This window comes from Myripristis murdjan, chromosome 16, assembly GCF_902150065.1.
Source record: "Myripristis murdjan chromosome 16, fMyrMur1.1, whole genome shotgun sequence".
NCBI lineage: Eukaryota > Metazoa > Chordata > Actinopteri > Holocentriformes > Holocentridae > Myripristis > Myripristis murdjan.
The window spans coordinates 28,764,617-28,834,961 of NC_043995.1; the positions used below are offsets into that span (position 1 = coordinate 28,764,617).

The 70,345-nt window shown below is 41.8% G+C and overlaps 5 protein-coding genes across 12 annotated transcripts; 3 read left to right on the forward strand and 2 right to left on the reverse strand.

Moving 5' to 3' along the window:
* Positions 1-270: 270 nt before the first annotated feature.
* ankmy2a (ankyrin repeat and MYND domain containing 2a) lies at positions 271-10,360 on the reverse strand. Its single transcript, XM_030072887.1, has 10 exons — positions 10,147-10,360; positions 8,972-9,036; positions 7,987-8,125; positions 7,774-7,872; positions 6,909-7,069; positions 5,215-5,429; positions 4,261-4,396; positions 3,475-3,603; positions 2,816-2,945; positions 271-1,386 (listed from the first exon to the last, which is right to left on the reverse strand). The coding sequence occupies exons 1-10, from the start codon at positions 10,211-10,213 to the stop codon at positions 1,247-1,249; spliced, it is 1,281 nt and encodes a 426-aa protein (XP_029928747.1). The 5' UTR covers positions 10,214-10,360; the 3' UTR covers positions 271-1,246.
* A 969-nt stretch (positions 10,361-11,329) lies between these two features.
* Positions 11,330-14,554, forward strand: pkdc (protein kinase-like domain containing). Its single transcript, XM_030072311.1, has 3 exons — positions 11,330-11,406; positions 12,523-12,915; positions 13,497-14,554. The coding sequence occupies exons 2-3, from the start codon at positions 12,545-12,547 to the stop codon at positions 14,086-14,088; spliced, it is 963 nt and encodes a 320-aa protein (XP_029928171.1). The 5' UTR covers positions 11,330-11,406; positions 12,523-12,544; the 3' UTR covers positions 14,089-14,554.
* A 654-nt stretch (positions 14,555-15,208) lies between these two features.
* On the forward strand, positions 15,209-27,846 carry herpud2 (HERPUD family member 2). 2 transcript variants are annotated; one of them, XM_030072309.1, is made up of 9 exons: positions 15,209-15,300; positions 18,046-18,436; positions 20,865-20,942; positions 21,269-21,388; positions 23,218-23,363; positions 23,643-23,768; positions 24,388-24,729; positions 25,902-26,013; positions 26,920-27,846. In XM_030072309.1, the coding sequence occupies exons 2-9, from the start codon at positions 18,290-18,292 to the stop codon at positions 27,103-27,105; spliced, it is 1,257 nt and encodes a 418-aa protein (XP_029928169.1). In that variant the 5' UTR covers positions 15,209-15,300; positions 18,046-18,289; the 3' UTR covers positions 27,106-27,846. The 2 variants fall into 2 exon arrangements, with proteins under 2 accessions (XP_029928169.1, XP_029928170.1); XM_030072310.1 differs by having other exon boundaries at positions 21,269-21,382.
* Positions 27,847-33,142: 5,296 nt separating this feature from the next.
* LOC115373240 (hyphal wall protein 1-like) lies at positions 33,143-43,920 on the forward strand. Of its 6 annotated transcripts, XM_030071528.1 has the most exons (9): positions 33,214-33,351; positions 33,456-33,502; positions 33,576-33,733; positions 33,998-34,049; positions 34,239-34,385; positions 34,557-34,680; positions 34,760-34,853; positions 38,025-38,027; positions 43,908-43,920. In XM_030071528.1, exons 1-7 carry the CDS (start codon positions 33,323-33,325, stop codon positions 34,824-34,826), a joined length of 624 nt encoding a protein of 207 aa, XP_029927388.1. In that variant the 5' UTR covers positions 33,214-33,322; the 3' UTR covers positions 34,827-34,853; positions 38,025-38,027; positions 43,908-43,920. The 6 variants fall into 6 exon arrangements, with proteins under 6 accessions (XP_029927383.1, XP_029927388.1, XP_029927386.1 ...); XM_030071523.1 differs by lacking the exons at positions 38,025-38,027; positions 43,908-43,920 and adding an exon at positions 35,012-35,170 and having other exon boundaries at positions 33,143-33,236; XM_030071526.1 differs by lacking the exons at positions 38,025-38,027; positions 43,908-43,920 and adding an exon at positions 35,012-35,167.
* Positions 41,167-54,614, reverse strand: tbx20 (T-box transcription factor 20). Of its 2 annotated transcripts, none has more exons than XM_030071522.1 (8): positions 54,488-54,614; positions 52,730-52,964; positions 51,035-51,199; positions 49,771-49,879; positions 46,362-46,520; positions 45,035-45,111; positions 43,321-43,433; positions 41,167-42,775 (listed from the first exon to the last, which is right to left on the reverse strand). In XM_030071522.1, exons 1-8 carry the CDS (start codon positions 54,612-54,614, stop codon positions 42,447-42,449), a joined length of 1,314 nt encoding a protein of 437 aa, XP_029927382.1. In that variant the 3' UTR covers positions 41,167-42,446. The 2 variants fall into 2 exon arrangements, with proteins under 2 accessions (XP_029927382.1, XP_029927381.1); XM_030071521.1 differs by having other exon boundaries at positions 45,005-45,111.
* Between the last annotated feature and the right edge of the window lie 15,731 nt (positions 54,615-70,345).

Below are 70,345 nucleotides of genomic sequence, written 5' to 3' on the forward strand. Positions count from 1 at the left end.
TAACCTGTGCATGTGATTTTGAGGACATAAAATTACCGAAACTTGTGCTTGCTCTTGAATGTAACGTGACCATTAGGGATCAACAGGCTGGAGAAGAGAGAGAGAGAGAAAAAAAAAAAAGACATTCTTGGCTGTGAAAGATGGACAAACTGAAGCAGAGAGGTGGAAGTGGAGAACTGGAGGTGACAATCATCTCTTGTGGAGGGAGAAAAAGTTGAGAGAGCTGTGTGGGGGGAAAAAAAAAAAAAAGGCACAGGTACACTAGCGGAGTGGCTTGTTGATGAAGTTGGTCTTTATTTCAGGTTTTAACATCATGAAGCTGTTCCGACATCCTGAAACCCATCGCTGCTCAGCAGGAACAAAAACGTCATTTGAACGGCCGGTCATTTCACCTCCACGTCTCCGTCCATTCAGGCTGCACAATAAATTGAAAAATTTCAAAATACCAATATTGACTACTACATTTCCCACAACACAGGAGCATAAGAGTTTCTCTTTAACAGGGATGATATTTTAAGACACTTTACTCTAGGTAAGGTGCTTAGCTGTGTTCATGTAATATACGGTACAATATTTGTCAATATTGTGCAGCTCTAAGATCCACTTATATTCCATGATGAGCCGGTAAATACAAAAATGTTCCATTAATTCTGTGGCAGACCGGGTTGTAAATATATTTCACTGCACATTGGAAAACGATGGGCTACACAGTCATTTATTTTATGCACAGAATGCTACGGTTTCTTAAGGCAGAATTGTTTCATCAAGGATGTGAACCACTACCTTGTCACATTTCCACACTTTCCCTGAAACGCCTCGCAGTCGCCTCTACCACAAACACAGCGGCCTAACTGACTCTTCACATTCACATATCGACAAAATAATTGAAAAGATTAAAATATATATTTAAAAAAAACAACAACAACAACAAAAAAAAAAACGACAACATAGGACAAAACACACGTCGAACACTGTGATCCAAACCCCTTCCTATTGTGCATTAGTGTCGCATCGCTTTGGTGGCAATCTCAGGTCACTGATAAATAAGTCAAGTCTCCGCGTCCTGCTGACAGTCCAGAAGCTTCTGAGCTCTTCTGCCTTCTGCATCTCAGTTTGGCTTTCAGTCTTATGGACAGTTTGTTTGTGTGTGTGTGTGTGTGTGTGTGTGTGTGTGTGTGTGTATTCTTGTGTAGGAGACTCTCGGGTACAGGCAACGTGTCTCTTAACGTCTTCTCGTACGCCCTCCTCAGTTGTCCGCGGTGGTGATGGGGGCGGGGCTCGGGGTTTCTGCCGGGGCCGGAGGGTCTGAGGGCGGGGCCTCGCTGTTGGGCTCCACTGAGAGGGTCTGCAAGGAGTCTGTGGCCCCCTGTACCGCTTTATTCTCCTCTGAAGAGAGAAAAAACAAACATGCAGACAAAATGGTTAGGCTTGGCCATGCTTTCCACGCCGCAAGCGATGAACATCCTGACAGCGTGATCCCTCTCTGTGAACCCCCCGTCCCAACATTATTTCATTTGAAAATCTCTCTACACTGCAAAAAGTCAAAATCTTACCAAGAGTATTTGTCTTATTTCAAGTAAAAATGTCTTATTTCTAGTCAAAATATCTCATTACACTTAAAATAAGACATGATCGGCTCAGAAATAACTGGAAATGGAACAAGCAAATTTTTACTTGTGACACAAGTGAACAAGTAAAAATTTGCTTGTTCCATTGGCAGAATTTGTTTCTTGTTTCAAGCTAATTTTAACTTGTTTCAAGTAAATTTTCACTTGAAACAGCTGAAAATTGTCTAAAGACAAGTTATTTCTGAGCTGATCATGTCTTATTTTAATTTTGACGAGAAATAAGACATTTTTACTTGAAATAAGACAAATAATCTTGGTAAGATTTGACTTTTTGCAGTGTATTTTTACTCAATTGCAACGCAGACGTCCTCTCCTTCACTGACAGACTGCTCCATCCACAGTGTGGGAAGGAGCGACATCGTAGGCCCTTCTTCCCAGCGGCTGTCAGACTTTACACTCAGAGCTGCTCCCAGTTGAGCATTTGCACATGCACATACACAGACATCAACTCCATCTGTGCAATACTGATTATGTAGCATTCAATAATTTTTTTTTTTTTTTTTTTATTCTGTGTGCACCATCTTATTTATATTTCCTTTTGTCTATATTTTTCCTATCTTTAATTATTGCTACTACTGCAGCACTGTGAATTTCTCTGTGGTGGGACTAATAAAGGCTTATTTTATCTCTGTGTACAAGCTCAGCCATTTGAACATTCCAGTTCTCCATAACATTTACTTCAGAATACAGAAATAGAAATAAAATATCTGTTGCTTCCAGCCTTGAGGTTGAATTTAGTTGTTTTGGCTTTTGTCTGTTTAATTTTGATTATTGCGACCAATTATTGCTAGCAAACAATGTTATGAAAGACAAAATCAAAGCAGTAAATAATACACGGCCGAAGGCACGCAAAACTTTGTAGCTGCAGCCTGCATGAGCCCCTTAGAGCTGATCGGAGTGTGTGCAAGCAGTGAGGGAATGACAGCACTCCTGGGAGGACAGATTTAAAGTCAACACAGTCATTCCAGGAACTGCTGTTAAGTTGCCAGCGATGATATTCGTCTCTTTCTGCCAATAAGCATGACAAGATGATCACTTATTATCTTTTTGCATTATTGAGATGGAAATCTGCAGGTGTGGGTGGGAGTGAGCACTCTACTGGAGTGTTGTTGTTGTTCCTTTTGTTTCACTCCATCATTGCGCTGGCCGTATTTACTCCTGTGGTGACAAGAAATTATTTAAAGTACCGTTGCTGTGCTTCTCTCTGAGCTTGGCTGATTCTGCCTCCTGCTTCTCTCTCTGCTCCTGAAGTTTCTTGCAAACTTTCTTATGAGTAAACCAGTGCATCTTCTGGCAGGTTTGGTCGCAGTAGATCACCTGGAAGGAAAATTTATGTTTAATTTATTTGCTTGCACACACATGGGATAAAAACTGGAAAAACAAATACCCACAGCTGAATGAGAGGAGACAAAGAAAACCCAAAGGACTGATGAAAACATCTCACCCAAACTGACACACCGAAAATAAATAAAGGCTGACGAAGAAAAATAGCACGCTGCCGGCCATATGCTGGTGCAAACAAAATCTGTGGATATTTCTTTTATTTTGTGCCTGAATCTAGCGAGCCATCTGTGGAAACGTTTTTTTTTCCTGCCACGTGTCTCAATCTTCTTTCTTTGTATTGTAAACCGAAAACAGAGACACAGAAGATGAAAGCAAATGGCTTCGAAATTTCTATGTTTGCATTTTTTTCTTAGCGGTCCACATTAGTCATCATCAATTGCTACAAGCCTTAAGTGAAATTCAGCTTCCATTCGGTCTAAAACGAGAACCCAGAGGTTACGGCCACATCGCACGACATCAGTACGTTTGCAAAATGCCGTGTTGATGTGTTGTTGAATCGTACCATTTTGCAGATGGAGCATCTCTTCTCCGCTCCCTTCTCTCCGCAGGTCGTGCAGAACTCGGAGTCCATGAAGCCGACCTGACCTGTGATGGCCTGGGTCAGGACCGAGATGGCTGTGGGGTCGTTTCCCTGCAAACACACAGGCGGGACACATGAGAGCAAACGTGTTTATGATGATCAGACGTCACAACACAACAATGCACAAATAACTGACACGTTTATACTCAGGAGGCATTCAGCTGAGGCTCTTCTTATGACAAAAACCACAGGACTCAAACAGATAACCAGAGGATTCACACACTTTTTTTTTTTTTTTTTTTTTTAAATTGTAGTTTTTTTTCTTTTCTTACTTCTCCATAAATATCAGCTTCACCTCCATGACTAAAAGAAAATATTTTTTTATAGTTGCCACTGAAAAGGTATTATTACACTGTATATGTTGTGACAGCCTCACTAGAACAAATAATTTTCTTTTACAAATTCAAAACTTTCCAAAAATATGGAAAAATATGTATGGCATATTTCCAAAACTTTTGCAATTTTTTTTTTCCAAAACTGTTCCAGGGCTTGGAAACTGTATTTTCAAATTTACTGACTTTAAGATTTTTAATGTCTGTATGAACCATGTCAGTACTTCGTGTCAAGAGAGAGCTTTAATTTTTCAAAATTTACAGAGACGCAATGAGGAGCAGCAAAAATCCGAATGATGGCATGAATCACGTGGTTCAATCCCATCGCTTCCACTTCACTACTTTAATTTGTGAGGAGGGATCTTGGAGGACTCACGATCTCCACCGGGGCGATGCTGCGGACCAGCTGCTGCAGCAGGGTGGCGTTGCAGTAGGGGAACTTGCGGATGCACTCTCTGACAAACTTCTCCTGAAACACCGGGAAGCCGTCGCTCTCCCGGCCCTTCAGCAAACTGCCAGAGAGAGACCAAGGAGGCAAGGAGTTCAGGACACTGTCAGGCTTTTCTTTCATTTTATCTGCTGTCTCACAAAGTTTAAAGCTGTTTTGAAGAGCGAGAAGACGGATAAGAGCTACTAACAACCTAGAATAACAGTGACAGCAGAGACGGACGGAGTTTAAATCTTTAGGACTCCATCTCTTTAACCATCTCTGGTGATAAAGTCTGTTTACAGTAATAACACCAAAGCCTGAAATGTGGCAATGACTTACTGTTGTTCAAACATTACACATAGCTTTAATATCAAGTTAAACAAATAAACTCCAACAGTATACATGTTATTAAAGGATTTTATCCTTTTAAAAATAAATAAATCAATACTAAATCTTATATTTAGAAGGTAGAGAGCATTTTATTATTCTAGGGCTACAACAATTTTTTTTTTTCCCCCATTGTCAGATATTCTATCAATTATATTTTAGATTAATCATTTAGTTCTTGAGTGTCAAAAATGACAAGTGCTCATGCGAAGTCAGCGGAGCCCCAAGTGATGTCTTCAAATTGCTTCCGTAGTCTGACCAGCAGCCAAAAAAAAAACATTAATTTAATCTTATAATTATATGAACACAGAAAAGGAAGCACATCTTAGTGAGGCTGGAATCAGAAATGTTTGTCATTTTTAATTTATAAACGACTATAATGATTCATCAATTATCCAAATCAAAATGTACTCATTTTCTATTAATTAGTTAAAATTAGTAAATTTTCTGTTAATCAATTAATTGTTCCAGCACCACAACCTCCGTCAGTCTCAAACAGACTCAGACACACACCACTTGATGAGGCCGTCCAGCTTGTCCTCGCGCTCCTTGAGGAAGGAGGCGCACTTTCCCAGCACGCAGCTGATGAAGTGCATCTTCATGGCCAGCACCTCGTTCATGTCCTGCTGCTTGACGCACTTCTCGCAGATGAGCTCCATCACCCGCCGGCACTTGTCCAGAGCCTCCACCTCGGCCAGCAGGGGGTTCTCCTTCACCAGCAGCACCAACTGGGACAGGCGAGGCGGGGAAGGGGGACGTTAAAATGAGGTACAATCAAGTGGATGGTCTCTGTGACACGGTGACATGCAAGGTGTGCAACTGCAGAAGGCCAATGTGGGGAAAACAACAGAGCCACTTGTTGCCTCCTCACACGGGATAAAAACAAACAATGAAGAAGCACTTTTGTCTGTGTCATCACGTCTTTAAACACTTCAGCCGATGACGTTCTTTATATTTACATTTCTTCACGCAGAATTGATCACACGGCATGTAAGCTCAACAAAGAACGACATATGGCCGTAATTACTAACTACATCACTTGCTTTTTACAGTTTTTTTATTGCTTAGGCACTATGGGCTATTTTTGCAAAACTCTACGCATGGACCACAAAACCTCACAACAAACCAGCAAAAAAAAAAAAAAAAAAGTGTTTTTCTTTGTTGTCCAATCCAAATGCTTACCTGTGCAACTCATTATCTCAAAGTGTTTTCACATGTGTCTGTGTAGGAAAGGCAGTTGGTAAAAATACTGGAGCAAAAAGTGTGTTATAAAATTAAAATTATGAAAATTCTGAGTGTAAAGCAGAGAACGTGCAATCAGTTTGGCGCACTTGGTAAATGCACTGTTAATGGTTTCGCAGATAGTGCTTCAAGAGTCACCGTGAGTGTTTCAGCATTCAGAAAAACTGTATTCTAACACCCTCAGATGTACGCACAGGTGCTTACTGGCCATGTGATCTATGTGATGCGATGGAACGGGCAAAAGTGCAACTTGAACACGCATTTTTACTCCACCTCACGAGGTAATAAATGACTGCTGAAGTATTTTGCCCCATCGGTCTTCCATACAAGCCAGTGGTTCTCAACCATGTGTCACTGCAAAGAGCACACAGGTTTTCAGTTCGACCAATCACCACAGTAGGTGATTAGCTCACTGATTACTTCCCCCCCTCTATATCAAGACATGATTATGAGTCAAATCAGCTGCCGTGGCATTTGGATGGAATAAATACCTGGGAACCACTGGGAGTGAATGGCACATTGCTGAGAACCACACACAAAGATGGTGAATGTTGCTTCACCAGCAGAAAGAAATGGATGGAGGAAATACAGGGGGAGACAGCTGGTGATAGATAGAGAGAGAGAGAGAGAGAGAGAGAGAGAGAGAGAGAGTGGGGGGGGTGGAGATCTCGGAGAAAGATTCACTTAACTTTGCACTGTTTTTTTGTTTTTTTTGCACATTGGGTACTTAGATCTTTAGATCTCTAGTGTCATCTTTTATTCTTTATTTTTTATTTATTTAATCTTGTACTCTGTGGATACTGCTGAAAACTGTGAATTTCCTTCGGGATGAATAAAGTATCTATCTATCTATCTATCTATCTATCTTAACAGCCTCTCAGCAACGAGCCAGCCAAACCTCTCTCCAAACAGCAAACAAAGCCACTTCCAGCACAGCCCCATCAGGACGGCGGCGCTCCTCCTACCTTGACGGGGTTCAGGCTGGTGCTCATGATGACCTTGTGGAGCGGACCGGCCAGTTTGGGTGGCAACTTCGGCTCCTTCTCCAAGCCTTGAGGTTTGGTGTAGTAGTCCAGCCTCGCCCGGGAGAAGAAGTTGTTGATCACCGTGACGCAGTCGTGCTGCCCTGAGGAGGGAAACAGTCGACTGTGAAACAGGGCCACAGCAGATAACCTGTAAAAAAATAAACTTTCAACACAACGGCTGGCACAGATTATCCCACGTTGTGAACAGGATCAAGAATGGAGACTGTGGCTCAGCCTACATCTAGAGTTTTTTTTGTTGTTTTTTTTTCCCCTCACGTTTGATTTGGTTATTTCAGTCTGGTTGGGAATGTGCAGTATAAACCAACCCGAAGCTGAAATCTGACAACTGTCAAAGGGAGTTTATCTTAACGGGAAGGAAAAGGATAAACCAGAGGAGAAGTCACTTTTAACGCTCACTCATGTAGACATCAGCAAGAGTCCCAGCTCCTCTTGTTCCCCTCTTGATAAGTTGCTGAATATTTTATATTTATTTCAACAAATTTAGAATAAAATGTAAAAACTTGTATAAAACGGTAACATGATTTGAGCAATCAAAATCAGTATCAAATCACAAATGAAGTGAAAGAAGGCTCATATGAAATTCTTCATTAAATTTATCCTCATAATGGTGTGACTTCAAAATATAGCTGTACTTTAAGGGTAAACCATGGACAAGAATGCAACACAAACAGAGACATGGGGAGATGTTTTAAAGACAAAGTGTTAGTGACAATGTGTTATTTTTACTTTCAGTCCAGCCTACACAGGACCCCTGCGTGGGTGTGCATGTCACCTCCAGACTCACCAACAAAGGCAGCCATCTGTGCGGCAGTCCTCCCGACAGAGTTGACCACGTCTGTCTCTGCCCCGGCGTCCAGCATCATCCACGTGATATCAGTCTTCCCTGCAGACACGGAGGGAAGAGACGCCACGACACGTTTAGGGCCTGTTCCAAGTCACAGCGGGAGCGTTTCTGCTCATTTCTGATAAGCCCAACGTTTGATCCGTCTCACAGTACCTGATAGGCCAGCAAACATCAGCGCCGTGTAGCCATGCTCGTGTTCATTGCAGTTCACGTCCGCTCCGTGCTGCAGGAGCAGTTTACACATGTCTGCCTTTCCCTTGTATGCAGCGTGCATCAGAGGGGTCATCCCATACTGTGCAAGACACAGAGAGACCATCACAGACTTCACATGGACCACTGCCTTTCTATGCCTGCAGGCTCAAGACACTTAATGTGCAATGCATTTAAAATAAATACTGTGTTACATGCAAAAGCAATCCCCAGCATGTGTTTCTCTCTTTCTCTCCTACTTATATAGAAAGCATCACATCAACTTGCACTGGGTGAATTCTGGCAGCTTAATGTTGGCATCAAAATTTTGCACAAAAGCAGCAAACAGTGCAAACCAGCAGCTACAAGAGTCAATATTTTATTAAAAATCAGGGCTGCTTGATGGATCACATGAGAATCACATTTACCAACGCATTCAAACAACTCAAAAAGGATGTGAAGTTATGTTTGTGCTCTACATTGTCAGCGTGTTTTCCAATTAAGTAAAGCAACTGTCGGAATCTGCATCGCATTTTCATGTGATGTTCCCTCTCATGCAACTAACCCTAGAAACTATACTTCCTACTTGAGCTGCAGCACAACAGAAAACTCAGTGCGCTTTTACCACAGCTGATTTTGACGGGCAGGCACAACACATGCAACACATGTAAACGTGCTCATGGAGACCACAAACAAAGGACCTGCTCCAAAGCCCTTCAGTAACTTAACAAACAAATCCCCTTGTCCCACACATATGCCACAGAACAAAGGAAGACACACACTGGCAAACTGACAGGTTGCTCTAGTTATAAAATTAACTGGATCAATGAAACCCACCAAACAAAAACAAGAAGCACAACCTAGACTAGACAAGGGGAACTGAATATCACCCACCCACTGAGCTGAACTGCTTTGTAACTTTATTGTGGCAAAAAAAAAAAATCTTTACCTCATCCAAACAGTTGACTCGAACATCCTTGCAGCCCAGCAGTCTTGAGGCCTCTTGAACATCACCTAAGTGCACAAAATATTATGATTGTTGAATATGCAAATAAAATGCAAATGACTCGAGTCTTTATAGCAGTATAAACTGTCCTCTGACATAATCCCACCTCTTTTACTGAACATAAATACACTTGGGTGCTGATTGGATAATGTATTGCGATTCTACAAGTACTGTGATTCCAAGTAACGATTTATTGCAATTTTTATTTTCTGAATTGTCCTCTAGTTTGTGATTGTAAGGTTTCGCCAGGCTCTGATTATCCTAAATGTCACAATGGCTCATTTTATACAATGACATCAAGTTCCAAAAAAAAAAAAACTGTCTCACTACAAAGAAATGCCTACATATATGGGTTCACATCATCACACTTTACTACAGCTGGGCCGACTGGTTCCACAAGAGTCTCAGCTTCCCAGTCAAAGCCAATTGATGCAACTCCAAGACTGTTTAGGCCCCAGTCTGCACAAACACACCATTTTACAACAGGCCAGAATAACACATTTGGACTGCAGGGTTTGTGGCCCAAACTGCATGGGATCAGCATCAGGTGGGCACGTCTGCAAAGGGGAGCCCTATGAGTGCCAGCTGAACCCATTTTCATGTGGATATCTTGAGGTCAAAGGTCAAGGGACCCCTTTGAAAGTGTCCATGCCAGAAAAAAACAAAAAAAATCATTTCCCCCAGCACTACACAGACTTGAGTAGCAGCAGCTCAGCTCAAGTTGATGCACGTAACAGCACAAGTCGTTCGAACAAATGAATGAATTGCACTATCACAGGCAAATTATGTAACTGCATAATTTTTTAGCGTTCTCAAAGGATTAATACCTTTTGAAATCAGTGCTGACACTCTGACAGAAGTTAAGTCTTGATGTTCACTAGCTAGCTGGGTGATGCTGTCAAGTGTCACCAACATGGTCAGCGATCACAAAAGCTCATGTTCATGTTGGTTCGACGTGTTTGGCCTTTTTTTTTAAGTCACGAACTAACTTGATAAGAGACTTATTTTCCAAGGTAAACACGATGTAAAGTACAAATCCAGCCCGATTTTCAACACATGAGCAGCGGGCTAGCTGTGCGCAGCTCCTCCACGGATTAGCCTGAGCTGAGGGGGCTTACCTGCAGTGATGACCTGAAACAGCTCCTTTTCGGTGGAGGACAAGTCTCCCTTCTTTGGGGCAGACATGCTGGTGGTCGGTATGTGAAAGCAGACTATGAGGACACAGATAAAAAGCCCCAGTTCCTGTTGAAACGCCGGATATTAGCCGTGTCTCTGGCCGCTCTCTACAGCATGGAGCCAGCCCTCCGTCCAAGCTGTCATGAGGAACGTACCATTGTGTGCAAAAACGGAGGGGGGATCGATCTACACCGAAAACACTTTATTCTATTTATTTTCAAAATTAGACATATAACATAAAAAATAAATACATATGAGTCATAATATAACAAAAACAGTTGTTTAAAATAGCGGCGTTTCCAAAATCAAAGCGGATTAGTTATATTTATACATAGGCTATTCCTCTTTAAAGAGTACACGGAAGTCTAGAAAGTTCACAGAGCCGAGCAAAAAAGAGAAGGAGCGCTACTGTAAATTATAAATATTATACACATTAAAGGATTATTACACAATGTATACTTAATAAAGCTGTATTTAGCAATAAAGATAAAGTGTATGTGCCTCATTAAAGAGTGAAGTTTTCACTAACACACCAATATATGGCGCTATTTTATTATCTTTGGTTATTGCTTTTGGGTTTGTGACAGGAATGGAGGGGAAAGATTGAAAAAAAAAATATATATTTATATGCATGCAATAGGAGGAAAATTATTCTTAGTGTGTTTTATTTTTTTCAGTGCTGGTCATAATATCACAGTAAAGCGGCCATGTGACAAGTAGGTCCCAAAAAGCAACAATGATAAGACATATAGAAATGATGAAATACTAAATTTATTGAAAAGGACACAGAGGAGAGATTACAAAACATAAAAAAGTACAGTACATATGTGTCTATCTCTATAAAATCAGCAGACTACACATTATCCACTTTGTCTGCTCCATTTATTTGTGATGTAAATGATTTCTGTAAGGTTTCTGTAATCCAGCGCTGTGGTCTCACTCTGGCTTTTGCAACTTATACATGCAAACTATATATTTAAAAAAAATAATAATAATACACAGGCCAAGCAGCTCTGTCCAAAAATCAGTGCAAACAAAATGATTGCAAACACTCCAGTCCAGCAGGGGGCGGTGACATTCTATACAAATGGATATTATCTCATGCATGTGGCTTTAAATCGCCACAGAGAAGGCAGCAGAGACGTAAACTTCCTGTTGTCTGGCCACTGAGTCGTGTTTTCACATCTGTGGGATTTTAAAGGGTAACGTATATTTTCTGTGTGAAATATTTTCTTCATATCAGAGACCAGGCTGTAGTGAAATACCTACAGTCTGTGCATGCAGTCTCACTGGCTTGAATGTTGCCTGTTATATGCATGTTACAGTCCTCTCAGTATGTGTGTGTGTGTGTGTGTGTGTGTGTGTGTGTGTGTGTGTGTGTGTGTGTGTGTGTGTGTGATGCAAAGACAGAAATATAGTTGATAAATTATTTCCAGAATACATCAAAAAGCATGTGTTCAGGTGCTCTCAGTGGGCAGGTTGATGTGGATGAAGGGAGGTGCCTTGTTAACCTGCCATCTCCTTCCTCCATTCCCTAGCAGCAGAGAAAGTGCATAATACTCTGTAATGTGCTAAAAACGCACAAATTAATTGAATTTTTAAGAAACTTTGTCAACTGATGCCTATATGGGGCACAGGGTCCTGCCCTTCTGTCAGTTTCATCTTAGACCTGTGATATTCTTTAAACTATATACAATCACTACTCCATTCTATACTATATCGTAGTCTATATTCTCTATAGAGCAGAGCCACCTTCCGGATCAAAGTGACAAGTAGCACCGTGTAATCAAGGAAGAGCAAGAGGAGGCCTGTAGTAGTCCTGTAATATTCCTTTAATATTTCTATGATATATTAGAATATAATGTTATCTTTTTTATATTGCTCAGTGTTTATTGTGTGTCCTTTAGGGAATTTATATGGTAAAAAATTCCAAGGAGTCGTGTGGGTCACGTAACTTAAAATGGCCCTGCTTATACAGTGTATTTTGACAAAACATGAGAAAAGCCTGCCTGAATACATTCTGCATAACCACTGCATAAAATTTAAAGTTGTATTTACTCATTACATTAATGCACAGTTATGAAAAGATAGTTGTGGTAGGGAGAAAAGGAAGATAATTGGATATAGTGAAAGGGTAGAATGAGAAATATCACAGCTATGGTTAAGGTGTCCTGCTCCCACTGGGCTCCTGTTAAAAAAATAACAAATCACTTACCGGCTGTAGGTAATGTGGTTGAGACAAATGCTAAAGAACTATGCAAATGACTTTATTTTCCCTCTCTCACCCTGAAACATAATTCACTGTGCTTTCCTTTCAGTTTGTTTTGATACAGCTTGACCATGAGACAGGAGTACCAGGACCTCATCCTGCAGACGTGCGGGGCTTCATCACTACAGGTCGCTGCCAAGATCCAGACACTGTGGAGCGGCTACGGAGAGATCGTGAGGCTGCAGCTGGAGGGCTGCGACCGGCCCTCCGTGGTTGTCAAACACGTCAAGTTTCCGGAAGGGTCCGACCACCCCGGCGGCTGGAACACGGATCGCTCCCACAGACGAAAAGTGAGATCCTATCAGGTGGAGACTCACTGGTACCAGAACTACTCCACCAATCAGAGCTGCCGCATCCCCGCCTGTCTGGCTGCCTGTTCCTATGGAGACGAGATGCTGATAGTCTTGGAGGATCTGGATGTTGTGGGGTTTGACCAGAGAAGGTAGCTACTTAGTTTACTGCAAACATTTAGAGGCTGTAGTTTTTTTCATTAACCATGTTTTGGCTGTACAGAATGTCTGACCAGCAAATCAAGGTTCAACTCAGCAAAAAAATCTCCAGTTCATCAGACTGAACCAGGTCTAATCATGATATCATCATCCACTCTTACTTTGTACATTTTATAAAGCCCTGAAAAAGACTTTTTTAGGAAACTGTCGATATGATGTTGGAAAATTCAGGGGGGAAAAGTAAAGTTCTACTGGTCTACTGGAGTCCAGTGGTGGCTTATCCTATATTATCTGTAGTCTGTAGTCTGTCTATAGACTATAGACATTAATAATAAACTGACTGAGCATCATCGAAAAGCTATTTTGTCCAGTAATTTGAGTCAAGAAATATTGTGTAGCATTATATCAAAGGCACTGCCCTGGCCAGCCTTGTCTTTATAACACTGTTTAACCCCATCATCCTAACATGCATGGTCTCTTATTCAGTGCATGAAGTTAGGTGTGACACACTGATTAAAGGAATAAAATGTATTTGCACTGTATAAATAAGACGAATGTTTGTTTTTCTTTGAAGGACTAGTGTGAAGGACCGGGAGATAAGGGCGTGCCTCAGCTGGCTTGCCCACTTCCACGCCCTCTTCCTGGGCGTGGAGCCGGACGGCCTGTGGCCTGTTGGCACCTACTGGCACCTGGACACCCGGCCAGATGAGCTGGAGGCCATGGATGACGCACGGCTCAAAGCGGCGGCTGGCGAGATCGACAGGATACTGAATGCATGCCGTTTCAAGACCATCGTGCACGGAGACGCCAAGCTAGCCAACTTCTGTTTTTCCCAGAGCGGGCAGGATGTGGCTGCTGTAGACTTCCAGTATGTAGGTGGGGGCTGTGGGATGAAAGATGTTGTTTATTTTTTAGGAAGCTGCATGGATGAGAAGGAGTGTGAAAAGAGGGTACCGGGCTTATTGGACTACTACTTCACAGAGCTGCAGTCATCTGTGAACAAAGACATAGACTTTGCTGCCTTGGAGACAGAGTGGAGGGAGATGTTTGTGTTCGCCTGGACAGACTTCCATCGCTTCCTGCTGGGATGGATGCCCGGACACTGGAAGATCAATCGCTACAGCAAACGGCTGACCAAAGAAGTACTGCAAAAGCTGAAACAATAACCAAAAACAGTGGTAACAGTGGTAAGGTCACCAGTTTGATTCTGTACATCTGGACAAGAAAAATTACTTGGATGCATTCCCCACTCTCCCTCTCTACACAACACTTTCTGTCAAGGTGTCAGTTCCTGAGAAAGAGTGGACATGCCATCAGACATTTTCCGGATAATTAAACATCCGCTCAGGCTATTTTGGTTCTTAAACAACCCAAGGCTTTTGGGAGTGGAAAACAACAATAACAACAACAGAGCACTTTTATTCTTTGTTAAAAAGTTAAATCCATGTGCAGTTTTCATTATTTATACACTCATATATTTTGGTTAAGTTGCCTCGAAGTTGCATCAGGACACCTTGTAGCCTAGTTTTAGCATTTACGACCTGAAACAAACAAACAAACCAAAAAAAAAAAAAAAAAAAAAAAAAACATTTCCCTATTTATTTAGGCTGACACAAATGTTTCAGATGAAAACTCAGTGCACTTCATTGAATCATAATTTAATTCACTGTGTGAGGAAGGCTCTTTTAAGGGGAGAGTGGCATTATTTTAACATTATTACAATTGATTTCTGTTTATTATGGTGTTTTTTTTTTTTTTTTGCCTAAATCAGCGTGCCGTGTGTGTGGTATATTCAAAACCTCTTTTTTTCCGAATTCAAGAAAAGTAAAAAAAAAAAAAAAAAAAAAAAAAAAAAAAAAAAACACCATGTTTACAAACAAGCATCCTCCTTATTGTTTTGAATTAACAATAAATGCATTTTAATGGTTGTTTGTGTCTCTTTTTATATTTACCTGAACAGGTTTCCTATAATTACAGTATAACTTGTTAATAAAAGCTAGAATGGGTCATTAATAATACCAATGCGCACACACAACAGTAGTTATGTATCACCTAGCAACCGCGCACTCTTCAAGAACTATACTACTTGGCGGAGGAATAACGAGGGTCTTTTTTTCTCTGTTTTTATCATTCTCCATCACCGGTACATTGACATCGACTTTCAATAAAAGCGTCACGCCTTTAACATCACGTTTTGGCTGTTCTTAAACCACCATACAGCGTAAGAAAATGTCTATCATTGATTATTTATCAGAGTGGATCGATCAGCTGTAGTACACCAGAGAGTGATGACGTCGCTTCCGCTTGTTTCACCCGACATTACAACAACAAGCTGGTCGGTCGACTTGAGAGGAGGAGGCAGAACTACACATCACCAGGTAAATTAAAGATATCTATGACAATATATTAATCGCGATGTCAGCACGAAACTGGGCAAAGTTAACGGAGTTATTAGGCGGCGTTGTCACGGCAACGGAAGATATGCCGGACATTCTATCCGGATTCCTTGTCGGGGCGAGCGAAGCTAAGTGTTAGCAGAGAAGCTAACGTTAACCTGGCGACAAGACCAGGCTCAAAATGCAGTCAGCGTTAACCCGACCGGGCTGTTTTACTTTCCCTTGTCATCTACTGTGCCGTGTTTACCTATAGGTTTATCGGTCTCCCGTTCGTTTTCTGAATTTGAGGGTTATTTGTGACAGTAAGCGGCGTTATTAGTGAGCCGCCGGGGCCGCTGGGTTAACCTAGCTCGACTTGAAAAGGGTAACGTCAGTAGTTTTGACAGTTATCGGTAAAGATGATGCAACGCGGCAGGTGTCAGGAAGTGTGAACTTACCCACCCTGTCAGCCCAACTTTCGGTCAAGGTTCTAGTTTCTGTTCTTGTATCAGCCACATAGTCTCTGCTCACTGATCACCACAGTGCATTACATTTACTGACTGCTACCCTAAAGTTTTGCACCGGTATGTCTGCTGCCACCAGTGCTTAGACCTGTCTAATACAGAGGAGGTATTAATGCAATTCTGAAACCAGTACTTATTAGATAAATAGATAGATAGATAGATAGATAGATAGATAGATAGATAGATACTTTATTCATCCCGCAGGAAATTCACATTTTTTCAGCAGTACCCACAGATTACAGATTAAGTAAATAAAAAATAAAAATAAAGAATAAGATCTAAGTACAACAGAATAAGATCTGAGTACAACAGAATAACCTAAGTACAACCCAGTGTGCAAAAAGCAATGTGCAACAAGAAAAAAAAAACAAAACAAAACAGAAAAAAACGTGTGCATGGGTGTATAAAATGTGCATAGAGGTAGGTCAATGTGCAAATTTAGAAGAAATATACAGTATACACATGATAAATAGCAGTAAGCAATATAAACACTATAAACAAGGATTATAAAAAGATAGAAATATGAACAATTTAAACAGAAGTATTAACAGTTCAAACAGCAGTGGAAAATAAACCTAACCTGAAGAGCAGCAGTGGAAAATAAACCTAACCTGAAGAAATAATACAACAATAATAATGATGATAATAATGCTTTGTTTGCACAGCACCTGTTCTTGTTCTACTGAACAAAACAAGAGAATAAATAAAAACTGGCTAATTATGTGCGATAAACCCAGACAATCAATTGAAAAAACAAACATCATACAAAAAAAAAAAAACAAATGCCAGAAAGTTATATAAAAGTTGGAGAGAAAACAAAGGAGGATATAGAAACAGCAAAGCTGGTAGAGACAAAGGGAGACATAAAATGCAAAACAATGTAGGACATAAAAACAATAAAATATGTAAAACAAAAAAAGCAATAAAAGTATAAATCAAGGTAAGGGTGACAATTAGGTGAAAGCAATGTTCAATAAAAGTTTTTACTCGTCATTTTAAAATGTTCAGAGTCTGTCTCTCCTTGTCTTGGGGAATTCCATAATTTTGGTGCAAAGTGAAAGAAGGCTGAGCCGCTGATTTTCTCATTTCTGCAAAATGGCAGCAGAGGATCTAAGAGGCCATGAAGGATTGTAAAATGACACACAGCTTTTTTTTTTTCTTCCACAAAAAACAGTGTGTTACCGGTGTTTGTGAATACAGTTGGCATGTCTGCTAAGTTACAAGTCACACTGATATACAACAGCCCTCGTATTGTATGACCTTGTTCCTCTCATGCTGCCTGATCTGTGAATCATATTTTGGGTGATATATTAGTGACAGTAGCTGGTGAATCTCGGAATGGGCCAGTGTGGCTGGGATAATGTCTTAAATTACTTTTGTCTGTAATGCAGTGATGTAATGTGTTTCTGCTCTTAAATTAAGTAATCACTTTACAGTAACTAATCACAGAATTATGTTGTTAATTACATAAGTTCTTCAGTTATCTGTGTAGTGTGTGGCTATAGACAAAAAAATCATCAGAAGTGCCTCTCATGCACGCTTGTGCCTGACCTCTCATGACTTTGGCTAGAGTTTGTGTGGGAGATCAGATAAAAATGGCAGAGCAGTCTACAACTTTTCAGGGGTGAGAGAAGATATGAACGTTACTTCCCAGTTGTTGCATGAAAGGAGAAGAATGTGACAGGAAAGTGCAAACTGTTGCCCTGGCCAGAAACAACTATCCAATGCTGTGAACACAGTTTCAAATCTCTCCAAGCACCTGCAAGGCTCTCCAAGCTGAGTGTATGTTGACCCCAAACAAGTAGCCAGTTTGACTTTGGCATGTAACAAAAACAACAGGCTTGCAGCATCGTACCAAGAAGGGGAAATGTTGCCTGTTTCTGCAGTAGTATCATTAGCTTTTATATTGTTAACTGGCACTGGTTACGTGACAATGCATCTCAGGTGATGTACACCAAAGTAACGTAACGAGTAGTGTAACAAATGGCTAAATAAGTAAAGTGATGCATTAGTTGTTTTTTTTTGTTTGTTTGTTTTTTGTTATTGTTTTTTTTTTTTTTTTTTTTAATGTGTAACGACTGCAGAACTGGAATGGACCAGCCTGTCTGGTGTAGAGCGTTTCACTTCCCATGCATCAGAGCAAGTGCCGACGGTTGCTATGACATGTGAGACATAGGTTTAAGAGACAAAGCCCTTTTCCAACCTCTGCTTCTCTTTTCACCAGAAACCCAACAATTGTGACCACAGGAGGCGTCCTCACTTAGCACTCTGCACACGCTCCCCCACCAATGACACAGCTGTTGTAGAGGGGAAGCCCCCAACCACTGCAGGGACTGGTTTAAGTGGTATGCGGAGGTCAGAATGAAGAGGATTTGATTGAATCTTCCCCTCAGGTGAGCCCTGAGTTCCGATAGTAAGCTCTCTTGAGCTTAGGTTCTTCAGAGCCCGCTCCTGTAGTAATATGAACCATGGACTCTGGGGCAGTTGACAGTCCTGTCACCTTGGTCATCAAGGCCCCCAACCAGAAGTACGACGACCAGACTATAAACTGCTTCCTCAACTGGACCGTGGAGAGATTGAAGAGCCACATCGCCAACGTATACCCCAGCAAGCCGGTAAATAGTTGTTATTTTTTGTTTTGTTTTGTTTTGTTTTTCTGTCTTTTGGTCACGTTAGTACTTGATTTTGGGATGGAGTTGTAGAAACTGTTTTCTGGGGTTGGCTAGAAGGTTAGATAAGGGAGACTGTCCTTCAACAACTACCATCTGTATGCTTGTACATGATTGCTGCTCCATTGTTGGTTGTACTGGATGTCTGCCATCAAGATGCAAATATGTGGAACAGCATGAACGTGAAGCAGGGTGGAGCCACAAGAGAACATACATGCTCAGTAAACCTTTCCCCGACACATTACAAGCTTGAAAAACTGTTGGCTTTCCAGTTAGTCACTGAGGTGCTGCAATGCCGGTGAAATTAATTGACATAGTGCCATTGGTATTGGCTGTGTAACCCAGAGTATATACTGGATAAACCTGGTCAGTGATAGATGGTGCATAAGGCTGTACTGACTAAACACTGATCCTAACTAGAAGTGCAGATCTCCGCCAGGCGTGTCTGGGGGCATATGGGTGGCAAACAAGAACTGCAGGGCAGGTTGTTGGTCATGTTGACCAAAATGTTGCTCAGTGTATCCGCCGTAAGTGATCATTTAAAGGTGAGAAAAAAGCAAGAAAGTATGCAAGATTATCTGCAGACAGATAGATGCACACACAAACAGGTACACACAACCAAACACATGGTCCCCTCCAGGCTGCTGCTTGGCAGAGATAACAAACAAGCTTTAAGAGGTGTATATTTTCTCCTGGTTGTGTGGTGTTGGGCCATGTCCAACTGCTCTTTGTGTTACTGCTTCTGCCTATATGGTATTACATTCATTTATATGTCTTTGAGAGTCAGGAGTGCAGTTGTCCTTTGCCAAAATGTACCTAAAATATGAGATGTGCTTGAACGCTACTGGTAAAAAGAGAATGTCAACACCAAAGTGTATGTGATGTAAAATTCAGAGCAATGTTATACATACAATGCTGAGTTGACACAAAAGTGGGAACAAAGACATTTTGCTTTATACTGATATCATTAAATTAAATTCCTCTAAAATTTGCATCATAAGCTGTAGTATGAACCATCTTCTTTGTCTAACAAAACAGGTTCTTTTTTTTATCATGCAGCTGTAGACTTTAAAAGAAAAATTCAGGTTAATCGGGTTTAGGGATTTCTCTTCTCTACACCTGGGTGCTATCAAACTCCTCATGGTATTGTAAAAATAATTTTCTACAAATCACGCCACCTTATCGAGCAGCCTCAGAATCATAAAAGGAAGTAAATGTGGTGTTGTGAAAACAGTATATATCTTCACATCTTGAGTTTCAGGAAGTAAGAACCCTGGACAAAAAAAAATGAAAATAAATATCCTCTTGAGGTTTCCTCTTTGATTTGTCTGTATTGAGGGAATTCAGGGCAGAGGTGAAAACACAGAGCAATACTGTGTAACCATAGCAGCAAGTGCGGTGTGCTAAAATCAGGGTCGTGTTCACGGGCTGACTGTAATTTCACCTGGAGAGGCGTCCAAGTTAAAGGCCATGTTCAGAGTACCTTCCCAGCTCTCAGACTAAACATGCAGTTCTCCCTTTACAAAGGCATAAACTTGAGATATTTCTCTTCCAGTGTTGGATCTTTGCAAAACTCAATACGACGTTGCTCATCTGCAACCATACATTTGTCTACACTGTGAACGTAAAGTAACCACAGAAATTTCTAAACAAGGTGTTTTAAAGGAGAGGTGAAAGCAGTGGTGTGTTCTGGAAAGTTTGGAGACATGGGGCTACATGGAACACACCACCATGTTGGAGGAATGACAGCAAAACTAAGACTGTAAACCGTGAAACGAATATTGCTGCCAGTCCATAGGAATAGGGCCTTTTTTTTTAGTTCTGTCGTTTGTTGTCATTCCTCTATTTTTGTGGCATGGCACCCATAAAAATTACCCAACAGGCCTCTGTTGAAGAGAGAAGAAGGCCTTGTGAAAAGTGGAGGACATGATTTTACATTGCTGATGTTGCTGTCAACTATAACTTAATCTAGCCCTTTGGCTTTTTGGTTTCATACAGTGAATATAACAGTTGTACTCAATTTTTTATTGTAAATGTTCTGTGTGAGTGTTTTTTATTGCCCAGTGATGGATTTTCATTGTATTTACATATTTGCACTTATCTTGCTGTAGAGCCAATTGTCAAGCTGCCTGGGGCACTGCAGCCAAATACATGTAAAGGAAGGGCTTCAAGCTACAGGATCAAAGTCTCAGAGGGGGAAATTTGCAATTCCAAATTTGCAAAGGATTTTTTGCCAGATGTTTTCTAGAAGCGAAAGATATCTCTGGGGCCACATTTAGCACCTTCATCCGCCTCACCGTGAAGAAACAGCTCATGTATTCTTGTGAGACAGTTTAGGCTCGTCAGTCTAACCCTGTGACTGTTTGCTTTCAAGTCGTCCAAAGACCAGCGGCTGGTGTACTCAGGGAGGCTGCTCCAAGATCACCTGCAGCTCAGAGACGTGCTCAGAAAGGTAAGAGCTTGCTGTAGTGTGTGTGTGTGTGTGTGTGTGTTTGTGTGTGTGTGTGTGCAACCACAGAGAAACTGAAAGAGACAGGTTGGACAACAGTAGCTTATCTGATGCAGTTTAACAACAAAGGGTGGCATTGTGTCTGTATTCTGGCCTTTTCCATACTAATCCTCTTTGTCTGCCTCTGTCTCTGTTTCTTGCTTTGTCACCCTCTGCTCTGTTGCTGCCACCTCCTCCTCCTCCTCCTTCTCCTTCTGTTTCTCTTCCTCTCATACTGCCCGCTCCAATCCTGGCTGCCTCGTCCCGACTGTCTCCTTTCTGTCCCACAGCAGGATGAATACCACATGATGCACCTAGTGTGTGCCTCCCGGAGCCCTCCAGGCTCACCCATGCCTCGTAGCCCCTCCACGGCTGAGCCAGCTGCCTCTGGCTCCAGCTCCAGCTCCAGCGTGAGTAGGCCAGCACACAATGCTCATAACCTGCTCCTCTTTCTCTGGCTTCTCCAAGAGCAGAAACAGGGTATTGATATTTTTTTTCTCTCAGGGTTTGATGAAGCTTCTCTAGAGTTTCTCCTGGGGCCTCGACAGAGCCTCTCTGTGGCTTGCAGAAGGTCTTTCCCATCCATGGTCTGGGAAATATGGGTGTAAAAGTTGCTTTGTTACACTGTCGGTCTCTGCCTGCATTAGCCTTGCAGCATTCCTGCACATTAGCATTCTTGTTACAAATTGTTAGCATATTAATTTCATTGTGGTCTGATATTTAGAGCTTGCACAAATGGGACCTCTGTGTAACTGTGTGACTTTATCAGATAAACGGTCAGGCTGGCCGAGCAGCTTAGCAGGCCACGGCATTCAAGTGAATATGCCAGTAAAACTAGCATGGCCTCCAGGCTCAGCGTAGCCTTTGCAGATATAAAGTGGATAGATGGCTTGCTGTTTTGGCCAAGTCTCTGCTCTGTGCTTTAGCAAATGCAGGAATCTCATGTGGAGTGGAACGTCATAATGTGAAAGTTAAGCACTGTATACGTTACAGAAAGGATTATTAATAGTAGTGTGTATTGTAAAGTAGTGTTAGTAGCAAAAGTCTGGTTAACAACAGTTGATTGAAACTGGGGGATGTTTACTGGATGATGGAATATCCTGTTGAGCTTTTTTGAGGTGTTGTGGCCTAATTCAAGAAAACAGTGGTAAGGAACTTGATATCCCCAATGACCTGCATACACCCACCCTCAAAGTAAGAGAAAGGAGCAGGTCAGTGTGTCTGCCTTTTTCATGATCCTGTAGATTTATGATGGCACAGCCTGATCTTTCCTGCGGTCCACATTTGCATCGGCTTTATGTGGGCTTTTGTGATGACAGTGTCCTCACACAGATCAACCCCGAAGACGACCTTGAGACAAAATGTCCCACGCTTCGTTAGATATGGGCTGTCTTTGTGGCATTGGGATTGGGACAACCAATTACAGTCACCGTTTATCATGCCGCAGTGTGTTCTGGGAGTTTTATTCTGGGTGTTCTGCCATTGCTGGAGGATAGCGGTTCATTGAGTCATTTAGTTACAAACAAACCCGTTCATTTTTAAACTGCAGTTGAACCTCAAAAGACTTAACATAAACCAAACACAAGGTAGTCTCCAATATCAGTAACTGTTTTGTTTTATTTATTTCCTCATATTGCTCCTTGGCCTCCTTTGTGTGCTTTTCCCTGTATAAACAGTTTTTGTGCGTTCTTTGTACCTAGGTGACTGAAAAACCTGACAAATCTATTGATGAGTGGAATAAAACCAATGTATATGGCATCTGCAAGCCTAACGTAAACAAAAAACATTGCCCTTTAACAATGGCGGCACTATCCCACAATGCAGTTGTAATATGGCCAGGTCTAGCCGTGCTATCAGTCTTTGTACTCATGGGACTCTGAGGCACATTTGATTTAAAACCATTAACTCGCACATTTAGAAAGAAATGTTTGACTAAGCATGAGAACTTGCTGCCCTGACTGTTTTAGTACACCTGCACTAAGTGTAACAGGTGAGTGTTTTGTACTCACTGGTGTTTTGATAACTCAGACAAGTGTTACCCGGTTTGACAGGTTGGTGATGTCAGGATCTTCTGTATCAGTTTTTTTCAGGCTGTTTGAGAAGTCAATATCAAGGTGGGAAGTCAGAGTTTGTCATATAATAAAACAAGGAGCATATATAGATTCATGTGTAGATTCTCTGTGAAATGCAGCGTTGCACTCAGGCATGTTGTGATTGGTGTTCACATCTTGTCACTCAGAGTTCGGACAGTGCTGGCTCCGCCTCCCCTGCCAACACACCAAATCAGGACAGTCAGCCGGCAGCGTCCTCCTCTTCCTCTGTCCCAGGAAGTTATGATGGGCTGAGGTATCGTGGTGGTTTCCCCGCTGCTGCTGTCCCACAGTGGTAAGTCACTGATGTAGGGCTGGGAAATGATACTCATTTACAGTCACATTTTAGGAATTTCATTAAGCTAAAATCACAGCTGCAGCACCCAGATGATGGATCAAACAAATGCTCTTAAAAATGTTATTGATATTTGTAGAGGAATTTGGAATATTTGCTTGGAGAAATACAAGCTAGGCAGAAAATGTGTTTTATTTCCATTAGTGTTTATGTTCCATGCACCTTATGTGTTAATATTTAACATGAATATGATAGTATAACTTATTTCTCCTTCCTCAGGCCGGATGGAGCACAGGTTCCTTTACAAGGTGGCCTGCCTGCCAATGTGCCCCCCCACCCCATGTACATGCCCATGCAAATGCTGTGGTGGCAGCAGATGTACGCCCGCCACTACTACATGCAATAGTAAGTAAGAGCAGTGTGTATATACTGTAGACAGCTGGGGCAGGTGACACTGTGATCCAGAGGAGAACATCTTTTGTCACTGGTACAACATCAGTGTGATGCATCTAATGCTTGACATCTTCAAGAGGAATGTGGTGTAAAAAATTATAATATCGACTACGTTGAATGCGAAGATTACAGTTATTTGGTTTGCTGAGGATAAAATTTTAGTTTGGGGTGAAGTTCAATCAGCTAACTTCCTATGAGGAAATTATTTTGTGTTTGATGTTTGTAAGATAACATAGGGATGTTCTTCAGAGCAAGCACAACTGCAAGTGGTGCATCAGTATTCCTTTAATGTTAGTGGTGTACAGTCCTGCCCGATGGAAGATTAGGCAAACTGTCACTACAACCAAACAGTGCAGCAGCTGATGTCACCATACGTCCGTCTCTGTCTACTTGAGGATATGCTAATCAATGAAATTAGGTGGTGTAGTGGTTGTAATCAAAGCCTGCAGACTCTTGCATGATTGTAGTTTTTGTTGTCGTTTTGAGTTATTGTGCCTATGTCTAAATATTTTTATTTTCTATTTCCTCTTCTCCTCATTTTCTCCCTCTCCTCATCTTGTCTTAATGTCAGTCAAGCAGCAGTGGCCGCCTCTCAGCCTCCCTCTGCCGCCACTCCCTCTCCTCCCAGCTCCTCCCCCTCGCTGCGTCAACCCGCCCAGCCCAACGAAGCTGTGCAGCCCCCACTGGGACCTAACCCCGCCCCCAACCCCGTACCGGAGAACCAGCCGGTCAACCCCAACATCCAGATGAACGCACAAGGCGGGGCGGTGCTGAACGAAGATGAGCTGAACCGTGATTGGCTGGACTGGCTGTACACAGTGTCGCGCGCCGGCGTGCTGCTCAGCATCGTCTACTTCTACTCCTCCTTCAGCCGCTTCGTCATGGTGGTCGGCGCCATGCTGCTGGTCTACCTGTGAGTCTGAGCCCCTGCTGCGTGATACTGGCAGAAAAATCATGTAGCAGTTGTCATGCTGAATGTTACAGTATGAGTGTTGATACATGAATACACAACTTTTCAGAATATATCTGTTTCAGCAGTTGTGGTAAAAATGAAATAGCTCTGTGACTGCAAAATTTGTGCACACCAACATTTTTCAGGGAAATACCTTTTCTTTTGGTAGTTATCAGTTTTGCAGTTGTGATTATTTTTTTTTTATAAATTGTACAGCCCTAATATTAACAAGGAGACAGTGTAAGTTTACACAAACAAAACAACCTCATATCTCTTAGTGGTGGGAATCATCAGTGTTTTCACTAATTGGTTTAATCACAGTTGTTGGGTTGCAATTCAGTTTAGTCATGATTCTTCGATTAATCTCAATTCACCTATTACCTGCCATATATATGTTACTGGTTTGATCAGTCTGTTAACATCATTTTTAAAATAAAATCATGCCAGACAAAGTCCAGCTGAGTTTGAGACATTTGCCAGTAAACGCCAGGAGGGTGTTTTTTACTGTGATGCTGGGTGTGATGACTGTGCAGTAGACTACAGATGCAGCCAATGCTATAATGTCCTTTATGTAGCAATTATCATCTGTTCTGCAAAGTTTTCTTCAAAGCAGTGTAGATACTGTACATGAGAATTACACGGATCACAGGCTGTCTTTCTAGTGACCACAAAGGTTTGCATAGTGGCACTCAAGCATGGCCAGCCGTGTTCTCAGGAAATTCTCAGCAGTGTTGTTTAACTTGTGAGAGAGATGACACAGCATGTAGTGTAGAAGAAAGGAGAGAAAAATAAAGAAAGAAACACAAAAATAGAGCTAAGATAAGACTTGATCATGTTGTAGTAACAGTCGATTAAAGTTCAAAGGTCTTGACAGAGGCAGTGATACTGCCCGATCTGGCTCAGGAAACTAATGTCACTTGACTTTCTCACCTTAACCACATCCAGTGCACTTTACTGTAGGCTATATGCATTTATTACCAAGGCCAGTTTTCAGCGGCAGTCTTTGATGCAGTTTATGATATCTAAAAAGAGCTTCACCTTATTATTTTACACTTGTGAATTTGTACCCCCAATACTTCTGTCAGTGCTTTTAATTTTGAAAATATATCCATTGTCTGTTTTTGTCCCCTCAGGCACCAGGCCGGCTGGTTTCCCTTCAGACCAGAACAACAGAACCACAGAGGAGGGGAACAGGGCGGGGCTGCCCAGGACGAGGCAGAGAGACACCAGGACTTACAGGAAATCGTGAGTGACACCCCAGTCAGTCAGCTAGCCGTATCTTTAGCCTCAGGCGGCTCTCGTGGGCGTCAAACCTGAAAACTTCCCTGTTACATGAGATCTCTCTGTCCACTCAGCCTCCCTGCTTGTCTGTCTTATCTGCTCATTCTCTGAGGCAGACAGATAAATCCAGTTTGTTTAACCAAATCTGATCTTCAAGCTACCAACAATGTAATTTACAATGAGCAGATGATTTGTGCGCTTAGACATCATAATCATTTGCTGTTTTGACACTGGTTGTCATGGTGATAACGGAGACATACACATGTTGACTGATGGCAGAACTTCACTACTTCCCATCACATTACCGTCAGTGTCATGTCACTGTGGCACTCTACCGCCTCCACAGAGCACGTTCAGCTGTGGCGTGAAGAACAGCATCTGTGCTGTATTCATTAGTATGGGGAGTTATAGCTTTAGTATTTTTTTATTTATAAAGAAATCCTTACTCATTTGCCACATTCGTCATCCACATTCCCAATTTATCATGTGAATACAACCTGAACAGTTCACTATTTCCAGAAACAAGTACAAGCAATGTCAGCAGTCAAATTGTCTGATTCAGACTGCAGTAGCCTGCAGCCAGAAACTACTGCTGAGCATTGGTAGATTGTTTTATTATTATGTCTTTTGGGGGTGACTTTTTTCACTTTCAAAAATGTATTAAATTAAACATCATAGTGGTTTATTTTAGGATTTAATTAGTGAGTAAACACACCACAGAAGCATTCACTGTCAACTTTAGCTCTTTTTAGCTCACCACTGATAATTAGAGCATAGCAGTTTTTGTGCCAATAATGCCATGTTCTGTATGAACATGGAATTATTGCTCCCTGATCTCCAATCACTCTGACCTTCCCTGTCTCTGCCCAGGAGCGGCTGATGGACGAGGGCATGGATGACGAGGACAGCGGAGAGGAAGGAGGCGGAGGCCCGGAGGACCAGGCCCAGGCCGTCGCTGCGCTCCCACAGCCAGGCTTCCTTACCTCCGCCTGGTCCTTCATTAGCACCTTCTTCACCTCGCTGATCCCCGAAGGACGGCCCCACCCTGCCAACTAGACCAACCCCACCCATCTCCAAACACCCCCAAATACCCCGTTCGCTCCTACCATTCGTTCCCTGTCAGACCCTGTTTCCACCCTCCTCTTACCTGTCCTAAATACCCCTCTAAACCATCTCCAAATACCCCACCACTCACCTGAGACTGTCCTGTATTCCCAGTCACCCAGCTACGAACCTCCAACATGCTGCCAACTAACGGACTCATATTTCCATGGGGCTACACTGAAGTTTTAGAGGCGGAGCAGTGCGTGTGTCTGTTCTGAAGGGGGTGGGTGAATAAAGTAACAAATATATAGACAAAAAATTCATGCCACGCCGTGTTAATGGAGTTAATGCTTCAGCAGCAAAATATGTCTCCCCCTCTGTCATTGATCATGTAAACTCATTCAGATGTAGTGAGAGCCCCCAGAGGGAGTTGTCTTCCATTTTAAAAAGTGATAAGGTTGTGGTTTTGAAACTTCACCATATAAGGAATGTGGCTCAAAACATTTTAAAAAAAATAACCAAACAGTAATCTCTCTAAAATGAGTGAGAGATGAGTGTCGAAAGCAGACAATGAATATCCACATCCCTAATAATGTCATGTATGCACATGATGTGCATATAGATATTGCAGCAACTGAAGCACATTGTTTTCCCTTTGTGTATTTGAACATTATCTATTTACACATGTAAGTATATGCATCTATAATTCCTGAATATATGCCTTTTTTGAATAAAAGACTTGTTGCGGTTTGACTTGTGAGCTGTGTTTTACCTATGATGTATTCTGTAGTTCTTTTAATGTCCTGCAGGTGGTGGTATTAACACACCTGTTCAAATGGCTGAGAGTTGAGAAGCAGTGAAGGCAGGGTTTACTTTAACCTCATTGTATAGGGCCTTCAGAAGTAGTTTCTGTCATCCCTTTGTTTGATTACCATATTTCTAAATGGAAAATAAGTGCACAGTACATCTAAACTAGCACTGACCAACCAGAGCTCAAGGATGGTAGTGACACCCCAAACTTTCTGCATTGGTTCCTATGGCCCATTTTATTTATGTGCTTTTATTCTCAGAGTGGATTTCTTTCTTCAGTCATGGACATGATGTGATTGCTTCAACTATCAAATCATGATTCTCTGTATTAGCAATAATAATAATGACGATAGACATTATTTATATAGCACCTTTCATACAAGAAATGCAGCTCAAAGTGCTTTACAATACAGAAATTACACACAGGAGTGTTTCACATAAATAGACATGCAATGACTATAACAGCAGGGTTAGAATGCCATAAGTGTTGTATCATAAAATGGAAAATCAGTGTGCTTTTCTTACATAATGTATCCTCATTTATCGAAAATGAGGAACAAAACAAAAATGTCAATTTTTTTTTTTTTTAAACCTTTATTAAACAAGCTAAGATTTTTTAAGCATGTGAGGCTGTTGTCCAGAAACACCCTGCAGCCTGTCCTCAGTCAGATCCAGGCATTAACCACAGCCTGTACCATGAGCACTGAGCAGCTCCCGTAGAGCAACTGGACTGTCAGTGTCTTGCTCAAGGGCTCCTCAGCAGTAGTTGTGGGAAGTTCAAGTGTGTCTCATTCACTTCAGCTGCCCACGTTTTCCCAGCCATGACTTGAAGTTGTAAGTCTGCAGTTGAAACAATGCATTGCTAAAATTATAGGATATGACTGTCATTATTACAGTAAAATGTTCTCACACTTTACTGGAGGACGACGACTCTGTTGACCTGAGTGGATGTCTTTCATCAAAGCAGACTTTTTTGCACTACTGAAATCATTGAACTTTTGTTTTAAACGAGGCTCAACACAGTGGATTTTTTTCCCAGTTTCCCAGTTAAAGTTCAAGTAGTCACTGGCAGCATGTTGCTCCCTTTTACATGCACAGGCTCAGGCCGTCCTGCCACTGGACTCTCAGATAGAGAGGTGAGTGGGGAAGCGGTTCAGACAGCGATGCACTTCAGAGAGTCCTCCAAAACCCCCTAATCGAATGACCATGGATTTTTGTGTAGTTGGTCGTAGAAGGCCCAATTAATTATGCATGACAGCGGCTTGACGGCCATTTGATTTAGTTACGCGCACCCCCTCTGAGCAGCCGATCCAATCAGGTTACAATCCCCTTCCCTCCCCCCCGCAGCTCTGGGGGAAGGTTAGACTCCCCTTATCAGAGACAGAGATTTCTTTAAGATGGTGTTTGGGGCCTTGTAGGACATTTCATCATCATAATAAGTCCTTGTTATGCAGCCGGCTCTCTCCCGTTTCCCTGCTATCAGGCCTCGTTGTCTTTGGAGAGGCAGCAGTTGGGCTGGACACCTGCCACGGGGCAGAGAGGAGATAGACAGCGAGACAGAGTTTATTGGGTAAGCAGAGCAAGATGCCGAGGGGAGATAGACTGAGAAGATATGTGACACCTACAGAGACGGGATGGTGATGCACTGCAGCACCTGCTCTTGATAAAGGATTAAAGGATCAAGGTTTCATGCACAAAGCTTTATCACATGCTTTCATACTCAGGAGATTGTTAGGCAATATTATGTTGCATGTCCAGTGGACTTATATACTGCAAATGCATCTTTTGGTCAGCAAAATCCCTTTAACTCACTAAACCGCCTTAAATACATTAGGATGTGTTGTGATTTGATTGGTTCCTACAAGTTTAAATTCATTTATTCATTTGTAAGTCCTACTTGAGATTCGCTAAAACGTTGTAGTGCAATAATGGTTTCGAGCCATTAAAGAATGCACCTCACTGAGCAAATTTCTTGAGTGTTCCTGGGATATTTAATTTAAACTAGACTTTACAGAATGGACTTTTCCTGTGGCGCTGTTAAAAATGCTACGTCCCTTTCAAATCTTTCTCAGAGTCTCATAAATGTCAGACGTGGCTCTTGACAAGAGACTGGTAAACCACAAAAGTTCTCTGTTTGTCAGACTATATTTAGCTGAACTAAATACAATCGTGGAACTCAAAATCACCACGCTTGAGCAGAAATCTAACCCCGGTGAGATTGGCTAGATCCGCATCTGTCAGGAAGTCCTGTCCTCTGTCTGTTCTTACCTCCCTTTGAAAGGTGCATTTCCTCTAAAACAACTTTTCCACCGTTTGGTCGCAGATTTTACATTTCATCACAAACTCTTCCCTGTATTTATGTCCTTTGTCCTCCCTGATGCACTTTGTGACCTGTTTGTTAAAAGCGCTTTATCAGTAAATTTGACTTGGCACATCTTGTCAGGGGAGATTGTGGTGGATGAAACTCTCGACCTGCAGATAAAACATCCATTAAGTGGCTTGTCTGGGGCTTTTCCATGCCCTTCACCTATTAGCATATTGTTAGCCATTTGCAGATGGTACAGCGATGGATGCGCGCGGCCGTAACCCAGCCAGTCACCACGCCATAAAGAACAACCTCTCACTCTAGTGCTGTGCTAAATGCTGTGTCCGACATTGTAATGCACGCCGGCTGTCCTCCGCCAGACAATTCAAATGACCGCTAAAAGCCCGGGGGAAGGAAAAAAGGGCCAAAATGCAAAATTGATTGAAATGACATTAGATTCAGCTCATGCTCCTCACTGTGTAAATTATGCCTGTGATGCCCCAAAATGGACTCTTTGGCCTGACTGTTAGCTCCAATTTGTTTGGCCATACCTCACGGTGGCTTGTCTGCCCTTCCCCTATCCCTTTAATCCAATCACAGCCGCAGTGGATGTTATTTATTTGTTTATTTATTTATTTTCAAAGGATGTAACTGATTCTTATCAGGGTAGAAGTGGGGCCCTCTTCCTGGTGAAACGGTGACTAACGTCCAGCCATCGATCCGTCGGTTTGTCTGCGGTGGCGGGTGATAGTTCTGGTGATAGACGCATGTGTTTGTGAGTTTACATGTATGTGTGTGTGGACTACAGTCAATAGTGATAGTAGATATGGGTGTGTTTGTTTTTTTTTTTTTTAGGGTGTAGAGGCTGTAAGTGAATATGCAGCTCAGGGTGACGCAGAACAACCCTGATTTATATGCAGATTATCATTTGCTGATTGCTTTGCCTTGAGATTTTTTTTCTTCTCAGAGAAATTTGAACCAACTTGGCAGAACGCAGATCTCAGGCCAGTGCATGCTGTTGGTTGCTTATAATGATGGTGATTCATAAACTGAAGCTTATTCTACTGTTTCACTTAAAGACATGCCAGTTAAATTCCTAAAATGTAAATGCAAAAATAACACAGCTCTGCTCTTTGATGCTTTATGCGTTTCCATGCCCCGATTTACTCAAAATCTACAATACATCATTGCACAAGATCGATTTTGACAAAGAGCAGCAGTACTTAGAGTTATGTTTGAATTAATAATTTAACAATATAGAGCATTTGGATGGAACCTCTGTATCCTTGTGCTTTAACAGTGAGCGCTGCTGTGTGTACCCAGTGAGAGCCTGAAGTTTATCCTTTAATGACAGACAGCCACTCGAGCTACACAAGTTTTTCACGAGTCAAGATTTATATGTAAATATACATTCAAGCTAATCACAAAGTTGGGCTCGAGTAGAGAAGGGTCTCCCCATATCTTTGCTCAGTTTGCTATAATGAAATTCAGTGTTTGGTATGGACACAACATCCCAACATCTGCAGGACAATGACAAATCAAAACTTACAAACTTTCTCTTAAACAGCGCTGAGCAAGTGCTCCATCCGGTAAAAACTGGATTCACCACAGTTAAATATTTGTTCCTCTCATCTTGTTGGGTTTCCTTTGCTTTTGCTTTTCCTTTCCTCACAGACCAGCCAGGCTGATAAACATGAGTGTGCTGTGTGCAGTTTACAGATGTCATGTTACAGGATTTCTGAGCATTTAAGTCAAGTTTTCAAACAGCTGTCTTAATTGCCTTTTGGAGCCACAGATGAACTCAGGCACAAATTCTCACTTAACCTTACCTCCAGCTTTCATTTTGCCAGAAATTCATACTCAGTGGATGTTTTTGGTCCAGTCAGCAAGCACTTATTGATAGGATTTCAGATTCTCCAAGTTAATCTGTTCACTCAACACTGACACCACAGTGCCATGAGAGTCAGGAGGCTTCTCCAGCTCTGTTAACGTGGAGTCAGACACCAGGACTATTCATCTAGCGGCCCGTGGGACAAAGACGGCCCTTTTGGTTTATTTCTGAGAGTAAATCAGGCTTGCATCAGTTATAGAGTATGATAAATAAATTAACATTGGCTACTGTTAGTCTGATCGATGGCGTTTTACTAGATTCACCCTGCTCTCTGTCTTTATGGATGTGAACCTGTCAGAAAAAAAACATGTCTGCTGGGTTGTCAGGTGTAAGCTTTTACACGTGTACTAGGCTTTGTAGCCCTATCTGCCCCACTTAATCACATGGACTGGCTGATGCACATAGCTGTTTTATTTCATGCAGTAGATCTATGAATGTTACCTGTAAATGTTACCCTATATTCTTTTTGCCTGTATTCTTTTGACCAGTTTTCCCTCTGGGATCAATAAAGTAATTCTCATTCCGATTCTTGCACAAATTATTCTGTGTGGCCCACAAACCCCAAGTGAGTTTCCAATTCGGCCCACTTTTGCTGCTGAAGTTGAATAGCCCTGGACTACAACATCTGTTTGTGTTCAGCCAGCTGCATAATTTGTATCTGTATCTGAATGGGTGTGGATTAAACTGGAAGTGAGTATTTTATTTATGTATTTTTTGAAAAAAAAAAAAAAAAATCATTAACAGCTATCTAAAAAACAACCTCCAAATTGTTCTACGTATCAGCGTTACTGATCACAAGAGTAAGCCGGCTGAGAAGTGAACATTAGTGAACACATGAGGTGCTTTTAATAAATAGGCTAGTACTGTACTTAAAATTTAAGTGGGTTCCATTGTACTGTAATTAAAATGCAATATACCTAATGTTATGCAAGATGTAATATGTCGTGCAATAAAATGGTGCAAGAAATGGTAGAAATTAATGTCCTTTCAGTTGAAGGTTTTTAGACAGCAACAATGCATGGAACACACCTGTTAAGTAATTATCCGCTCCTAAAATGTACAGCTGTGTCCAACTAACCAATTGGGCAGTGGAGGAGGTGATTGGCTGTCACTACAATTTTGTCACTAGATTTTCAGGTTGGTGTGGTAAGACAGTTTCTGTTGTGTTGGGTGGTTGTTACAGCTATTAGTCCTTGGGTTTACTGCTTCATCTTACCGGAACTATGGTAGAAGCCATGGGATTGCTTTTGAGGTGATTTGAGATGAGTTTGTGATGTCTTTTCTTTTAAAGGAAAAAACTTCTGATAATATGTGCCAGGTGTCAGTGACAGTAACTATTGAAATCCTTGTCTCTAGGGTGGTGGTGTTGTCTCTCGTAGTTCTTGGTGAAAATCAAGCAAATGGTAGGTAGAACCTTAATTTAAATGTTCAGCTGCCTCACGAGCTTCATCCACTCAAATCTGTGTGTGCCAACAGCTTACAGTACTGGATCTAAGGCCTATACTGAGAAGACGGGAGATGCTCGAGACCACATTCCTCATTATCAAGCTGATCAAAGTGGTTCTCACTATGGGTCTCAACCACATGGTAGTGTTGGTGCAGCCTGGAGTTTCTATAACAGTTACAGTGCAAACCAGCCCAGCTACCAGCAGCCCAGCTACCAGCAGCCTAGCAACCAGCAGCCTAGCAAGCAGCAGCCCAGCTACCAGCAGCCCAGCTACCAGCAGCCTAGCAAGCAGCCCAGCTACCAGCAGCCTAGCAAGCAGCCCAGCTACCAGCAGCCTAGCAAACAGCCCAGCTACCAGCAGCCCAGCTACCAGCAGCCTAGCAAACAGCCCAGCTACCAGCAGCCTAGCAAGCAGCCTAGCAAACAGCCCAGCTACCAGCCCAGCTACCAGCAGCCTAGCAAGCAGCCTAGCAAGCAGCCCAGCTACCAGCAGCCCAGCTACCAGCCCAGCTACCAGCAGCCTAGCAAGCAGCCCAGCTACCAGCAGCCTAGCAAGCAGCCCAGCTACCAGCAGCCCAGCTACCAGCAGCCTAGCAAGCAGCCCAGCTACCAGCAGCCTAGCAAGCAGCAGCCTAGCAAGCAGCCCAGCTACCAGCCCAGCTACCAGCAGCCCAGCTACCAGCAGCCTAGCAAGCAGCCCAGCTACCAGCAGCCTAGCAAGCAGCCCAGCTACCAGCCCAGCTACCAGCAGCCCAGCTACCAGCAGCCTAGCAAGCAGCCCAGCTACCAGCCCAGCTACCAACAGCCTAGCAAGCAGCCCAGCTACCAGCCCAGCTACCAGCAGCCTAGCAAGCAGCCCAGCTACCAGCAGCCTAGCAAGCAGCCCAGCTACCAGCAGCCCAGCTACCAGCAGCCTAGCAAGCAGCCCAGCTACCAGCAGCCCAGCTACCAGCAGCCTAGCAAGCAGCCCAGCTACCAGCAGCCCAGCTACCAGCAGCCCAACAATCACTACCAGCCCCGTTACAGGGAGCCCCGTTACAGGGAGCCCCGTTACAGACAGCCCCGCTACAATTATGGTTCTCATCCTACCTCATCTCACAGTCATGGGGCTGTCAGCCATATGTACTCACATGGGTGAGTTATCACTCTGATTTGCACAAAATCACAACTAACATGGCTGCAGTTAATTTTATTCCCTTCATTCCTCCAAAAGGCTTGGCATGGATAATGAAGCAGCCCATGGTCACGACAGGGGATGGGGTGGTCACGGCCATCACTGAACTGACTGCAGTGCCAGAAGAATGTAGGTACAGTTTAAGATAAGATATTCCTTTATTAGTCCCACGGTGGGGAAATTTCACAGAAGTTTAGAAGTTAGAAGTTTTCTTGGTTTAAATTGGCCCTCTTGGGTCTACTGTGGCTAGTCTTGATGGTTTAAAACAGCTTGCATGCCTTCTCTTTTCAGAACTGACTGTGCGGTGTTGCCTTACAGACTCCATGGAACTGATCTCCTGACCTGTGCATTAAATAAGTCTTCTTACACTTGGTGATACTGTCATTTTTTCTGAATTGTGGGCTAAAACTATGCTTGGCCTGAGTAAAGTGACAAAATGAAGGGTGTGTAACTTGAACTTGAACTAATGTCCGGTGAATAGGAGCATCACAGACTCAGGCAACACCTTATTCAGAAGGGATTCTCAATAAGGTGTTGCCTTTTTCTGGCTCATGCAAGAACTTGACTGAGCTCTTACCCTCTAGTGGCTCAAACGCATGCACAAAATGGTGCGTTTTTAAGCAATAAAGCTGCTCAGTAGTTTCTTGAGGTGGTTTCCCTCCTAACATCATCACTTAATGCTTGTATGAGAAGTTGCTTGTATAGGGGAGAGTGGGGTAATTTGTGCCAAGGGGCAAGTAGTGCCACCCCTTTTATCTAGAAAACCATAGAAGTTGGTCATGTGACCACATATTTTTGAAGAGGCATCCATTTCACTCATCCTACAAAGAAGGGAGACACATGGCTTGAGAGGTAAGCACATTTCAGTTCAAAAAACATTTTTTTGCCCTCCAAAGTAAAATTTCTATGATCAAGGTTTTTTGATTGCTGTGTTTGAACAATTATAGAAAACTTTGAAAACCGTTCACACAGGTTCTAGTACTTTAGTAAGCTACACCATGAGTCTATACAGTTAGCATGATGTTAGCTCAAAACAGCTGAGGGATGCATTTTTTTCAAAATGGCGGGCTTGGGATAATTTGTGCCAAAGGGCCTGGGGTAAATTGTGCCAGTAGCACAACTTGTGATTATATACTAGATATTACTTTATTGTATTTTACTGTTATTGTACATTGTCTTCTTACCTTTGATCACTAAAACTATTCAGATTCAGATGAAGATGATTTGCAGGTGCTCATTTTGGATTTTTTATTTTGTTCTGGGTATGTGTTGATGTGGCGCTAGGCCTTGTTATAGAAAAGTGGCCTGTGATCTTGTTAAAATAATAAATAAATGTTAAACACTTTTGTATTGAGTTTGTTTTGCTTTTATATAGCATTATCATTTGTGAGATTAAAATGACCTATTTTACTTCAATTATCAATGGCACAATTTACCCCAGTGTATTCTCTCTAATGGCACAATTTACCCCGCACCGGTTGTGCCACAAAACCACTTTTTTTTCAAAAGCTATATTTCTCAAACAGTTTATATAAGATCCAAAGTGATTGTTCCCAGGGATGCACAACACCCTAAACTATATGTGCATATTTTAGTTGGAGGCATTACTGTAATCCCCTCGCTTTAAAGGCACTTTAAGTAAAAATTGGCACTACTTACCCCACTCTCCCCTATGGTAGGGATGAGGGATTAGAATAGGCCTATTCAACTAGAAGTCTGTGGGATCTATTTGTCTGAGCTGGCTGCATTTAAAGTTGACTATTATACCATTTTTAAAGTGGAAGAAAAGATGCACATGGCTGTTATTTCACAGATCTATTAATGTTATACTATTAGAGTGAGAGTTACCTGTAGCCATTCATTTACAAATTATTCTGTGTGGCCTACAAGCCCCAACTGAGTTTCCAAATCTGCCTGCTTGCTGCTGAAGTTGCTTCTCTATACCTGCACACTACCAAAATTACAGCGTACAGCTGCTGAGAAAATAACATACCAATGAAGTCTCGGTTTTACAGATTAATATCTAGCTCATAGGTGGTAGGTAATCTTATGTGCATTGGGTAATTTTATAGTAGAATGTGCTGTAATGAAATCATTACCAGAGCACATATATAGTAGAAGTTTCAACTTAATCTGCCATGTAATATTTACAGATGGTGTGTACACGTCAGACTCACCTCTTTTACCTCCTGTAAAATGTTCAGTATAAATAACCTCAAAACTTTTATCAAAAAAATATGAAATTAATGAAAATATAAAACTGTGACATACAAAATATGATACTAAAATAATGCAATGTTTTAACTGGCAGGGACTACTTTCTCTGTTTCTATAAGAAATGAAGGTAGCAAATGACTGAAGACTGCAGGTAAAAAATCACTGCACAGTGAATGAATATGTGGTTGTTCAGATGAACTAGCTTTAATAATACATCAGCTATATTTAGTAAAACTCATTTATGACATTTATATAACATTCATGAATAGGCCTACTAAAATGTTGGTATGGAGTCCCGGGGCAATTAGCGACCAGGAACGTATGGATGATTTTTTAGTTTATATATTATCAGTTCACAGGTGGCAAATCCTACTTCAGTTTAGTCTAGATTGTACCAGTGCAGATTTCTCTCAGTTTTCAACTCTTTGTCTTGTTTGACCTTCATACCACACCTACCAGTTTGACTTTTCCCAGCAAAAACTAACCGCAACTCTTCATACAACACCCACAGTCCTCAGCTGGTATTCAGTGACTGCACTGCATATCCTGTCTGCTGCTACAAGACTGGACATTTTGCTCACAGTTCACAAATCTTTCCAGCGTGTTTCAGTGTGACGTGTGGCTAGAATTTGCACTTTTCGAATGCATTTTGACATTGCTTATATCTAACCAGCTGTAATGTGCAAACTTTTTAAAAAAAAATTCACAGCACCATCATGGCACTGATGATGACCATGCACTGCAAAAAAAAAAAAAAAAAAAAAAAAGATAAAACCTGTGGATTTGTCTGCAGGTCCCAACAGTGTGAAATTTAGATCATTTTGCAAAAAATAGTCTTTAATGGAGAGAAATAGGTTACTTTGTTGCTATTCAGTGCTGATACAATTTTATTGTATTTTATTTAGTTGCCATAGAGCAACCTATATACACTATATTGCCAAAAGTATTCGCTCGGCTGCCTTCACACACATATGAACATGAGTGACATCCCATTCTTAAACCATAGGATTTAATATGATGTGGGCCCATCCTTTGCAGCTAGAACAGCTTCAACTCTTCTAGGAAGGCTTTCCACAAGGTTTAGGAGTGTGTTTATGGGAATTTTTGACCATTCTTCCAGAAGTGCATTTGTGAGGTCAAACACTGATGTTGGACAAGAAGGCCTGGCTCTCAGTCTCCGCTCTAATTCATCCCAAAGGTGTTCTCTCGGGTTGAGGTCAGGACTCTGTGCAGGCCAGTCAAGTTCTTCCACACCAAACTCGCTTATCCATGTCTTTATGGACCTTGCTTTGTGCACTGGTGCGCAGTCGTGTTGGAACAGGAAGGGCCATCTCCAACCTGTTCCCACAAAGTTGGGAGCATGAAATTGTCCAAAATGTCTTTGTATGCTGAAGCATTAAGAGTTCCTTTCACTGGAACTAAGGGGCCGAGCCCAACGTCCGAAAAACAACCCCACACCATAATCCCCCCTCCACCAAACTTTACACTTGGCACAATGCAGTCAGACAAGTACCGTTCTCTTGGCAACCACCAAACCCAGACTCGTCCATCAGATTGCCAGACGGAGAAGCGTGACTCGTCACTGCAGAGAACACGTGTCCACTGCTCTAGAGTCCAGTGGCGGCGTGCTTTACACCGCTGCATCCGATGCTTTGCATTGTGCTTGGTGATGTAAGGCTTGGATGCAGCTGCTCGGCCATGGAAACCCATTCCATGAAGCTCTCTACGCACTGCTCTTGAGCTAATCTGAAGATCACATGAAGTTTAAAGGTCTCAAGCTATTGACTCTGCAGAAAGTTGGCGTCCTCTGCGCACTATGCGTCTCAGCATCCGCTGACCCCGCTCTGTGATTTTATGTGGCCTACCACTCCGTGGCTGAGTTGCTGTCGTTCCCAATCGCTTCTACTTTGTTATAGTACCACTAACAGTTGATTGTGGAATATTTAGTAGCGAGGAAGTTTCACAACTGGACTTACTGCACAGGTGGCATCCTATTACATTACTATTACAGCACCATGCTGGAATTCACTGAGCTCCTGAGAGTGACCCATTCTTTCACAAATGTTTGTAGAAGTAGTCTGCATGCCTAGGTGCTTGATTTTATACACCTGTGGTCATGGAAGTGATTGGAACACCTGAATTCAATGATTTGGATAGATGAGCGAATACTTTTGGCAATATAGTGTATGTTAGTCAGATATATGTATATATATTTATTTGTAATAATCTTCAGGTATAGCGTGATATGGCCTAGTGGATAGCCACAGTTGTCGTATTTCACACAAAACTCACCAAATCCAGTCAAGGAACATATTTTTAAATTTCATGAAGGCCTGAAAAAAAAAAAAAAATGAAGTGCACAGTTTATAGGAAACCATGGTCATACTGCATGTACAGCACAGGTGAGCACTGTGTGAATGTCAACCACTGGGTGGCGCTGTAGGATCAGTTTGGGTTGCTTCTCCCATTGATTCAGTAAGAACATTCAGTAAGAGTTGAAGAATGTTTGAGGCTTTTTGAGTCTTTCTTCATTGTATTTAACTGTTGTATGTTGCCCTGCATACTGATTTTTTTTCTACTTACTTTGTCTTGTGTAATACTGGACTTGAAAATGCAGAAATCACTGTGCTTGCTCGATAAAATTTTTATCAGCCAAGAAAAAGGGGAATTAAAGACCACTACAGTATAAACAGTCAGGCGCAGTAAACTGTAGGCTCATTGAAACATGTACTGGACACAAATAATGAGCTACACAGATTCCTAAATTAAATTCTCTGTGTCAGTTGTGGTCTTAAATTATTTTCATGATTTAATTTATTTCTGACAGTCTTGGATTAATTTAAGAGAAAGGTGTACATAATGTCAATCAGTGGAAAAAAAAAATGAAACTCAGTGTTCGGGTGGTGATATATATTTCTCAAGGTTTACAAATAACTATTTTTTTAAATGCGGCATAGTACATTACACATTATTTCCAGAGAGCCAAATAAATATATTGCACTTAAAAATCATCAAAACACAATCTCGTTCGGTGTCGTATTCAGATTACATATGGCATACAAAAGAAAACAAAGACATTAAAAACAACAAACAAAAACTCTGCTGATTATTTTCAGTGGCAAGTTGGGAGTGTGCGTATGGTTCAAACTGAAAAAAAAAAAAAAAAAAAAAAAAAAAGACAATTTCTTTGAAGTGTTTTACAGTGATGGAAATCAATGTTCAGTTCATTTGTACAACCTGTAACAAAGGTTTGATTTCCAATGCAAAGATGGGAGTGAAAGTACAAGTACATTTCCTCTGTTTCTTGCCTTTCATGAGGAAACAGAGGAGTGAAAATTAACTGCTCGCACACAAATGCGTGCAAGGCGTCAGAAGAAAGTAGACGTCCGCGTTCCATCACTGCCTTGCACCGCAGCAGAGTTCATACATCATCTGAAAGGCGGCACAAGTCAAACTGGGACATTTCCACGGTGTCAGGCTGATGGAAAACATGCAGACTTTTATTTGAACTTCTCTCAGGTTCCTCGCCGCACGGAGTCGCAGATGTGGCAACCTTATCACGCCTCCATAGAACGGCACTCTGCCAACTTGTACTTCAACACCCAATTTAACACACCTCTGGATGAACACATTCACACCTCCGCACACACACGCACACATACACATGAACACACAGGTGTACCTAACTGGTGTGTCTGATGCAAGAAATGGAAATATGCAATGTAAAATAATGAAATATCGTTTTGTTTTTGACTGATATCTGAACCGATAGTATTGTGTCATGTCAAACACGTATGTTTGAATGTTCTGCACCGACGGCATTAACTTCCTCTCTAATTACTAGTGCCACTTTAGATTTTCTGTTCTGACCGCTAAACCTCGAAGCTGCCATTTTTATGCACCTGCCTCGCGTGTTGACACTTGTGCAGCCGTCCAAATTCAGACTCAGATGGCCTCCACCTTCCTCCTCCCCCCTCCACGTTTTAACGCCAATGAGCCATTATTTCCAGGTGTGGACGGCCTCCCACAGCGCTGTCGACAGGCTGAGGCGAACATACATCAGCTTGGTAACACTGCTTAAAGATGAATTAATCCCCAGCCGTGGTCAACAGCTGGCCACTGGAAAGGCAGTGGTGACAAAGTTTAAGTCAGAAGACGGATGGTTCTGTCTATACGCTGGAGAAAGATGTAATCCTGCCACAGCTCCACTTAAATAATCTGCTTGTTTCTGTAGTTTTTTTTTTTTTTTTTGCATCAAAGTGTTTGCCCAAAATCCACCATAGGTAGTTTCCAGTGGAAATGTCATTGCCAGTGTTACGGCCAGAAAACATTTCCACACCTCTAATGGAAAACCGGGGCGACGCCAATCATAAGGCCTAGATTTATGGGTAGCCTCACACACTCACAAAATAAATGAAATACACTTAAACGGCCATTTTAACGGTGACATTTTGGCACTAAAATTCAACATTTAGGTTGAATCCCTTTTAGTTGAAGTATGCTAAAAAGCCTGGACCCCTGTGGGAAGTGAGGTTTTTTTTTTTTTTTTTTTTTTTTTTTAAATCCCATATTATCCAATACAAAGTTTACCCAACATGTTTGTCTACTGCGGTAGGCATGCGTCCTATGATTCGGCACTCTACAGTGAGAAGTTCCTATGAGTAAGTGTAGCATTTTCATCTTTGTACATTGCTGTCTATCATACGCTATTGACATTATTTTCAACGGAGCGCTCTGTTTCCTTTTGCACTGTACACACGGCTGGCTTTCGAGAAGGTGGCTGCTCCGCCTCCACGGGGTGACACCTGTCCGTCAAACACTCGTGGACAGGGACCGAGCCTCAGCGTCCACCAGACATCTGTCCAGACCAAGGTTCAACAAGTTCACAGGAGGAGTCTCTCCACCCTGTACGGTGATAGACTGCATCGGTGGTGAAGGACCACACAGCAAACTCCCTTCAGCTTGATCCAAAATGGCCGCCCTCTTCAAAGGCTCAGCAGAGACTAGTTGCTTTGTAGCCACTGCCAGCCTGTGGCACGGGCAGGCTCTTTTAAATGGGATACGGGTTTAAGTTGAGGATTTGCAACCACATACCGGGAGTTTACAAATGTTTACTTCCTCAAGCCACAGGTCCTCGTTCTGTTCTTCATGGGCCAGGACCAAACCGGCTCCTTTTTTTTTTTTTGTCTTGCATTAAAGTTTTCAGAGTTCACACTGAGGTTGCAAGTGTTCAAAGTCACTAGTGTTCGTAGTAACGGCGGACGTGTCGGTGTTTCTGCAGGTCCCAGGGGGCGCCACAGTCCCTCTTTCTCCGGTACGGCCGTCTGCATGCCACAGCCTCTCCAGATCGTTACGGTCACCTCGCCCGCCGCGAGTGAACTATTTACAAAGACCAGAGGGGTGAAAAAAACAGAAGGGGTGATGAGCCGGAGTGGGGGGCTAAGTTGTTGTGTTTGCACTGGGGGTCGGCGTTAGAGCGAGTGCTGGCGGTCTCCACCCCCGGGGGGAGTCATACGAAGGGGGTCATGACGGTGGAGGAGTGGCGTAGTCCCTGGATGGCGGCGTACGGGCCCTGCTGGAAGTAGTGGTGGTAGCGCGGCATGTGGAAGGAGGGGAACGAGGGCCCGCTGCCCTGCATGGTCCCTGCCAGGGCGGTGGGCGTCAGCGGCATGCCCAGCCGGCTGTAGGGCGGCAGGGAGCCCTGGATCGGGTGGGGCAGGGAGGCGGTGCTGGTGCCCATCGCCGAGAGGGACTGGGGGTGCTGGAAGCCGGAGAAGCCCGAGGTGGTGGTGACCCAGGAGCTCAGAGAGAGGTTGTCTGAGGCCGTGAACGCAGAGCCTGAGGGAGACAGGGCAGACATTTGGAACACACTACCTTTAGACATCAGGTTCAGCCAGCTCACTAGACACCTTTAAAAGAAGATTAAAGACCCACCTTTTCACTCTAGCCTTTAACTAGCTCCTATTTCATTCCACACTGTTGTCTTTTATTGTTTTATTTGCATCTTTTGTTTTATTTCAAATTTTATTTAAATTTTTTAGCCTTTTCTTTTTAATTCCACCCTGTGCTGTGTTTTATTCTTTTTAATGTTTTATTTAATGTGTTTTCAAATGTTCTTCTTTTTATTGTGAAGCACTTTGAGCTGCAATTCTTGTATGAAAGGTGCTATACAAATAAAGTTTTATTATTATTATTATTATTATTATTATTATTATTATTACATTAGGACATATAAGGGTGTGTGTAAATATACGAAAGGTGAGATATTTACGTTTCATAGGTTTTTAGTTGACTTAGTGATTTCACCCACGAACAAGGTGCATGAAAAAGCCCGGAGAACTGAGATTTCTTTGATTCTCACATTCAGATTCAGATTCGCTTACCCCTGGTGTGTGTGGAGTGCCCGTCCTCGCCCAGGTTGTCCTCGTCGCCGGCGTAGGTTCGGATGGGCGACCGGGCGTACGAGTGCTTATGGATCAGGCTCTCTACACTTTCCCTGCAGCAGAAGCCGAAGAGAGAAGCCCAAAATAAATCTCTACTTTCATGTTTCAGGCCTCCTTTAATGGAATCACGTGTAAACATGATCATCCTTAAGAAATACACATCAACCTTGTGTTTTTTTCCCCGCGTCATTAAAAGTGTATCTTCGTTAAATTCAGTCTATCTGTGTGTGTGTCTACATCGATCCATGTTTTTGTTTTTTTTTCCCACAGCTTTCATCGCAGGATATTTGCAAACAGCCAAGACCAAAGCCAAGTACGCGCACACGCACACACACACACACACACACACACAGACCCTGAAGTAAAGCATTTCCTGGTAGCTGCAGTATTATTTGCTGCAGCTTAAATACATGTTTCTGTAAGTGTGTCTTAATAAGGGTGTGTAGCCAGTGTGTGGCTTTCCATATTGACTATACAGTACATGTGCATGTTAGTGTGTGTGTGTGTGTGTGTGTGTGTAGAGAGAGAGAGAAAGAGTGTGTGTATGTTTACTATCCCACAAAGTGCATTAGCTCATTTGAGTCTTGTCAGACAGCGCTTCTCAAACTCAGTGACACAAATTGTGGGGGAGGTTGTGAGCTTGCGCGCGCGTGTGTGTGTGTGTGTGTGTGAGGATGGACAGGCAAGTGGTCTGCATCATAAGAGCCATGCGTCCACATTAGCAGCCCCCGCCCCAACCCCCCCCAACACCCCAATTAGGTTAGGAAAGTGCAATATCTGTCAGCGGAGCAGTACAAATGTGTGTGTTTTTATCAGTGACGGGCCCCTCCGGCACAGAGGCCACCGCAGGCTCCCACAATGCACGGCAGGGTAGGAGGGAGGGGGCGGAGGAGGAGGAGGAGGAGGGGCGGGGCAAGCTGGTTTCAATCAGTCACCGCAGCCAATTGAATTACACCATGTTTTAGTGCAGCGGCCGACTCCAGACTAATGCGATTTCTGCAGCTCCCCAAAGATCAATTGATCAGGTCTAATTCACAGCCCTCAAAAAGAGAAAGACAGACAGGGAGAGAGAGTGAAGGGGGAGGAGGGAGGGAGGGAGGGCGGGAGGGGAGGACAGGGTTGGCAGTCTCTGATTCGGCTCGTTTGATTGAGGGAAATGGGCAGATGGTTTGATTTTGTCAGCTGATTTTAGCCGTAGTGCCGGAATCAGGAATTACGAGAAGTGTGCTTTGGCGGCGTGCATAAAATCCTTTGGATGGCATGGGTGGGGTTTGTGTGTGTGTGTGTGTGTGTGTGTGTGTGCGTGTGTGTGAGTGAGTGTGTGCATGTCACAGAATTAGAGAAACAGAAAGAAAACAAGATCAGTGTCTCAGAGAAAGACAGAAAAAAAGAAAAACTAATAAGAACTCATAGAAAATGGCTGTTCATACCAACCACACACACACACACACACACACACACACACACACACACAGCAACAGCAGAGAAAAATAAACACAGTGGACTGTGTATTTACTAATGAGTAGCAGTCAGTGTGTATCCTGCACACCCTTCCAACACACACACACACCCCAACCCCCCCCCATTTCATACGTTATCGGCGGCGGCGAGGACAGAAACAAACAAACAGTGAAGGACCCAGAATTCCCTGTACCTCTCCATATCTGTCAGCCGCGAGGAGTCCCGGAAGCCCTTGGCGAACGGGTTGCTGTCGATCTTCAGCTTGGTTATCTGGAAAACACAGAGAGGGCGGGGCGGGGCGTCGGGGGGGGGGCACAAAATGGGTCACACGGGTCAATTTTTCCCTTCTTTTTGTCGCTGCACAATCCCTCCGTCCTTCAAGAGAGGAGGACAAACACACGGCTGGTAACGTCACTGCCTCTGATGAGCAAAATAAGCCACAATTTGCTCGTGCAAGTAATAAAAAAAATATAAATTCTATCAGTCAAACAGCCAAAATATTCATATTCTGTGTACAAGAGGCTTCTTGTGCTGCAGCAGCAGGACAAACAGTCGAGCTCTGTTCCTCTGACTTTTTGCTTTCCATGTTGCTCTCTTTTTTTTCCTATCTATCTTCTATCTCTGATTTTTTCCCCCCTCTTTCTGTGTCTCTGATTTTATTCCTCTCTCTTTCATGTCTTCTCCAACCCTCAGTCTATCTGTCTGTTCTTATATTTTCTGTCTGGATCAAACCGCCTCAACATGCTTCTTCCTGCAGGTTGGCTCGCCGTCCGCTAACGTTAAAATAACACAAAAGTAATGAGCAAGAGGAGGTTTGCGCTCGGTTTCTGGTCATGTTCAGACTGACACCTCGACGCTGATCCATTAAGATTTTACGAGGCGCTACATGTAGAATTATAACACCAATAAACTGTTGGCACATTACTTCTGACACCTCAGATTAAGTGCTGTAAGACCGGCAGCCTGAAGAGGAACGCTCCTGTTCCTCCAGAGCTGAAGTTTTACGACATTATTGTTTACTAATTATTAATACAAGCACAAAGCCTTCTTGTTCCTCAAAACAAACCCAGACACAGACTGGAAGCGACAGTGTTTATGAGAAATGTTAAATATTATATTAATTTTGAAAGAAAGGCTCTAACAATACCACCAATGTAAGACTGAGGCTCGATATGCTGGTGTTTAAAAATGCTACTCATAGTGCCTTCAAAATTTAGATTATTTTAGGTTTTGACTTGAACTGGGTGGCCTGCGGATGCCCTGACGTCCATTCGGAAACCACTTTTTAGGTTCAAAAATGCAACAGCAGGAAAGTCAGTCAGTTTTTCTCAAGTCCTGAAGAGTTGAGTTGTAGGAGATAAAAGGTTTATTGATTTTGGCAGCGCGGTCGCTCGGCAGGCCGGGGTGTCAACCTCCCTCTGCCGGGAGGCTGACGCCCCGGGATCTCCTGATGTGGCGGGGGCGGAGCTTTCCCGGTGTCGGCTGTGGCCATTGGCCCGCACCGGCCGCCTGTCACTCACCAGCTGGTTCTGATAGGCCGTGACGGCGGTGAAGACGGTCTCGGTGAAGACGAAGGTGCGGAACTCCTCAGACTTGAGGTTGAGCAGCGAGGCGGTGTGGTCTTTCTTCTTGATGATGTGAACGCGCGGCTGGTACTTGTGCATGGAGTTGAGGATGATCTGGTTGACAAAAGAAAACAAACAAAACCTGAATCATGATCAGATAATCAGATAATCACCGTGGAAAATTTAATGTTAAGGATTAGGCGTTTTGGTACACACTCACACACACAGCACACACACACACACACAGGGAGAACAGGGAGAGAGGCGAGACACCAGAGATCACACACATGCATGATGCCTTTACATATCTTACAGTACAAGGGTCAGTGCATCAAGAGGGGTGCCGGTTCAGTTTTGATCCAATAAATTTTAACATTAACAGTGAAACTACTGTTCCTCAGTCAGAGCTCACTTTTATTTTGAATGAAAAAAATAAAACAAAATAATTTCATGATCAAACACCTTAATCTGCTTTACTTTTATGGCAGCATATTTTTAAATGGTGGGCATTTCATTTTAGAATATAAGCATGGAATATAACGTTTTTTTAAAAATAGGATCTGAAAGTAAAATTGCCTGATAAATAAAATGCAAAACCTGATAAATGTTCTTAGATTGGATTTCCCTCATGGTGATATGACACGAGAATAGAATAGAATAGAATAGAATAGAATAGGATAGAATAGAATAGAATAGAAAAGAATAGAATAGAATAGGGGAAATATTAATAGTCTGCATATGAAATGTTGCAGCCTAAAATAAGATGTGCACTAATCTGACAAAAAGTATAAATTACTGCATGACAATGAATAATGTGTGATTGCAATTATCAGCCATCTTTAAACAGCTGTAACTAAACTGAATGCAATATTTGTAAGATGGTAATTGGAAAATGGAATATGAGGTAGCTGTCCATATTTTCTCTCTCTTTTTCTCAGTGTTTTTTTTTTTTAAAGGCCATGTTTTGGAATAAAACCCCCTCATATCCAAACAGCCTGTCACTCTGAGCAAAAAGGGAGGAGAGGCTAAACAAAAGACGGAGAGAGAGAGAGAGAGAGACGGAGGGAGTGGGCTGGAGGGACGGGCTGATGGGCGGAGGGACGGAGGAGTGTGAACAGATGAAGGTGTTAACACGGCAGCGTCAACGTGAAACTTTCCGTCCACATCACTCCTCTGTCCGGCTGCAGCCCAGCACCGAGGCGACCGAACCAAACCAACCAGGTCTCAGAGTCCACAGCTACAATGTCAGAGTAAACTAAATATGATAATGTATCTATGACTGGAGCAAGCTGCAAGCAAGCATACAACAATAAAATAATCATAAATACATAAATTCAGTGTTAATGGAAGTCCTGCTCCTAGATCATTTTTATCATAGTAAGATATATCAATATATTATGATATCTTATTATGCAATAAATCTTTTTTTGTTTTGTTTTGCTTTACAGTGTTGGGAACATCTGTCATGCAGCTGGCCTGGTTTTGTAATTCATATGGATTTTAGTAGGCTTGCAGCAGGTGAAAGAAAAAACAAAAACTAAATGCATTCTGTGTAATAATAGTGAATATTCTGCTACTTCTTTAACAGTAGACACAAGTTTAGACTCTTTTTCTGTTTTGGTTTTTTCTGAGGGATGATAGGGCCAAGTGAGTCAAATGAATAAAGGAGATAAATCTTAATAAGATAATATAGATAATAAGATAGTATCTAATAAGATAATAAAGCATGTTATATTGGTGCAGTGCTGTGATCACTGGCCCTTTGTGTGGCAGCACTCAGGAAAATACATGATACATCAGAGCATTGCTTTATTTTCAGATTTCCTTCTAAAATGAGTAATTTAATTTAAGCACAACCTGCTATTTTATTTATTTTACATATTTTGTTCTGTGCATTTAAGCTTTTCTGTCAGTATAGGAAGCTTGTAACTTATGTGAATCAAATGAATATTAACACTTTAATTTAAAAACATAAAAAATAAATAAATAAAAAGAAACCATGCTATATTGCGTTCAGCAGAAAGGCTGTCTGTCTGGCAGCCTGATAAAATTTCACATCTACCTGAAAAAAAATGAGGGGTTTTAGTCCAAAATGCCATATTGTGAGAAAAGCTCAGCGAGTCGTATACAGAAAACCATCTCCTCTAAAATGCTAGTGTTTTATTATTTTATGATTTTGGAGTTTGAAATCTTATTTTTAAATGACGTTGTTAAATCGCTCTGTCAGTCATGGCAGTGTGGTGATTTTTTACTTGAGCTGAATATAAAAATGACCCAAAACCTGGAACATCTTCTTTAAAAAAAAAAATTAATAAATTCACTGTAAGGATGAGAAATGATTTTCACAGAGTGGATATTGATTGGCAAACCTCAGAATTCTTCTTAGAAAATGGAAACAGCATTTGGGAAACGGGCTTTTTGAATATTGATCCATTTGTTTTGGTTACTTCCATTTAAATAGACAATTTCTCATTGTTAGCTCAATTGCCTTGATCTTTTTGACAGATGAAAACGCAGGGCAGAGCACACACACACACACACACACACACACACACACACACACACACACACACACACACACACACACACACACCACAACACACACTTCAAGATAATAATTAACGTTTTTTCCCAGGCGGTGTCCTAATCTCTACTAATTAATGGATAAAGTAAAATCTTCGTCCTGCATGCTCAGGCACTGCTCACCTCACAGACTTAGAGGAGGATTAAAAGAGCAATTTGTCTGTGTCAAAAACAGGCCCGTGAATGCAGCATTAAAGGCAGACGGGCTGCAATTATAATGTCACAAAAAAAAAAAAAAAAAAAAAAAAAAAAAAAGATAAACACCCAGGGCTTTTATTTTGTGGTGATGCCATGGGAGTGAGTGCCAACTGAGAGTCTGTAAATTTCAGCTCGATTGATATGGCCATTATTTTTATAGCCTACACTTTTTAAAAAAAAAAAAAAACATTATTTTTTCAACATTATTATAAACATAAACTAAACAACTGGCTAATCACCCATATAGACAAATAAGACAGTACATTATTTAATATAACTTTGTGGGTTTAATTGACTAAGCCTATGACATTTTTAATCAAATTTTTATTCGCAATATTTTATTTATTCATTCATTCATTTATTTATTGGTCATAGCGATGTCACAACACATAGGGTACTCTTAACATGTCCATGTGACTTTTCTTTGACCCTCAGTGGATAATAAAATGTGTAATAGGCTATGGCCTATAATAAAATTATTAGGCTATAATAAACCGATGAAAGTCAAGCCCTGCTGCACGAGGTGGGTTGACTGCTTTTCTGTTTTCACGACACAAAACACCGACAGACGGCATGTCCTTACGTGTCCGTGCTGGTCCAGCTCGTTGTTGGTGAGTTTGACTTTCTCGAAGGAAACCATTTGCTTCAGCAGCTGCTCTCCGCTGAACGGCGAGTCCGGGTGCACGTACAGCCTGCCGGGGGGAAGCACGTGCACGGTCAACACACACACAAACAAACAGGTAACTGACGTCCTCAAGTCTGATTGGCTGATTGGCCCACGTGCACACCTGCAATGACTTCTAATATCAATACCCCACCACGCCTTTATGTCTAAATAAGCCTTATCATCATTATTATTGTTGTTGTTGTTGTTGTTGTTGTTGTTGTTATTGATAGGCTAAATTAGAGTAAAATATGACCTTCAACTTATTATTTTCATTGTTCAAACAAACAAAATAACTTAGACCAAAATATTTGCCGCATAGCCTATTTCCTATGTGCTCTCTCTCTCTGTCATTCATCACGTATAGCTCTTTCTTTCATCTTTCTTACATTCTTTCATCCTTCAAATTTTATTTTTTGTTGCTAAAGGCTAATATGCCGGGTTTGGGAGGGTGGGTGCAGTGATCAATTGACGAAATTTAATTTAATTTTAATTTTATTCATTCATTCATTTATTGCTGTGCTTCACGGTCGCTTGTCGCTTATTTGAGGTTAGAATTCACTCCTGTAAAAAAAAAAAAAAGAAAAAAGAAAAAAAAAAAAGCTTTATTAAATCTTTCTAAATGTCATCGTTGATTCAAAACATTGCCTAACTCTCAGTTTCTTCCCTCATTTCCCAGCTGAATCGATACCCAGCCTTGGCTCAGCCTGTCAGGACTCTGCCACCTGTCATTTTTACAGAATAACTGTGCCGGAGCCTCCAAAAGCGTAAATATCAGACAGAATGACGGGGGCGCAAAATCACCAAACCCTATGGCGAGCTCCCTGCATTTAATATAATTTACCATCAAAACTTGGTCGAGAAAATATCAATCTGCTAAATTTCTGCAAACTAACATATTGTCTTTTTCTTTTTAGATACGGTAAATTTTCAGCCATATTAATCTACTTAGCAGGCAATTTATTCTACATTATATTGAGGAAAGCATGAGCTCAAGTCCACCTGTATAGAAATATGTAACAATGACCTGTTCCGCATCAAGGCCTTGTATATTTGCCTCTATCTTATACCTGTATCATGTGAGCTGTGTGGTACACGCTTGCGTCCCTTGAGCGTGCTGTGAGCGTGCAAAATAAAAGCCAAACACACACGTGACCAGGTGTTACAAGGTGACTCGGCTTACCTGGCGGGGAGAGGAGGGTCCGCCTTGCCCGCCACCAGCCACGAGGAGCGGTGGTAGGCGTAGCGGTACCGCTTGTTGTCCACCGGGACGATGTCCATCAGCACGATGTACTTAGAGTCCGGGTCCACCCCGGAGAAAGATACCCGGATGGTGGGGAACATCCTCCTGGTGGGGGGTAGGGGGGGAGGGGGTCAAGCATAACGACATCATTAGAGCTCACGGCGGCCTGCAGGCCCACTTAGCATTATTATTATTATTATTATTATTATTATTATTATTATTATTATTATTGTTATTATTGCTGCTGCTGCTGGAATATTGGTTTTATTAATACTATATAGCCTCTTAATCATCATGAATTCGTTCGTTCATTCATTCATTTTCCATAATAACCCCGTATTTCTATTCAAGTTCATGGGATTATTATTATTATTATTATTATTATTATTATTATTATTAGTTTTTGTTTATTTAGTTATGTGTTTATTTTATTATTCACAGCCTTAGGCAAATAAATAAATGAATAAATACAATAAAATAAAAAAAAAAAAAAAAAAACGATGCACACCGCTTCACGTGGCACAGAAATCTGCAAATATGTGGGAACAGGAGCTCAAAGAGGCGAAACAAGTCACAAGAAACAACGGCGTTCGTTGTATGTGTGTATTTTTTTTTTTTTTCAAGATTTACATGTATATAGACTGAGGTCCTGAATGTACTTACAGTGTAGTGTTTTTAAATTATTTTATTTATTTATTTGTTTTAATTTAATTTAATTTATTTATTTATTTATGCCAAAAATTAAGGCCGCCCCGTGTTGTTTATCGTGGTACAGCAACCCATCTGAACACATTTTACATCGTGAGCTCATCCCAGGGTTAAAAGGCATGTGGCTTCATAATGCACAAATATTCACTTACATTTATTAAACAATTTGCCAAAATATTATAGGCTATTCATGAATTTAGCCTGTTGACTTGCATTTTGCGGTATGTGTCAGACTCTGTGGGGTAGGTGGCCTTATATGGCCGCATGTCTTTTTTGCTGATGGGAGAGAAATATTTACACAGGGCTGCAGGGTCAGTAAAACAGAAGATTATGGCGGACTGCTCAGATTAGGTCTGTTGGGTCTGCAGCCGCAGCGCTGCTCTGCCGGAGGAAAAGCCTCAGATAGCTGGAGAGCCACGAGCTGATATTTTGTCCTTTTTTGAACTTGCAGAAGCCGAAACGAGCACGAGCCTAAAAGACGCACGGAAACGACCCTGTGACCCTATCAACAGGAATATGAAGAGTGACGGAGGAGGTATTTTACTATCATATTGTATTTGTTATTATTCCAGCATATAAAAAACACATAACATTCCAATAGGGGCGTATAGTGTGTGTGTGTGTGTGTGTGTGTGTGTGTGTGTGTGTGTGTGTGTGTTAGGCTGCTTAATACTGAGTTTTAATAGTGACCTTGGTATGTTTTATTTCCTATATCACAATAATATTCCAGTTAACTTAAAGTTTTGCTTTATTTGCATACGATCCACCTAAAATTGACCACAGAATTGTAAACTCTTTTTTTTCTAATGGTGCTAATTTTTTTTTTTTTTTTTTTTTTTTTTTTTTTTTTTTTTAAATCAGATTTTAAATGAGTCCTCTTGCCCAGTCGATCACTCAGCATGTGTTTGAGGGAAAATGCCGTCTTACCTTCCAGACTTGGTGATGATCATCTCCGTGCCGAGCTCATGAAATTTGTCCCACAGCTCTTTGGTCTCCAGGCTGCACGAGATCTTGGCCATCTCCTCGCTGGGGATGCCGGGATTGGTGGGGATGAGCGGCTCCGTGCACACCGCAGGCGCGCTCCCGCTGAAGTCCCCGTGCCCATCCAGGGAGGACAGGTCGCCCAGAGGCTGGCTGCAGGAGGACTTCTCCACGAATTGCTCTTCAGAGGACGGAGACGAGGAAGCAAGCGAAAGAAAACCGAGGATGATTTATTATTATCATTAGTATTATTATAGTTGTTATTTTTATATTTCACAGCAAAAGATTTGGATCATAAGGGAATTTAAAAAAAAAAAAAAGGATCAGGCAAATTTATGTTAAATTAAACTGTCGTGATAGTAAGACCGCATACAATTGCCTACAATCAGCAGGATAGGACATATACATTATTATTATTATTATTATTACTACCATCATCATCATCATTAGACTGCCATTATGCTACCATCCACTGACTAGCCTATATCTATTGTTCCATGTAAATTAAAAAAGAAAAAAGTCTTGAGAACATAAGGGAAACTATAGGGGCATAACACGGACCAATCAGAATCTACAAAGTATTATTCTGTTTGAATGAGCATTTCCCAGTTGGACTCAAATAAAAAAATACCACTACTACTACTACTATTACTGGTAGTAGTAGTAGTAGTAGTAGTAGTAGTAGTAGTAGTACACAAGGAGAGGAAAGACAAATAGAAAGAAGGGAATAAAAAATGCCTAACGCACAATATTTCTATATATATGTATATTTTTACGTTATTCAGACTAATCGGACTGCACCCAGGAGCCCATCAGCACTGCACAGCTTCATGTGAGTGAGGCCCTTTTATGGGACGATAATTTGCACCTGACCCATCATCCAGCAGTTCCACAGAAAACATAAGAAATAGCAGAGCTCTACTCCAAAACACAATGTTTCAATCAGAGCTGGAGAAAATAAAATTATACTATGATTTCATAACCCAATATGTTTAAAACACAGAGGATCCGGTCAGTAAAACTGAAATCATTTTATCAGCCATGGACTTACATTATCTGCTGTCGTTTAACGTTAACGTGGAAGTAATTTTGGAAAAGCAGACCTTGTATTTCTCTGTATTTTTTTTTTTTAAACATGTATCTCATGTTTGAACCAAACGTTTCATTTCAAGCAATTAAGCATTCATAACGTCCGTGCGTAAATATGGAAAATCTTAAATATGTAAGTGATATGAGGGATGTTACTGCCACTTTTTTCCCACAATTTATTAACAAAGATTTTTGAAAGCTTATAGCCCATGATAAGACTTTTTCCATGCATTATTAATATCCGTACATTTAAGGCTATAGGCCATCCCTGGACGTATTGATACATTTATCTCTGTCTTTAAATTATTATTAACGAAGCCACACTTGACTTTATTTTTCATTTATCTGCTGTGGTAACCTCAGTTTGTTTTCTTGTTGTAGCCGCTTATAATTATCTCCAGCAGCCTGCTCTGTATTTATTCCAGTTTTATCTGTTTCCTTCTGTCTGCTGGTGCAACGACCCTGCAGTTTCCTCACGGGGAAGTTTCATTTCACAGCCTGTAATCTTTCAGAGACTCTCGGATTTTGGGTAAGATAAGGCTGAAGCCTCTTAAATTGTAAGCAAGCCCCTTCAAACTGAATTAACCCAGAATATGTCGCTCTCTCCCAGCTTACCCAGAGGCTTGATGGTGTTTTCCTCCGTCTCTTTGTCCTTAGGTTTCCCACTGGACATCAGGGCGGCTATGGAGAAAGCATTTGCCCGAGATGAGAGCTGTGGTTTCGGGGAGGATGTGTACTCCATGGTGGTGGAAAAGCTGGACCAAAATCTCCCCCTCCAAAAACTTAAAAAAACCCAAACCCAAACTGCTCCTGGCCGGCTCTAGTCGCCTGTCCCGCCTGTTGGGTCCCAGAGGCGAAATGCGCAGAAAAATGCGCAGGATTTCTCCTCGATCTCGGATGGCGCACACTACGTGTCTAAATGGAGAAATACTCGCCACTTTAAACGCTTGTCACTTTGGAGTTAAGACACTTGCTGGAAGCATGGTGAGTTATGAAGGAGGGCTGACTGAGTGAGTTCCTTGCGTCCTGCGGTGCCAGATCTGAGGCCAGCGGGTCTTTGGGAAGCTTCAGTCCTGTTTACCCTCCCCTTATAATTTCACTCTCCCCTCCAATCCCTGCCTCGGCTTCCACGTCACATTTCCACTGTCCCACTCGGGGAACAGCAGCTCTGATACCGAGCAACCAATTAGAGAAACCACTTCTGTGCCCTCTCGCTAAAGGAGGGGCTTCCGCAATTCATGTCCAGGACCCGAAATAGTGAGAAAGGCTGGAAAGGAGTTACATCTGACAATTTTTTTTTTTTTTTTTTTTTGTGGTTCGGTACGCTCACAGGCTCATTGAAGATGACTGTCGGTGGGGTGATAGCTGCAGAAGGGAAAAGCAAACATAAGGGGAAAAAGTCACTGTTACACTTGATGTTATACAATACCTGTTATACAATTGATAGTAAAATAAAAGTAATATTTTCCCCTTAGTTTTGCCTGAACGCCCCTTAAGGACCCCTGCAGGTCCCCGGGCCGCACTTTGGGAACTATAGGACTTATTATGTCAACAACAGGAGCTGTGTTTTGCTAAAAAAAAAAAAAAAAAAAAAAAAAAAAAAAAAAAAAAAAAAAAAAAAGTGCCATACCTGGAACTATTTTATTACTGGCACAGATGGAAGGACTATGAGAACTTTACGCACGGACACAATTTAGTTTCACACAGACCACAGGTGACAATCACTTTATACGGAGAAAAACTGTTGTTGCTGATTGGTTGCTTTTAGTTGCCCCATATTTATTTGTTGAAAAATTAATTCTGATTGGACAATCCGTGGTCTACTTCTGTGACCTGTTTCACATCTAAACATATCACTCCGCAGTCAACAAGCTCTATTGAATTGATTTCTAATCAGGTTTGTGGTTACAGTGTTAGATAGTGATATGGTATTGGTCACTGTAGATATTTTAGATAAGAAATTTGATATTTATAAATTTCACTGATTCATGTAAGTTGATGATGGTTGCTGCTGCTACCACTGAGCCTTATTTAGCTTTTTTAGCTGGTAATTATGTCACATTATTAATTATTATCTTTTATTATCTATTATCTTTTCTGACTGGCCCCATAAAACAAGTTAAAGTACCACTGCCATAATAATAATAATGTACAGTTAATGTTCACTTAAAAATAAAATATACAGTAAATACGTGAATCGGGAGCAGCCAATAAACAGTGAGTACAGCGCAGGCTCGGTGGCTTTGGCTGAACTCAGATCAGACGTTCCTTCTTCTTGCCCAGCAGTGTGATGTTAGGCCCGTTTGACCCTCAGAAACTGTGAGAACTGCCACTGCAACACACACACACACACACACACACACACACACACACACACACACAGTAGATTCTTATGGAGTGCAGGGCTGCAGTCTTGGGTTAATCCGTTCTATGACACACACCAGTGAGCCCCTAATCTACCTCCCCTCCTCTTACGCGCACGCACGCACGCGCATGCACGCACGCACACATCCGCGAGCCTTCCCTTAACAACTTGAACCCAATGCTCAAGTTTACCGTGCATCACTTACAGTGCACCATTTAGCATATGGGGCTTTTCCCTCTCTTTTCTTACCATTAATAAAAATTCTTACCAAAAATAAAAACAAATTTCCGACTTTTAATTGTTGGTATTCTCTGGTGAATGGCAACAATAAATGTCAGGGTGACGGACCAGCCCGCAGATTAATGTAGTTTTAGACTCATATCATCTTATTGATGTCCTTGGTCACTCCGATTTTATATCAGGCAGAGCTTTGAAGACTGAAAAAACAACAACTTTTCTATTCCTCTCCTTTTAACTCGATAGGGACTGAAATCCGGTCTAGACGTCAGCTAAGGCGAAGCTTTATCAACCCGAAATGCTTTTTCTTCCTCACTCAGACACTGAAGGACTAGCCTAATAATAGCTAGTATTTAAACAGAGATGACAAAATCGCCTACACGCATGGGCGCGCAAACACACACGCGCACGCAACCTCTATGAAACGCGTTCAGAAAAACAAAACAGTGAGGCTGCAGTCTCAAAATGGTCCAGCATGTAGGTCCGCTTTGGAAAATATAAATTATATAAATTAAAATATAAATTTTATTATATATCAAGTTATTATTAGATTGAGGTGAGGCACGCACACACACACACACAGGCTTGGGAGAAAAACAAAATTATGCACAGAATGAATAAAAAATAAATTAAAAATATATTTGTAAGAGATGCGTAAATCAGAGAAGTCAGTCGCGTTCTTTAGGTGATCTTCACTGATTCTGGTACAGCAGCAGCTCTTAGCTCTGGTTTGAACTCACTCTGCTGTCTCTTTCATTGAGGGGGTTTCTTGAGAGGAGCTGCAGGTCATATTATTGCACCTCCAATCCAAATTAAACTGAATTACACCCCAGCCTCCCTGACAAACCTTTGCCATCCAAGGAAAAAAAAAATCTACTGAATAGCCTGTTTTATTTTTATTCATCTATTTTTTTTTTAATTTTTTTCCGTGGGTGACGATGCTTTTGCTTTGCATGGTCCTACTAGCATCACTCAGTTAGTGCGCTAAGCTATAGTCCATAAACAATGTTTGGCATCTTCTGTAAATAATTAAAACAGGTGTAAATTCATGTTTTTGTGTATATAGTTTGACTGTATTTATATTGTTACAAAAGATGAAACACATAAAGGCTTTCAACTAATTCATAAAAATGTATTTCAAGGCCGGTATGCGCTTCACTCTGCTGCTGCAACACAAAAAAAAACGCGCAGCCTGAATTCTGAAATAAAATTGCAGCCTAATAATAATATTGCACGATAGATCGAACTTAAAGATTAGGATCTCGGAAACAACGGCTTAAGACGAGCACCTGAAGGCAGCATGTTTCCAAAGCGCTGACTCCTGAGTTTTCCAGACACAGAGAGGAGGAGGAGTAGGAGGGGGAGGAGGAAGGGGGTGGTGGTGGTGGGGATCACCTCTCATCCTCAATGTCACTCACTCCCGGAGAGATGGACGCTTACATAAACACAAAGCCAGAGATCCGCGGAGCCGCTAAACCCATTAGGCGACTCCCGAATGCAAATCCGATGCTGCAGATATTTAATAAGGGACCTGCGCTGGCAAATTAGATTACCTTGCAATTGCCAGTGGATAATGTGCTAAAAGCTTTCCCACTTAAGCGTAACTCCTTACCGAATATTATTCACACTTTGAGGGGCCGGTGCACCTTAAAGACACAGCCAGGCTGGAGGAGGAGAGCTGAGAACAAGACTGGGCCCGCACCTTTGGACGGATAACACATCAAACTGTAAAGTGTGCGGCTTACACTTTTTACCTTTTTGGCATTTGACTCCCTCAATGTGCAATTTGCATTTTGCCATTTTTTTGTATTCCCACTATGATCTAATGTAGAGCTTTAGACGGCCATCTTTACGCATCCCGTGCGTCATGCGTAAAGTTACCCAGAGCTCCAACAGTTTTCAGCTAGAATCTTAAGAATCTAAATCATGTATCATTTACACTGTTAGTGATTTATTGATGATTTGCTTCTCTTCCATAATGACCTTGAATTTCATACATCACTATAATAAAATTCTTGAAAATGATTGATGGCACAAACAAAGTACTAAAAGGATAGAAGGTGACTGAAGTAACTGTTCAAAAAAAAGAATGGAAGAACATTTTTACAGGCTGTATCTTCTATCTTTGATGCTCTCTATATTAACATGTATTCAAAGTGAGGTATTCTGTAGTTTAAGGGAAAATGCTTGAGTTTTGCCTTTGCAGCCTCTATCCTCCTTCCTCTGTACTGCCTAATTGGCTTTAAACCTCTGGAAGTGGCATTTATCCCGTCACTTGGCTGAATTTGTTCCATTTACTGGCTGCACTGCAAAAATGTCAATCATAAGCCTCAAATTCAACCCTCAAATATTTTTCCTGAATTAAATTTTGGTTTTTCAAAATTTCTGCCAGTGGGTGACTGGTAATAATAATTTCACCTGTTACCAATTTCCTAGAAACAAGAGTCCCAGAATGAGGCACTAGATTTAGGAAAACTCCTCAAACAGGTTGATTTGCTTTGGACACGTGAAATTATTCAATTATTCACACCACTAGCAGGTTATTTCACTTGTTTTAGATCATTTAGATTTTTAGAATCATCAGATTAAAGAACTTGCCAAGATGGATTTTTTTTTTTTTTTTTTGCAGTGTGTGTGACTCTTGCTGTGACAGATCTGTGTTTCTCAGCTGTAAGAGATAACAGGATAGGTGATGGCTTTCCACGCTGAGAAGCCTACAAGCCACAGCACTCAGAGATATGACGAGGAAACGATCTCAACAATTATTTCCCAGGATAAATGGACGCGGCGCGAAAAGGTCAGCAACAAATGACAGCCAATTCCCAGCAGAGTGGAATCTGAGGAAAAATAATCGCCGGATGATTGAATTGAATCCAAGGATGTTTGAGCCACCGTAATGAAATGGCTGTTGTTGTGACCCGGCCCTTTCACCTCCGGGACGATTTTTTACCAGATTACAGAGCAGGCAGCAGGGGCGACTATTTGCCTACAGGAATACATTTAATCCATGTACATAGGGCTTTTTCTGTCAATGTAAATCCCCATTATCACAGGTAACTCTGCATATTACATCTCAATATTCACCTGCAGGACTGACAGGGCCAAAGAGGAATATTATCTGACAAGGTTGTTGGAGCTGCAGATATTATCACTGTTTAATGGCTGCATTTACCTTTAAATTTAAGTTTAGAAGGTTGCAACAGCAAAGTAAGCTTGAATTCCTTGATCACCAGCACCACAAAAGACAGTAGGGAGGGCAAGAATCAGAAGAGAGGAGTACTCAAGAGATTTAAAAGGTTGTTATGGGAAAATTAGTAAGAAAGATTAGGAATATGTGCCGAAAACAAGACTGATTAATCCCCCTTGCAACCTTGTAGGCCAAAGATTAAATCCCTCTTGAATACTGTCCCTCCAACTACTGTCTCCACAGAGAGGAAAGAGGAAATCAACCTCAAACTGCAGCTTAAAAGTAAGAAGACATTTAATTTATTTTTATTTATTAAATCAGTCACTCACCCTGTAAAGATAATGTAAATCTAACAATATAAAGTCATACTATGCATGACTTCAGATTTGCTACCAGCCTGATGCATGAAAATAAGACAGCTAGGGAAGAAATAAGGGGAAAATAAGGACATCATTCAAGAGAAATGAATGTATTTAATAGAGTGAGTCAGGATTATTTCTGGTGCTTCAAAAATAGAGCATATTAGATCGCATATTAGCTGCGATAACAAAGCTTTGATCTGAAGCATAACTTCACCAACATGGACTCCCACTCACCTGCCTGCTGCTGTTGACTACAGCGAGTCAGCCCTCAACTGAAACCCCTCTTTCCTCCATTCACACACACACACACACACACACACACACACACACACACACACACACACACACACACACACACTCCCGCCCCCACCTCCTGAAACCAGAGGCATGCAGTGGTCGGTCTGTTGCCTCCGTTCATATGACTAATTAGGCCAGCCTCACACTGCGCTGTTCCTTTTGATGCTGATCCCTGGTGCTAATTGCAGCGTCTGTCCCGGGCCACGGCCAGGTTAAGTTCAAATGCAGGGCCAGCGTCTAAACCCAGACCCATCTCCCCCCGTGAAGCAGCTTTTAGCAAACACTTTTTGTCACAAAGTGCTGAGAACACAGGGAATACAGTTAAAAAGGGCATAAGAACAAACACATGCACTTCCACTACAGGTCTGTGCTCAGTCTACATTGTTTTTTGTCCACATTTAAGGCATTTTACTGACACTGTTATTTCAGTAGAACTTATCGTGCCTTCAAGTGCACGGTGAAAGCGTCTTCATGTACATTTGATGTGGCAAAGTGCCAACTTTTAACGTTCAACCTGAAATCATCAAACATTAACGATGCTGGGACGGGTGTGATTTTTCTGTGGGTTTTATACAACTGCAGAAAGCGAAAATCAAAAAGTTTCCTCTTTGGGCAGCAGAACGAAGAGCAGCGATTCTGTTGCCGATGTGGAAAGCGGACATTTTTTGCGGTCATGAAACGTCGTAACTCCAACACTCAGCTGCTGTCAACATTTCCAATTTTCCACCATAAATGTTATCTTATAAATACGTTATAAATACACAATTACAGGCAGACTGATGGAGTTTCAGTTAAACAAACTCTGGAGACACAAATAATCTGATTGGTTGAGTTAAACCTCAGTGGGCGGAGCAAAAGGACCATCGTTTTTTCTAAGTAACATTAGACTGAATCTCGCTCATCTGTGTTCGCTGGTTAGCCTAGCTGACCTTAGGCACACAACTCTAAAGCTTATACTCTAAAACTAGTTAGCTGTCTGATACAACCATGAATCATTGAAAATAAGATGTCATTGCCATTAGTTTTATATTTTCATGCACATTTTGATGCCTCTTTGCCATTGAAGATGACCAATTAGCTGACATGAGATGAGGAAACTAATTCTTCTGAGGTTTAACTCAACCAATGAGAATATTTCTGCACCCACAGCACCTCTGCCACCGAAGAAATGTCTTTATAAATACATCTCCAAACTAAGACGTAGGATCGAGCAGGAAGGGGCTCAGCCAGTGACTCAACAGCACTTCCACTGAGCTCACGGCTGCTCGCTGGGATCAAATCTGGCTGTATAGTCGACTTCAACTCCGTGCCCCTCAGTCCCCCCCCCCCCCCCCCCCCCCCCCCCCCCCCCCCCCGTCCTCGGTGACTTACCCCGCACTCAATGGGATTACACCGGGCCTTGGTGAAGGATAGGTCAAATGAAACTGAGGAAACAGATGGAGGAGAGAGACGAGGGTGTGTCAGATCAGGGGACTGAAGAGGCACAAACAGAGAGGGAGAGTGTGTGATGGAGGGTTGAGAGAGAAGAGGGCGAGCAGAGCCTTTCTCATTACAGACAAGTCCCCTGCATCTGCTTTAACATCTTTAATCTTCTATAGTAAAAACGTAGAGGAGTAATTATTAACGGTGTTTGGTGCTTCTTGGAGCTTCTGTTGTTTACCATGAACTTGCCTCAGAGACACCTGGGGAACCACAAATTAAAAATAACATGCCAAAGACACAGTCCACATCGTCCACAATAATGAAACATTGATTAAACTGCACTGTGGCCCTCCCTGTTTTCAAACTACAGTGGTGGAAAACCTGGAAAAGTAGTGGGATTGGAGCAATTTTGTTTTCCAGTCTTGGAAAATTATAAATGTCCAAAAGCTCTGGTGATGTTCTGGAAGTCTGCTCTTTTTTGTTAACCAGTTGTGTTTAAATATGAGATGTAGTTACCTAAACTGATGCTAACAAATTTCCTGGTTACTTAAAGGTGCATTAAGTAACAACTTTTATCAGCATCTTTTTTTTTTTTTTTTTTTTCACCCAGGCTTTCCAACAGCCTCACTGGGATTCTGGCCCAGTTTGTGGTCGCCTGTGATGGACAGAAATCAGAAACACTGTCAAACTCCTACAGATCTATTTTTTTTTTTTTTTTTTTTTTTTTAAATCTTTTTGGATCCTAAGACATTCTACCATCTGAACACAGACCCTGCCAAGTGTTGGTCTTAGAAATTGTGCTGCAGGATATGAAGTGTTCAAAACTTGAATTTTACATTCCACTTTATTTTGTAGATTGTAGATTTATTTTGTAGGTCTTAACTTACTACTAAGTGCCTGAAACAAGTGACTAAGAGACTAATGTGTATATATCTATATTCAGTGTTTGGGTTAGGGGTAGGATAAAGTCAAGGTTTCGTTATGTTGTCGGTGCAGATGCAGTTAAACATTGACTTTTTGCCACCTGATAGAGAGTTGAGCGTCAACGTCCGACTCTCCAAATCAAGTTTTACTGAATGTGATGGAGAAATCTGCGTGATTTGGTCCTGAAAGTGTCCGCTCACCTCGCCCCGTCACCCAGCCAGCCTCAGCTCTGTCTGTCTGTACACGACTGTCGCACTATCCAGCTGGTCAAACAAGTGTTACATCTTTAAATGGGAATGTTTGACTTTGCCATGCCTCTGAATAATTGAGGAGCTCAGTGGTTTAAAAGAAAAAATAAAAGGCGGATTAATGCACATCTTACAGGCTGTGCAGGCGTGTGTCCTGAGAGCATGTGTGGAGGGGAGACAGCGCGACAGACATCGGCAGCGAGAGGCTCATAACACGCTTACCGCCATACACCCGAACCCTTTTTGCAGCATCGCGCCGACAACTGTGAGTTTTTAGCGGCAGGGGCGTGGTGCTAAAAGCTAACAGTGGGATGGAGGATTTAGAAAATGCGAGCAAACCCCCCCCCCCCAACACACCGCCACCCCCCCCACCCCCGCGTACATCACTTTAAGAAGGAGTGCTGTAATTGTGTTGTGATTCTCCGGACCGGATCGACCCCCGCTTAAACCCCCCGGGGAGGCCGGTTCAGAGACGTGCGAAGAGTCACATCTCTAAATATGGCCAAAGTGGTGGGAGTCGTCTCGGCATGTTAGACTGTGGACTTCACCTCTGTGTCCTTTTATTAGTTTGACCTCAACTTCAGAACTCCACACTTCAGCTCCACAGATTTTCACTTTGGCAAGGAGAGAGGAAGAGGTTTTCTCCGAGTTCGGGGGCAGGAAGCCTCACGCTGCCATGGAAAAGTAACTCACAAATAACTCACAAGACCGTTGTACAGCTACAGAAATAATATTTTTTTATCTGAACCAACTTTTCTCACTGTTAGCTCCCAACAAGTTACACTTTTTGAGGATAAGAGTCCCTTCATGTTAATTGAATACTGTGTGTCCTGCACCATTTGTGTTGTTTTTCTACTGTTTAACAAATGAAGACCTCCTTATTAGGGGTGTGAGGCGGCACCACTATTTGTTTTTGTCTTTGTATTTGTTTTGGGGCAAAATACTTTGGATTGTGATTTAGGATAAAGTGGGTGTGGCTTAAACCAGATTGTTTTTTTTGTTTTTTTTTGTTGGAGTTTATCCACAAATAAATATAAAATTACTGAAATTCCTGCTTATTAAAACTATATAGGTTTAGGAAACTCACGTATTTTGCAAATCAAAAGAAATATAATATAATTCACCTTTTTATGCAAAATAAAAAGTGGTTTCGGGATTGCCGCTACTTTAAGGGCTGGATGTCAAAGAGAGCCAAAGTAGCGTTATCGTCAGCAAGTAAACTCAGATTGTGAAGAAACTGCTTGACTTATTTAGAGTCGAACTTAAAGAAAAATGTTCAGAGGGCTAATTTATTGGGCAGAAAGCCGTTACTCGTCACTTGCCGAATATGGATTCGGATTCAGGTGCATCTCTACTCCTTATCAAAGGGAAAATAAAACTGCTCTTAACTTGTTTTGAGAATTATTAATCTATCACCACCACTAAATCATTTGTTTATAATAAATGTTCAGTGTGAAGAGTAAAAGCTGCACTAGATTTTTATGTAAAAATGCACCATCTAATCAGCCTGAATCACAAAGTTGGGTTGCATATCATTGCCAGTGATTTCCACATGCAAATTACCGTTCGCCTCCTGTGCTCGTGGTATTCTTTGGTATAAAGTGTCACAGGTCAGGTTGGTGAACATGTGTGTTATGCATTGAGAGGTTTGCTAACGTCACCTTATCAGTTTTCTGGTTGTTAAAGTTCAACATTTTCAAACAATCAGCTCTCGGTGACGTTTGGAGCCGCCAACAAGCAAACTTGTCTTGTGCAGCTTTAAGAAAATAAGCAAAACACAGAAAATTTTACTATGAAATGACCGACAGCACACAGATCGACACTTTTTTAAAGGACAGTAGCTACCCGTACTCACTGGGTGATAAAATAAAGACATTTCATTACCCGAACATTGATTTACAGTTGCAGTGGAGCTCTGTATGTGTCATGCATGCCTGATGTTGCAGTAACTGGATAGATGGGAGTTGGGAGGGCGACACAACGGATTTTAAGCCTGTGTGTTTATCAGTTTCTGTGTCTGCATGTGTGTGAGTGTGTGTGTGAGTCAGTGGGGGTGGATCGGGGGTGCAGGCTGGAGCTGGCGAGCAGAGGGATCCAGGGTGCTAACAGCCGGCCCGGCGAGGGAAGGGTAGAGACGCTGCATGTGCAAAGAGCCCCTATTAGTAGAAGTGACTTTAACCTTTATTCACTCAAAGCCACCCCCCACCCCCCCACCCCCCTTCCCAGCATCCTCCACCTCAGACTACCCCCTGTCACACACACACACACACACACTTTTTCCATGCTATCTCCAGACACAAGCCTCATTTGTGGAAAACTCTTACATGAGCCAACCCAGTGATTTTGACACTGATTTTCTCCTTAACTTCAGCTAATTATCATAATCACATAATCAGAATTTGTTATTGCTTTGCTTAATGTTTTCAGTCGTTTACAATCTAACTCTCTGAAAACTAATGTCAAAGGTCAAAGGATATTTTTTCGGTGCGAAAGGCTACTTGAGTCAGATCCAAGTCCCTTTCAAGACCAAGTGACCCAAATCGAGTCCTGACCGACTGAGCTACACATCGATACAGTTATAAATTCATTAATATTTTGAAATAGGCAGGGAAATGTTGAGTCAACATTCAATAACATTCAAAACCAAGTCCAAGCAAATATAAGCGCAAGAGCGAGATGTTTCACAGACAAACTGTGGATGGTTATAGACTTTATTCCTGTGGTCAGAGTGAAAAAAAACCCAAAAAACATCTCACTAATTTTGGTGTTTCAGATTTTCTTACTTGAACTGGAAATCTACCTCAGTGCAAACACCCACATGCATGCACAAAAACACACTGACACACACACGCTTTTGTCGCTTTCCCTCCCACATAAACACACGCAAACACTCGCGCTCACACACAAGCACACACGTACAGGCTGTGTGTGGAATAGAAAAGCGATCTGTACGACATAATCTGGCATTCTCATGGCCTCAGTTCCTCCGGCCCCTGTAAGTGGGATTAGCAACTCTGCTAAAACAACAGTGAAGAAACTGGAGGAAAGCCAAACAGCCGCAAGAAAAGATCCATTGTTGTCCAAGTGTTGTTATTGCCTGGTATTAGCTGTGCTTACTTACACATACACACACATGCAAGCGCCCACACGCACACATGCAGGCACTTAAAGCCTCTCTCTCACACACACACACACAGAGAACATTGCTATTTTAGCAGTTTTTGCACATTTCCCATGCACTTGTTAATAATCCGTGCACGCAGACGTTGGCTCCCGTGGGATTTTGCAAAGCGCCGCAGAGAGCGATCACGTCTCCTGCCGTGTCGCCATCAATATTATCGATCCCGCCGGCGTTTAATCCGCATGTTTATACACTCCAGGTACATCATGGAGGAATTCCCGAGGTGTGAAATGCATAAAAGGCTGTCGTCCTCCCAAGCCCCGCCGACACTTCATGGTCTGCCTTCACGGCGGCGGCGGCGGTCAGGGTGCGACCCCCTGCGTTACGTATGCAGCCTCATTAAAACGGCCACCGCGGGTCAAAGGTCAAGAAGGGGATTATGGCTCTTTGCCAGTGACCCCGTTCAACCCGGTCGCCTAAAAATGACATTCTCACACAACGAAACTGCGTTTTCTGTTACGTTTCGAGGGGAACAGATTTTGTCTAATGTGTTTGTGAGGAATCACAGAAACGTTTGTAATCATGTCAAGTCCAGGCTAGGAGACGGGCGGGACGGCGGCCGAGTCAAACAACTGACTTTTACTCTAGCAACCCGAGTTCAAGTCCCGTGTCACATTACGCAACATACATTACGTCTCATTATGTTACGCTGCGTTATGTTACATTGTGTTGCGTTACGTTACGTTGCACTACAAGGATTCAAGGATTCAAGGAACTTTATTGTCATACCAGCTCACATTTACACGTTGGTGGTATGAAATTAGAACTCAGGTCCCAGTATAAGCCTAAATAAGTAAATAAAGCAAGGTAAAAAAAAAAAAAAAGAAATGTAAATATAAAATATATAAGTTACGTATACATACTGTTATGTTACATTACATCACGTACGCTGTGTTAATGTTATGTTAGCTGAAGTTGTGTTATGTTACGTGCACGATATATGCTATGTTAACATTATGTTAGCTTATGTTACGTTACGTTTCATTATTTTATGTTGCATTGTCATGTTATAGTACGTACGCTATTTTAATTTTATGTTAGCTTATGTTATGTTACATTATTTTATAAGGATGTAACGATGAACCGCAATGCAGTTAAAAATCTTTTTAAATTTTTTTTTTTGGGGGGGGGGCCACGATGCACATCGAGGAAAATGGAAATGAATCACGATGCTCTTTTAGACCACCAGAGGGCGTATCATATTTACTTAATTTATACATAATTTATACATAATTTATGATTTTGAATGATTTTGATGATTTATAATTCCAACTGGCAGCTGCTGTGTTAACTGAGAATTGAGAACCTAATGTAAAGTTCTGATGTACACCAAGTGGTCTTTCAAAAGATTTCATTTTAAAATAAAAAAATATTTCTTGGCTGTATAATTTGTCTTCAAGTTCATGTTAAGGAAATCGCATAAAATCGCATTACATCGTGAATCGTCAACCCTCCATCGTGAATCGTATCGCATCGTGAGTTGAGTGAATCGTTACATCCCTATTACTTTATGTGGTATTATGTTACATTATGTCATGTACACTATGTTAATGTTATGTTAGTTAATGTAACGATACAGTACTTACACTATGTTAATTCTATGTCAGCTTATGTTATGGTACATTATTTTACGTTGCCTTATGTTACATTTTGTTACATACATAGTGTTTATGTTATGATAGCTTATGTTATGTTAATGTTATTTAATGTCGCATTACGTTACGTTACGTTACGTACGCTATGTTAAGGTGACGTTAATGTTATGTTAGCTAATGTTACATTATGGTACATTATTTTTTGTGGCTTATGTGTTTGTTTGTTTTTTCCTCAGTTGTCTGCTTGTTTTTTTTAAAAAAGTAAATCCAATATGACTTGTACATGGGATTACAGCAGCTGTCAGCATCTTCCTGAACAGAATATAGGCTGAATCATTTTGAGAGCAGGAAAACAGACATATGAAAATGTTGGATTGTCCCTTTAAAAGCACATTCAAGGCCGTAGGGAAGAACCCTCTGGAAGCTGAGAGCTGGGTAATCTGGTAGTTACAGAGGACGAATACAGAGGGAGGGGGGGGGGCAAAGATGGAAAGACTGAGTGTTGAGGGTAGAGATGAGGGGAGGTGTGTGTGTGTGTAAGTGAATGTGTGTGTGTGTGTGAGTGTGTGTGTATGGGCTGGTGGGGGTGAAGGAGGAGAGTCTTCCTCGTGCCTCCAGTCGAGCAGAAAATCTCAGCAAATTAGTTACCGCGACGACGGCTGGTCGGGGAGCTTTCATCCAGCGCGGCAGGGGGGCCGGCATGGGATCGGGATAGGAAACTCCCCTCCCCTTCACCACCCCGTCCTCCCTCACCCTCCTTCACACCCTCCATCCCCCTCTCACCCCTCCCTCGCTCCCTCCATCCATTACTGCTTCCCGGCAGCGAGGAGCGGCGAGGAGCGGCGGCCCGTTCGGCTCTTAAACGCCTCTCCAGCATTAGCACTCCAGCGAAGGTGCCACATAAACACCAAACAGCCGCTAAGAACCACTGCCGTCCTCTGAGAGTCGACATGGGTCTGTGTATGTCCACGTGTGTGTGTGTGTGTGTGTGTGTGTGTGCATGCGACTGTGTGTGTTCAGAGACACACAATAAAGACACATGAATACAGTCACAATCAGAAAAAATCATGGGTCTGGGTGGAGGATCAAAGGTTTAAAATCCAGCGCTCTAAAAAACTGACGTGTCGTCAACACGCCTGAGAGTCTTCGGCGGGACGGCGCCGTGTCGCTTGTGTTGCTTTTCAGCACATAAAAGAAAAGACTCCTCAACTCGACACGGTGATGCAAAAATACAGCATGCAGTATTTTGACACAACAAACTACAACATAAAGCTGCTTCTGAAATAAATATGTTGAAAAGTAACACATTTCAAAAGAAGCACATCCTTCTTTTTTTTTTTTAAGAGTGCAGTCGACAAAAGTTACATAGTTTCTATCCCTTTAAACATTTAGCCACAAAAGGTTCATTTTATCTATTTATTTATTTGATTAACTGTTTTGTTATGTATTTATTTTTCGCTGTCATAACAAAACAACACATTTTACACATCTGTGCTACAATGCAACCCCACCAAAATATAAGTATATTTGTGTGTGTGTGTGTGTGTGTGTGTGTGTGTGTGTGTGTAGCCTCTGCTTAGACCAATAGGGTTGATGTCAGTATTATGTGAAAGTTTGACAATCAATAAAAATTTAAAATTCAGTGGTTGGAATAATAATTAACAAAGATATAATGTAAGATTTATTAGTCGTGCTGTATATACTGACACTTGCCTCTAACCCATACTAAAGAATACAACACTGTAGTGAGAAAAATGTAACACTATTTACAAATTATCATAAATAGATTTAATTTGAATAAAATGAAATAAAATAATGAAAATATAAATAAAGTAAAAATAAAAATATAAATAAAGTAAAAATAAAAATTTGATTGTTACAATAAAATTGTATTAAGATCCGGTGTTTACATGTATTTGTATGTGTGATATTCATATAAAAAAAAAAAAGAATCCCACATAAGCACAAAGAAACATTCAAAGGTAATGAAAATGTAGATATACCTTATACTGCAACTATATATATATATATGTGTGTGTGTGTGTGTGTGTGTGTGTGTGTGTGTGTGTGTGTGTGTATGTATGTATGTATATTCCAAGCTCACTAGTTGATGACACTGTGTGTGTGTGTGTGTGTGTGTGTGTGTGTGTGTGTGTGTGTGTGTGTTTCCTCCAAACCTCCAGAGGAACAAACAACCTGCTAAGAACCAAGCGATGCCCAGAGGACACACACTGCTGCTAAAATCTATGGAGGACCCAACATACATACACACACACACACACACACACAGCAGCAGCACCTCTGAGGTGTCACCCAACACCATGCACACACACACACACACACACACACTTCACGCAGCCTGTCTAATAGCACACACACACTGTCACAGAGGCACCTGACACAACTGTGTTTATCAATCAATCACCTTCATATAAAATCTTGTTTTATCAGGTTTTAATACACAGTCGATTGATTTCTGCAGCTTCTCTCGTCGAGGTGTCATCGCACCAGGTGAAATCCATAACCCCGTCACACAGAGGTACGCCGGGGGGGTACAGACGTTTTTACGCTGGTTGGATCAAAACAGTTTTATACAGATTTAAAGCTGCAACGACTGAAACTGACAAATTGACAGGACTGTTAAAGGCTGACCTG

Bases quoted from the DNA above. Each gene is read 5' to 3' on its own strand.
- ankmy2a (XM_030072887.1), bottom strand. From the start codon at position 10,213: ATGTCTGCCCCAAAGAAGGGAGACTTGTCCTCCACCGAAAAGGAGCTG. The intron at 7,873-7,986 runs GTACTGTGAGAC...CCGTGTCTGCAG, and splicing joins GATGTTTGCTGGCCTATCAG to GGAAGACTGATATCACGTGG. The intron at 2,946-3,474 runs GTACGATTCAAC...TTTTCCTTCCAG, and splicing joins GATGCTCCATCTGCAAAATG to GTGATCTACTGCGACCAAAC.
- pkdc (XM_030072311.1), top strand. From the start codon at position 12,545: ATGAGACAGGAGTACCAGGACCTCATCCTGCAGACGTGCGGGGCTTCA. The intron at 12,916-13,496 runs GTAGCTACTTAG...TTTTCTTTGAAG, and splicing joins GTGGGGTTTGACCAGAGAAG to GACTAGTGTGAAGGACCGGG.
- herpud2 (XM_030072309.1), top strand. From the start codon at position 18,290: ATGGACTCTGGGGCAGTTGACAGTCCTGTCACCTTGGTCATCAAGGCC. The intron at 21,389-23,217 runs GTGAGTAGGCCA...CTTGTCACTCAG, and splicing joins GCTCCAGCTCCAGCTCCAGC to AGTTCGGACAGTGCTGGCTC. The intron at 24,730-25,901 runs GTGAGTCTGAGC...TTGTCCCCTCAG, and splicing joins GCCATGCTGCTGGTCTACCT to GCACCAGGCCGGCTGGTTTC.
- LOC115373240 (XM_030071523.1), top strand. The intron at 34,050-34,238 runs AGCCCAGCTACC...AGCAGCCTAGCA, and splicing joins CTACCAGCAGCCCAGCTACC to AGCAGCCCAGCTACCAGCAG. The intron at 34,386-34,556 runs AGCAGCCTAGCA...CCAACAATCACT, and splicing joins CAGCTACCAGCCCAGCTACC to ACCAGCCCCGTTACAGGGAG.
- tbx20 (XM_030071521.1), bottom strand. From the start codon at position 54,614: ATGGAGTACACATCCTCCCCGAAACCACAGCTCTCATCTCGGGCAAAT. The intron at 51,200-52,729 runs GTAAGACGGCAT...ACCCCCCACCAG, and splicing joins ATCATCACCAAGTCTGGAAG to GAGGATGTTCCCCACCATCC. The intron at 49,880-51,034 runs GTAAGCCGAGTC...TCCCCCCGGCAG, and splicing joins GACCCTCCTCTCCCCGCCAG to GCTGTACGTGCACCCGGACT.